Raw genomic sequence first — 72089 nt, 5'->3', positions numbered from 1 at the left:
ACCTTCATCACTCTGCAACAAGAGAGGGTATGGGAAGAGTGAACATGTAGAAGAGAACAAGCAAAGTTGTCCATTGGAGGTGAAGTTTTGAAGTCCAACAGCTGGGTAACTTTTTTCCCTAAATAAAAACCCCCAAAACCAAAAAAACAGACCTACTACTTCAGTCACTGAGCATGTGTGTGTACGTTGTTCTTAAATTAAACCTGGCTTAGCTTACTCCAGCCTATGTGCATCAGGCTGTCAAGATTGAGTCAGTATACAGTATGAGAGAAAATGAACTATATTTTTCAAAAGAAGTATTTGTGGACTTAAAAATGGAAATATCTGCACAGAACAGAAGGAGGCAAAAGGAGTAAAGGAATTTTTGGAAGATTTGAGGCTTATAAGGGATTTGTATCAGTTTTCCAAGTATATCTGTAGTACTGGAGCAGTGTTGTTTTCAGACCATGGTCTCATCAAAGGACTTGTGAATCCCAAGTAGACTGATGGGACTAATTGTGAACTACTGTTTAATAAAAGAAGCACTTTTCAATGGGTGTCACTGGCAAAACTTGGGGCACTTTACTTCATTCAATTTTTTGGCAAATTAACTTAAAATTTTAGTTGGTGATTTGGATATTGAGGAGAAGAAGACCATTAAATAGTTAGGAAAACACCTTTCCTTCCCATTCCCCAGACTCAACTTAAGTGAAACACCTCCCGAACCTCGGCTTTCCTTGTTTCCACCATCCTTCACACTCAGTCCCTCTCAGCTCCTCCAGTGAGACAATAGACAGTGCTGGATGGTGAGTCTCTTCATAGGGTTTCTTCCACCTGCTTCTCCCTTCTTACTTGTTTTCCTCTGTCAACCAGCCACAGGGTTGTCCTGCCCCAGCATGGGTCACATATGGCCATGGTCCCTCTGAAGTACCTCCTTTGGCACAAAGCAACTCCTCCCAACAATGTGTCTCCAGCCACGTTCCCAGCAATGGCCTCCAGTATGTGTTCTTTGCCTCCTCTCAGTTATCTCCCAGTCTGTGATTCCTCCTGTGTCTCCTCTCTCTTGTTTAACCATGCTGGATGAAGACACTGGGGATGCTTGGGTGGCTGGGGCTCAAGAAAATGAAAGAAATCATGAAACCTGTTAAGACGATGGTGAATAAGAACCAATTTTCCTGGAGAACAGGGTGTCCCAGGGTCCTAGTGGCAGTTAAGCTAGTATTAGGGGCACTGGCAGCTGGTGGGTGCTGTAAGGGAGAGAAGGACAAGGTACCAGATGCGTGCAGGAGGTGCAGAAGAAATGGAACTGAGTGCATGAGTTACTTGGCCATGCTTTGGAAAGAGGAGGTGTCATCCCTGATGCACAGCAAGTGGTATGTCTGAGACAGCGGTGAACACCCCTGCCCAGACAGCAACCCAGGGGGGTTTAGGCTGACAGTCCAGCTCTGGGAGCCTGCAGGAAGCTGTCCAAGTCTGGGAGGAGTAGGGCAGTGGGGAGGTAGGTTATATTACACCCTTCCTTTAAGCATTTCCTTTTGGCTAGCTCGGGTTTCTGTCTCTTACCCTTCAAGGTTGGAGTAGTCAGGGGCTGTAAATCCCTCTCTGGGAGGCAGCCAGAGGCAGTCACTGCCGCAGCAGTTCTTTGTGGCTTTAGGTCTGTCTGCCTGTTCAAAAGACGCTACTGGCAGCTCTGCTCCAAGCACAGCTACCCACATGTCCAGGTTTTTTTGAAAAAAGCTAAATTTCAGACAAAATTAGCTGACCTTCCTTATGCACACTATCACTGGGCAGAGACTAAAGAGCAATCAAAAAAGAAAAAGCTGGGACACTCCTGGGGATGTAAAGCAAAATTGCCTTAAATAAGTTTTTGTCTTATATCCTGAGGATTAAATGGATGGGTTCCTTTCCATTTTCCTTGGCCATTGTTGCCATGTAGCACCTGTGCTTCCTCTTCAACACAAGGTCTTCCAACAGGCTTGTACAACAATTTGTCTGCTGGCACCTGTGAGCTCAGTGGTAGCCCTTAGGCAGTGACATGAAACAGCCATAAATCATGGCTCAGGCAGAAACCCCAGAGCAGCTCTCGCTGCTCTCCTGCACGAGTTGTAGAGTCTTGACATCAAAATTTCCCTCTCCACTTGGAGAAGTCCTAAATTGAGGCCTGGTCTGACGCAGTCCCCAACCCTTACTACCCCTGCCTGACTGTGCTGGGGGTTACCGTTGTTTGATTGATCTTTCTCTTTGTTCTTGTCCTCTGAGGTAGACACCCCTCAGAAAGGTATCCTTGAACTTGAGATAACTTGGCTTGTTCTCACTGACGGTCTATAACCATCACTGTGACACATATTACATCTTGCTACAACATTTGCTTAACCTCAGGAAGGTTTTCTGTTGAGGTAAGCCCTGATCGCCTGATTAGCGTAGTTTTCTTGCCCTAGGAAGAAATGTTTCCTGCAACATAATGTGCAACAACTTATAACACTTTTCTTCCCTCTGGCACTTACAGAATATATCAGGACAAAGAATTGCAGCCAAACACAGAATTCAAGACACAACAAATTTTAATTAATTTTCTGGAAGAATTTATCGTGGAGGAATCAGTGGGAGGTGAGAAGCAGAGCTTTCCCCTGTATTTCATTTTCCTTAGCTGTATGTGACAGTAGCTGTCTCTCAGCATGACTCTTTCTCGTAAGCATGCTCAGATGCAGCTGGAAGCTGGCTAGACTGGGATGTATGGTGCCAAAACTCTATTGTTTGACTGAAGATCGGTACTTTAGAATGGTTTTGCTTTAAAAAAAACTATCCTCCAAACTTTCCATTCACTGTGAGGTCCAGGAAAAGTTCTTGGTCAGGCAGGAATCATGGGAAAGGCAGTGATGTAATGAGTGCAAACCTACCATTACTCTGAGATAATTTCTTTAGGCTGAAAGATGAAAAAACTCGGAAGCATTTCCATGCCTGGGTAAGTCTTTCCGATGAGCCATTGCTAGAACATCGTGCTCCAGGACAGACCTTTCACCAAAAAGCAGACAGACACTGCTGGTTGTGTACGATCACAGCTGGCTGAGAGATCCAGCTAGGCTTACATGAGAAATGTTGGCTGCAACAGGAATGTTGGCTGGGGCAGAGGCATGTGTTTTAATACAGAAGATCTGTGCCAGCAACAGTTGTAGTGTGGATGCAGTCATGCTAACAAAAAGTGCTCTTGCCAGCACAGCATACACAAAGTATAACAGCAACAGAGACTCCCTTTCCAGCTCTTGGCATCCACTTGGGGAATTGAACTAGAAGCATCTGCTCTTCCTGTGCAAGCTGAAGAGCTGAGGCCTTGGAGGACTGAGCATAACAGCCCTGCCAGGGGATGGTTACTACTGCCACTATCCTGATCAGCAGTTCCCACTGGTAGAGCAGGTTGCACCTTCAAACAGGGACAGACTTTGGGTGCAGAAGGAGCTGGTTCCTCCTGTGCCCTGGGGATTGCATTGATGTGCTTGTCCCAGTGTCTCAAATTCAGGCTAATCCCAATTATTGATAAGTCCTTATGAAAATCCTGCTAAGAACAGTAAATCTTGCTACACAAACACTTGGCAAAAATCACAACTGGCTGGCTCAAGTAGGCTAAGCTAACTGGTACTGACAATTTCTTCAAACTGAGCACTCTCAAGACCTTGTAAAATTCACCCACTTTGATATATTCCTGGGGGTAGCATAATGTGAAAGCCAAAGGGTTCTCAGGGAGATGAGATTTTGGCTTTTCTTGGGAAGGAGAAACCCCATAACAACAGCTTACCTTGTTAGATCCTAGCAAGTGCCAGTGGGAGGGAATTTACGTTCATTAGACAAATGCAAATTCCAGAGAGGAGATTAAACCCATAAGAGTCTTACAGAAAATAAACATCCTGGTTAGTGAGAGAGGCTGGAGAACCAGTGCTAAGTATAAACATTGGGTACTTTAACCTCAGACAGCAAAGAGTGTTAATGGATAACTTGATACACAAAGTAATGAAGAAAACCTCAAAAGTTCATTTGAAAGGGGTTACAGAAACTCTGTGTGTGTGTAAGATAAGGAAGGAGGCCAGCAAACACAGCTCTGTTGGAGGCACTGGGTGTGATTTTAAGAGGCAGGAGGAGGATCCGAAAAGCTGTTAGGGCTGAAGGAGACCAATCTTCTAAGGGTAATGGGATTGTGATTTTCCCAACCTGAGGTGCAAGATACAGACAGGACAAAAGGAGATTATTCAGACAGTGTCACAAGACAGAAGCAACCAGAAACAGAGCTGAATTAATTCTACCCATGGAGGTAGTGTGTTTGTTTAGATAACAAACAGTTTATGTGATTAGAAAATAGTATGTTTTAAAAGTGATTCTGTGTCTTAGCACCCAGGATGTAAATCGAGAAACCTTTCTAGTTCCTGAACTTTTGATGAACATCTAGGTGAGATCACAGAGGGGATTTCAGTGATCCATGTATCTGTCAAAAGGGCAACTTGGTATTGTGTAGGCAATTCAGGCAGATCCTAGACTGCTAGTGATATTCCTATAACGTAAAATTGTGAAACTATCCACCAGGACGACACTCTCTTGATGTGTCATTCTCAGAAAGGGAAGAACTGGGATCAAATGGGGCTGCAGTTTCAGTTGCAATGATCACAAGAGAGTTGAGTTCAGGATCCAGATGAGAGATGGGAATGTGAGTGGTAGTATTAGAACTGGAGTTTAGGAGGGTGCACTTCAGCTCAATGAGGAATTTGCTAGGTAGAATCCCATGGAAAGTGTCACAAATGGGAAGAAGCCTGATGTTCAAAGGAAAACTGGAGCTCAGGAAGCCCATGTTGTACAGGAAGTCTGAGCATTGCAGCAAAAGGCCAGCATGGTGAAGTGGGGAGTTTCCTGATGAACAAAAACATGAAAAAAGGAGCATACCAGCTGCTAACAGAAGGACAGGCAGCAAAGTAGTTGTATGAAACCATTGCTTGCGTATGTACATACAAAATCCATTAGGAAGAGCCTTGGGATGGCAACAGTCCTGATTTGAGTAGAAGATTGGAGTAGGTGCCTTCTCAAGGTATATTCCAGCCTACATTTTCATGATCCTATAGCTTCAATCTCAACAGCAGCTTAGTCTCTGAATAACTTAATGTTTCTTTTCCCAGAAAATATGTATGAAAGACTCCACTGACCTATGTATAAATCAGTGGGAACTTGCAACAGTACCTTAATTTTCCATACAGATTAAAAATCCTTGGCCCTCCCCAGGCAAGAACACTGACCTTGAAATTATAAGGTGGGCAGAAGGTTGTGAATGTGGTGTGTGAAAGTTGGGAGTATGGTCAGCTGCATGCCTACCCTGGATGTTTCTGGCTGGCTTAAAACTATTTGCTTCACAGCTTAGTTAAGTGATGCTGGTTGTTATGAATCTTGATAGCTGGGAGGGACTGGGTAATAGTCCTTTCTTGTTTTCATTGCTGGCCTGTATAATTGCAGTTAATAAAAGCAATGATTTATTAAAATGCACTTTATGCATTGCAACTGTCCTCAGGCCAAGGGGACAGCATGTACAGTTAAACATTCGGCCTTCAGAGCAATAGCAGAAAGTCTGATATTCTCCTCCAAATCATGTAGAAGAAGAATCACATCCCTTGCTGGGGACAGTGATTTGAAATTATATTCTCCATCTTGCACTGGTTTCCCCAAACCATTTTGGAACACTCATCTATACACCCACTCTCTTTCTAAATTGAAAGGGGAATGTTTTGTGCTTTTGGGGATTAGTGACTCGAGCAGAGCCACTAGGATGAGATCAAAGGCTCGTGGGAAAATGATGAGCTAGCTTTTCTGTAAGTGAAAACACAGCAGCAACCCTACCAGGGTTCTGTTGTTGCAGTGACATGAACACTTTCGCCCAAATTCATCCCATCGCATCATAGGCACTTAATGAGGCACTTAAATTAAGAGTTGCATTGTCTTAAGATCTCTTATTCCTGTAGACAAGGAACTGCAGAATGCAATTTAGTCCTCCTACGACCTGAATTCCTCTTTCAGGGTGCTTCTCTCTGTCTGGATGCTAAGGAAGCCTTGGGTGACTAACGTAGGCATTTCAAAACTTCCTTTTTGTTTATCAGCCTGAAAGTCAGGATCTAGATATTTTGTCTATGTAAAGCTTACAAGTTGTGGTTTATTCTGTTGGATGAATGATTTGATGTGATGAGTCAGCCCATTGCTGGTATACGCTACCCAGACAGTCTAGAGGATAATACAGAGGAAACAGGAGTCATTACCCTCAGTGTCTCTGCTGTGGACAGACGGACAAGAGATAAGCTAAGGGTAAGGTCTGAACTTAAAAACTAGTTCCACAAGTGAGCCAGGACAACAGCTAAATACAGTCAACATGCTGCAGCTGTCCTCCCTCCATTTTCTCCCTTCTCTTTCCTTCTTGGATGCATCAGACCTGCTATGAGAGCAGTATGGTTTGTTGCATTGGTCTGCACATATTGAGGGGATAAATTTCCAAGATTTCCATAAGCTTCTTTGTACAGCCATGTAAAGTAACTCTGACTCCATTGCTAGCTGTTTGAAACTCTGAAACATAAACTTAGACATAAACACTTACTCCTTCCTCCAGTGCCTCTGGGTGATCCAATCCCTTTGGAGAGGCAGGTGAGCATGAGCTGATGGACTCTTCCCTTAGTCTGTGCATCGTATCAACTGAGCTCTTCCAGAAAGGGTATGAGGTGATTAGGGTAATATCCTTCAGTGCATCATTTTCCATGTAGGTGCTGCTGCACGTTAACGGTGTTGAGGATAGAATTCAGCCTTTAGCCTTTTCTTAGCCCTGTTGGATTGCCTCCTGCTAAACGTTTCTTTACCAGGAGCTCATCTGGACTCATTTTGGACCTCAGCTGCAGTGTTTGAGAAGTTCTGATTCAATCATGTTATTTCTCAGCACCAGGTAAGACATCTCCAAACACTTCTTCTGAAAGATGGCACTGCGTTTTCTTCTGCCTTCTCCCATTCCAAGACATGCAGTGATGTCTCCCTTTCCATTTACCATGCCCACCAGGTTTATTTCTGGACAAGCTGGTTCTGCCATCCTTTAAAAAAGATATCTATTGCCAGTGCATGGATGGAAACAGAAAGGGAAACTGCAGAGACAAGATTTAGCTTTGACATCAGGAAAAGTTTTTTTTTGAACTGTGGCCTGGATTCCTACCTCTTGTCTTCAGGCACTTAAAAGAGGTGCCAAAGACCCTGGTCAACAGGACTGGTTGCAAGTGGCAGCTGTTGTGGTTTTTTGTCTGTTTGTTTGTTTGTTTTTTCTTTTCTTTTTTTTAGCTTGCCTCAGGTGCCATCAGAAAATACCCATCTTTCTCTCTTGTCCACCTACCTTAGGCCAGGCCTGAACCATGCTGTGACTTCTGAGGTGTTAAAGAAGGTTGTCTGCATCCCGGAAATCCTCTTTCCTGCTGTGAGCCTGGAAAACACATCTCGAACCTCAAGAGTTGTTCCTATGAAATAAAGATGTTGGTACCCACCAAAGATGCTGGCTTTCCTGTTCAGATGTCAAAATACACATTTAACTTTTGTTTCATGCAGCTACCCACTTGTTTGAAGTTATAAGCACATGCTGAGTGTTGGTTTCCTTCTTTCCTTGTTTCAAAGTGTGCACTGCATGTCTATATAAAATTATATTGAAGCGTAGGAAATCCTTCTTCCTTTCATTGTGCATCTACTGGACCTGACACCCATTTTTTCAAACAAAAGGAGAATTTTGAAAAAGTGGAAAATCCCAAGCACTTAATTGAATTAACTCATTTTTTGCCTTTCAGTAGATTACATTTACCTCATCTTGCGGAGTAAGACTCCTGAAACTTTCCACATGTTCCTGAGGGGCCCAAACTCCCTTGGGTTTCAAGGCATCCGATTAATCGGGCATGACTCACATGACTGCGTAAGCCTGGCCACAGATGGAGTGGGCTCCATCTCACTGGAAATGATCTGGACGATATGAATTTTATACAAAAATAGAGATTCTTAGTTAATCTAGACAGAAATAAGTTGTGCAGACATAGTTAACTGTTGCAGTACACAGAAGACCTGTTCTACACATGCTCTCCCAGCATATGGACAGCCAGCCAGGCTTTGCAGTGATGGGGAGGCTGTCACCACCCAGGTGGTGCTGCCCACTACACCATCCGACCTTTCAGCAACACAACACACCAAACCTGGAGCAGCTGTGCAGCCTCCAGCAGCCAGAGCGGGACTGCTCCAGCCTGGGCCAGCACATAGATCCTTGCTTGGTAGGATTACAGCAATGACAGCAACTACAGCCAAGTGTTTCCATATGACTTTGAAGTGCATTTTTCCTTTTTCATGAATAGATAACTATCTTGTTTCCCCAAAGAAGAACAGAGCATGATTTACTTCCCAAGGACAGCCGTGTGCCTGCCCACAGGACGGAAACATCTGTGGAGGTGAGCAGGGGTAGTGAGAACCTTTTCCTCTGTGCAGGTTTGTGGGAATTTATTGCAAGCCACTTAAAGGTTTTATATCAAGTGAGTAGAGTGTTGATGTCCTGGCACCCATGAATATTTCAGGGCTGGGGTTCTCTGTGCATTTTACCTTTTGCTTGCTGTGTGTGATATGCCAAAGACAATTAATTAGAGGGGCTGCAGCTGCACTGTCACTGAACCTGAGTGACGGCCAGCAGCCTGCCTGGAGATCGGGTCTGTGTCTGATCAGACTGGAAAGTGTGCCCAACCTGACCAGGTGCAGGCCACCTTTAGGGGACCTGGCAGCATCTGGAAGGCATCAGTGTTGCATCTACAGCCTGTGTGAAGCCCACTCATCATGCAGCACCACTGTGCCGTGTGGCAGGAGTGGTGGGATCCAGGAACTCTGTACATCCCCAGCCACTCTAATCCCAAAGGAGATGTTGACACAACCAGGGAATCTGTGGGACAGTGGGGAGCAAGTTCCTTGCAGCCCCTCTCCCTTATTGTTACCTACCAACAGTATTAGTGGCTTACGTTTTATGGGAGGAGGTACACAGGTAGTATATAGCTGTTGGAAGGATGGAACAGGTGAATAGCTCAGAGGCTATCAACTTCAAAAAGAGAAAGAAGCTGGAAAGATGTAACATGAAACTACCATTTGAATGCTGGATGCTCGTGCTGATTTTGGAAGGTGGTTTGGAAACTTAAGGGGCTTTTAGCCGCAGTAAACCAACATTAAAAAAAGAAACAGGTTCTCCCACCCTCCTTATCTGTTAGACTAAGATGTTGCTCCAAAATGTTTACTGTGCCAAAGGGCCTATTCATAGCTATTCATAGTGATAGGGGCTTTGACTCCTGCCTGTCAAGACAGAGTCTTAACAAATGATTCCTTGGAAATCAGTGCTACAGGCCCAATCTGGCAGTCACTGCTTTGGAAGAGCCCAGAAGATTTGTCTGAAAAAGGATGACAGGAGGCTCTTCTGTTGTGTTTCTAATCCTAATTGGTATAAACTGTAATAGGATCTGTAATGCTGTAATGCTTCAGTTGTTCAGATGGGTGATTTGGCAATTGTTTTCTTCTTCTTCTGGCATTTTCCTTTTTTTTTTTTTTTTTTTCTGATTAGAAATATATCTCTAGGAAAGAATATTCTATTTTATGGAACTTGTCAAAAACTGGACAACACCAGTATAATCAATTACACTGTGCAGCGACTGATCCTATTCTAAAGTAATTGTCAATTTCCAGTTGGTCCTCATCTCCCCATCACTCTGTCTTCTCCAATGTTGGCAGTTCTCTTCATTCCCAGGCATTCCCTTCATTCCCATCTTGCAATGTCTGAGGTGAATCATTATTAAATATAATTAAACATGTTTAGGAGGCACAATCCGCTGCTGTGCTGGTATCTTTAATAACTGAGACACAGAAAAAGAGAACTAATTTTTTTTCAAGTGTAGCACACCTATGGCTGTCAAACTGAATCTCTGTGCCTTACTGTTAAAAACTAGGCATCTGGTATAGTATTCATTTCCAGAAATCCTTTTTTCTAGTGTCTGAAAATGGCCTCTTGCTTTACTATGATGATTTTAAAATACACCAGAAATGTATTTTCCTGCATAACTATTCACTCTGCCTTAAGAATATGAAAAAACCCAGATGTGACTCATTTTCTCTTACATAGTCCAAACATTTCAACAGGTGGGTTATTTTCCTTACCAGCCTTTGGACTCCCCACTGTTCTTAATAGGATTATTTGGATAAATAAACTCATCCAACTTTGGCACTTTATTAATCATGCACCTGAGGCAGAACATGCAGAAGTTAATAGAAAGAAAGGATGTTTGCTCTGGTAAGAAATGAGCTAATGTTGCTTTGCTATGAAGAGGCATAAAATTCTTCTTGCCTGGAAAAAACACATTTTTTTGCTTAAATCTCCAGGCTTATTTCTGCCATAGTTCAATGAACACCAAAAAGTGATCAGGTTAGAATATAGTTTAGGAAGAGAAAAGAAGGAAAAATTATTATAACTATCTTATGGCTAACTGATGTTCCAGGTAGGCATACGGATGTCACTTTTGCTTCAGAGTTATCCCTGTACTATTTTGCCAATGTTCAAACCCATTTCTTGCTTTCAGGCCCTATCTGCTTTGACTACCGTTGGAGGAAGGCCTAGCATACAGCAAAAACAAGGTAAGTAAATCAAACAATGAAACAAAACCAGCTTCCACTATAGAGAGGAAAGACAAATTTTCAAAAAGTGAAATGATGAAATAAAATAGGATGGACATTCTACTTTTCCTTCAGGGGTGAATGAATTAGCAATGCAAGGATGCAATGAGATACATGTATCAGTGACATATTTCAAAGCCAATATTGAGATGGAGATCCTGAACAAGGGAAATTAAAAGATGAGCGCTGCTGTAAATATACAGATCACAGAAGAGGTGCAGATTAAACTCCTGTCTGTCATCCTAGATGGCCTTCATCTGCTTCCCAAATTCTGATCATCAAGGAGCAGAAGGTATAGTAAAATGTACCGATGGGATGTACCTACCTTTAAGACGAAATATTTTGATTCTGGGAGTGACTGCCATGACTCAGGTGCTCTGACACACCACCCTGTGTAATGTTGCTTGCTTTCCCCTCATCATCTGACCTTGTTGTAGAGGGATTACAGGATTACAGGTGCAGTGGAGCTGGTGCTGCAATGGAGTGGAAGCAGAAGTGGGACCGAAGCATCTCTTGTACCTGATGACCGAAAGTGTAAGTGATACTGATGTGTTGTCCCAGTGTGCAAGAAAACATGCATTGCAAACAGATGCAACAATGGAAGAGGGCATTATCTGCTCCTTTTTCTTCTGCTGGGCTTACAAAAGCTCCTATTTGCTCAGATCTGCTAGTAGAGCTACTCATGAAACACTCTGTCAGTTCAGTCCACATGAGCTGAGTTAACCAATACCTACAAATGGAGTTGTTTAGACTCACAGAAGTGATTAAGGAGATGGTTTCTGACATAGCAGGGGAGAGTGGTGATGAGCAAGCTAAGAGCACTCATCTCTTTGGGTGGTGCGGTTACGTATCTTCTTGGTGTCAGGGCCTCCTGTGAATTCAGCCCAGTGAATTTATCACCGTGCAAATGTGGATCTAGTTCCAACTGTGAATTTGAAGAGCGGGAATAGGATTTTAATGTTTTTACCAACTTCTTCAGCTAGAACTGAATTAGGATGTTTAGCTATGGCACCTCAGAAACTAGCCAAATCTGTGAAGGCAATTTTTGTCAAACCATCTTATTTTGTATATAAAGTACTCATGAAAAATAAGGAAAGTTGTGGGAGAGTGTATAGGTAATTTCACAGCAATGTAATTTCTCTTTATATTAGATACTATGGGAATAAACCAAGCATACAGAGTGGCATGTTTGACAAGAGGTAGAGGACATGGCCCTCCACAAGGTCATTTTGTTTCTGGACAGGACATTTGTCACAGCTGCAGTACTGTTCAGCTTTGGATGAGAAGGGCGTGCAACATATTTTTAAATTAAATATTTAAGACACTGTTCCCAATATGAATGTGATCTAATGAAGTGTGTACTGATCTCCGTTAATGATGACTGTGCTTGTGACCTTGGATAAATCATTGTATCTCTTTGTGTGTATTCTCATCTAACAAATGTCTCCCTCACAGATATGTAGTGAAGATTCATTAGTTAATGTTTACAAAGTGCTTTGAAGACATAAATACAGTTATTACTTTAAGAACTCTGAAGTTTATGAGGTTAAGAGGGCATCTTGCCCTTTGCATCCTACTCTCCAGTTGGAGGATGCAGTAACCATCCCATAAATAAATGCATCATTCACATCAGTCTTTACACATAGCTGTTATATATTACTAAAAGTCTTTATAATTCTACATGCTTACTGTCCACTTTCTGTGAGTGCCTTAATCATTAGCAATTAAGGAATAAATTATGTCCATTTTCACAAAAATGGTACACTAAAGATGAAAATTTTTTGCATGCAGCAGTGTGATTTGTCGCTACAAACAACCACAGGGTGATTTTTTTTCAATCATTCTTTTATTCATATAATCTAGAGCACCTAATTTTCCAGGAAAATAGCACAATCCTATCTGGACCTAAGGGTGCCATTAAAATGAAATAAGATTGAAATTCATAAATTTATTAAGTACCCAATCTCTGGAAGACATTGGCAGGTATTGTTAGAAGTGTCTTTTCTGAGCTTGCAGATTAATATACCCGACTGACGTACCTCTGTGCTTCTTAGGCTGTAGCTTAAGATGCTACAGGAGATCTCTCTAGCACAGTGAGGCCACAGAAGTCGTGATGAGACCTATTGAAAAAGTGTGACTGTTCATAAAAGCCTGATTAGAAATCATATATATTGCTGAACCTCAGATTTGCATCAATGAAAATGAAATCAGATTTTGTCACAGGTTGGTAAGTTAACATCTTTTCTTGGTCTTTGTGGCAAAAGTAACTGCAGTGTCATGGAAATAAGCAGCAGCAGTCAACTTTTAGAGCAGTTCAACGTTCCTCTGATTTATATAGAATCAGAATAATTTTGATTGGAAAAGACCTTTAAAATATCTAATCCAACCGTTAACCTGGCACTACCAAGTCCACCTCTAGCCCATGACCGTAAGAACCTCATCTACACGTCTTTTAAACACCTCCAAGGATGGTGACTCAACCACTTCCCTGGGCAGCCTGTTCCAATGCCTGTCAACCCTTGTCACTGTAAGGTCCCTGTCTTAATGATAAATTAGTGTACAGTTACTGTCCATTACTCCATTTTCCTATGTCCTTCTGTTCTTTTGTACTGGGGTTGCATGTGTTCATTTCCACGGTGAAGATATGAAGATATGAAGGATACATGGAGATATGAGGAACAACAGCTGTGTGTCTGGCATGTCACGAAATGGGCCCTGAAAAACTGGATGAGGCTACTTTCCTTTACCAGAAAGGATTATCAACAGCAAAACGACAGGTTTTATGGCTTTGCTGCCATCTAGCAAAAGAAAGACAGCTTGACACTCACCCACCTGCTGGGACAGAGAAGCAAATTAGATTCATGAGGTAAGTGGAGGACAATGTGCATTATTGCTGACGTCTGAGCTGGCCATTCTGGCCTAAGGCTTCTGCATGTTGCTTGTTGACTGTTAAAAGGTGTTTTTGGAAGAGCAGTTATGGGGCTGCTATTCCTTCCAGCTTGTCTTTACTTGCCTTTGTTGGAGAAGTCTCCCTGGCTGAGACTGACTCATGTCATGCAGGAGTGAACCAGCCTGCTGCTGCCCCACCGGTACTGTTACACTGAAGGAGATGTGTGGCAAAAATAAGGAGACTTAAAAGAATTCAGCGATGCCCTCTCAAGACAAACCTTCTCAGCGAGACAAGAGACTTCTTCCTTTCTGGGGAAAGCACAACACTCCTCATGTGGACAGAACACATTTGATAATAATCAGTGAATAATAACAGTCACCTTGATCTAGGTTTGATCAAGGCTCGTTCTAAAAAACAACCCTTTAGCTTGTAAAGCATTTCAAGCAAGTCATTAACTGATTCTGAGTTTATACTGCTTTATCATCTGAACGGTCTTGAACAAAGCTTAGTTACGTAATGATCATGTTAGGCTCCTAAATGAGTTTCCTTTCCTGTAATTATTAATTGTCCAGCTTCCCTCTTTCCTACAATCTCATTTTCTCCTGAAGTGTATGTTCCCTTCGCAGAGACAGATAACTAGATCTTGCAGACAGGCATTTATGATCTGTGTTCATTAGTTCACAGGCAAAGGAAGCTAAGCAGACTCTACTCTGATTTTCCTTTTGTTCAATGGAAACTGAACATTTATTATGGTTTTGTTGATGAGAAAAAGTTCAATTGCTAATGTAATACAGGCTAAAAATTCAGAGAAATAAATGTTTTTTGTTCTGAGTTCATGTGTGTTTTCCAGGGAAGGAAAAATCTTGCTAAACCTGAGTTGAGGTAATAGAAATGTGTCTGTGAGGCTAACAAACATTATAAGAATGGTGTGATTAGGCTCAAACTAAGCATCAAGCAGATCATTCAGTCTGAAGGTTAAGCTTTAAAAGAAACTGAGGCAAGTTAAGATATAGACAAATCAACTGGTTAAGTCTGCCCTGTAGCAATGTCCATTATTTCATTGAAAGCAAGTCATTTTTCGTGCCAGGTCGGATTAGACAGGTGGGGTTTTTTTGTTTGTTTGTTTGTTTTTAAGATAAAGTGAGAAGAAAGGTAATTTGTCTGTCAGGAGTGTGTCAGAAGCAATGAGACTCACACTCACCTGAGTTTCTGGGCTGCTGCTTTTTCCTAGGGCTTATGAATCCAGCATTAAATCATGTTCTAGGTCTCTAAGTTATATCTGATGTTACACGAATGCAAATATGTATTAGGTAGTTTAGGAAATGCTGTCTGGGGAAGGATTTTGACCAATCTTCCTTCCTGCTCAGGTGCAGGTGGCTGAGGAAGGGCATGGGGCACACCTTACCTTCCTTGCTGGAGCTGTTGGTTGGACAATCCCCTCCAGCAGAAGCTGGGAAAGCTCTCAAGGTGAGAGGGCTGGGTCACACATTCAGCACCTTCAGAGCCACAACTCTTCTCAGGGTGGTATGCATCAGGCTATAATTTCTCAGGGTGTGATAGACATCACCACATCCATGTCCACTTCAGACTCACAGGGTGACAGGCTGGAAGAAGGGAGCTGGGGACTGAGAGTGTCCAGGGAACCACCATGGCCCACGAGGATGCATGGGCTGCTGGGAGAAAAAGCTTGTGTGCCATGGGACCCTGCTCTGTACACTGGTTCCTGGGTTCTGCTCCTCTTAGTCTTCTTTTAATTTTGCGGTAGGGGTATTCTTAAAATATTGTATTGAACAAGACTTCTTCAACTATTTCTTTTCATCAAGTCCAGTAGATCAGAAAGGAATGGTGTCTCTGCTCAGATGTGCACCGGACACCAGCCCTGAAGAGCTCCCCCTTCTAGTGTGGTGTCTGCAGTGCGGTGACATGGGCTGCATATGCTCTTTGTGGGGCTCAGCCTCTGCACCTAAGAAGGGAAATATTCATGTATGCTAAGGCAAAATAAAGGGCATTAACCAAGCAAGAAAAAGAGAGAATAACTTAAGCTTTAAAACAAAATATCTGTCAAAGCATATTGTCAGTGTCACACAAATAATTGTTTTAAATCCAGTAAAGTTAAATAGAATATTCTGTAAAAATGAGAAGATCTCATGCTGCAGAAACATGCATTTAAGCCATCCAAACAACACTGTTGTGGAAGGACAATTATGATTTAAAACCAGAGTAAAATAAATAGATATTTCGGTCAGTCTACTGGTGCCTCTACTGTCACTTCAGTCTTTCTGAAGTCCACCTTGGTACATGTTTCCTTTATGGACTGGGAACTCCCAGGAACTCTAGGCAACATTCCTCTTTTATGTTCACCAAATCAAGACTGGTTGAATTAGGGTTGTTTTGAAGTGAGAGTCTCACCTGCGCTCCAAAACAGCTCTCTAAAAGCAAAGTGTCTGTAAGCCTACGTGTCAGTCAGATTCAAAGAAAGTAGAGTTATGTGTGTGCTCCTTATATTATTCTGTCTTGCTGTTTCTTCTTCTATTAAATCACTCAAGGGCCTGTAGGCGTTTTCTGTGATAATTTACTTGCAGTTGGCCTAGTGATTCGAACAGAACGTGTCTATGCCAGCGCAGTCTCCTTAACTGCAGGATGTTATTGGTGATCCCCTGAGTATACTTTAATTTGAATTAAATTTTCAGGGCAGGAATTGTGTTTTCAGGTGCGTGAATTGGGTAATGAGGCTCTCTTCCAGTACAGCGTCCCAGGATGCTTTTTACACAAGCAATAAACACAGGTAATTAGAGTAGGCAGAGAGTTGTGTCTTTCCTTTTATAGAGGGTATATGGTATTGCCCAGAAAAGGACAACTTGTCCAACCAACACAGAGTTAGCTAATACAGATTTACAAAAATCCAGTACTGGGTGGCAGATTTATGGGCTAATGGTAAATGAACAAAAGCAGGAAATAGCAAAGCTTTCTAAACCAGAACTATCTCTATTATAAATGTGATTTTATGTCTTTAAACAGACTTCATTAGTACTTATTAAATAATAATAATAATATATAATAATAATAATAATTATTATTATTATTATATAGTGAAGCTTTCTAAACCAGCAGTACCTCTATTATAAATCTGATTTTATGTCTTTAAACAGACTTCGTTAGCACTTATTCATTCTTCTGTGTGTTTTATTAATTCTTTTTAACATAATGTCTGGTTTCACAGGTAGATTTTTAAAGGTCCTTTCTATAAGATTTTCTCTTCCCCACACCAACAGTTCTTTGTGTGCAAATAACTGAACAGTGGCTTCCAGTGGTGGCTTCCAATAGTGGCTTCCGGGTTCAGCAGATGTCACTCAGACATAGTCGTGGAACTATGCTACAGGAGCTGTGGTTTTGAAGCATGATTAACCACACTGAGGATATTTATTCTGTCTTGTGAAGGCTGATAGCTTTGTGGAAAAAAATGTCAAGAGCTGTCAAGGAAAACTCTCTCTGAAAAGAAGCTGAAATTTGAGAGAATTTTAAATTTTGCAGAAAATCTGAGGAATGACATCTTTCTCTCCAAGATGGAAATCACAAGCAAAAATAGAAGTGATTGTCTGTGTCCCTCTGCCATTTCCACTCTCACAGAGTTTGTGGCTACTTGGAAAGGCTCCTATCTGAGTAGAACCACAATAAGCGTAAGGAAAACTGAAAGACATGCCATGACAGTGCCATCCATGCTATTTAAACTGTTTAGAAACTGGAATAAAACACTCTATGTTTTATCAGGCATAGATTCAGTTTCTTGCCCAACAAGGAAAGCCAGGATTACTCACTTCTGTTTGGAATACAAGTGCCATATGATCACTCTGTAATGCTGGGCAAAAGAGGGGGACAGAGACCATCTCTGGAGACAGCAGCATCATTTTGATCCTTGGCACAGTCAGTATATTTGACATCACCTAAGACCAAAAACTTTCAGGTGAGTAGCTATCATCTTTTCATCAAGAGGCAGCAGTTATGCACCTTAACAGTTGTTTGAAATGCTCATGCAACAGAATAAGTGTCCAGTGCACAGGCTATACGCTGTGCTATTGCACATAGCCTGAAGAAATACGTGTACCTGGCTACAAAGGGGGAAAATGAGGGCAGGGACTGGCAAGTTGTCTGGACCTAGATTTGTTTCTTTCTTGCAGCTGAGCTAATGTCAGCTGTGCTGTGTTTCTAGGAGCATTTGTTCCACTGTGGGACAGTGTTAGTGCTTGCCAGAACACTAGACCAATACATTGACTTGCTCAGGATCCTTTTACGCCTCTTCTACACGGGCCACACACACATGTAAAAAAAGCCAAACAAACCAACCCCAAAACTATTTTGGTTAATGTATATTTGAATCATGAGTATATTTGGGTCTGGAACACAGCATTACAGATCTGGTTATCTAAAGCCATCATCAATTTGAGGTCACCTGGTGAAACTTTTTGTGATGCAAGACGAAGTGGTTGTAGTTTTGCTGCTACTGAGGACTTGTTGATGATCAAAGTGGACCTAAGAAAGCTTCTTGGTCAGCCTCATGGTTGGTATTTACTTAGAAATCAGCAACCTATTCATGTGGACAAAGTTTGCAGAATTCAAGCATGTCAGTACTTCTGTAGGAAAGGATGTTCCCACTTGTATGCCCTCTGAGATCCGCATTATTGAGACAAACCTGTGCCTGAAACTGTAGATCTCTTAGGGCCAAAATAAACCTTTTTAATGTTTTGTTTGAAGAAGGTGGAATCAGCTGCAAGTGTACCAAGAGCTGTGACAGAATGATGTTGAATAGATGATGAGGAACACTGCTAGCTGTGCTGTTAAGAACTATCACGTCTACCTCCCCATGCTTCCCTTAAAAACAAAAACCAGTTGAGCCCTACACAGTCAATAGTAGTTTTATAGGGTAGTGAACTTTGTTTGTAGTGTTAGCTATAAAACCCATTTAACACTTTTCTCAGCCCCTCCAATACAACCTAGTTGATATAGATGTTAATGTGTTTTTCTTGCCCACAGTAGGTAAGGTTTTGGTCATGGCAGTGATGTACTCACAATAATTTATTGCAAAGTAGGAATGTTGCTTAGATTTGTATCAATTGAAATGTCTTCAGTGTGTATGGCTCTCATTCCAGCTCTGCATTTCTACAATTTAAATTCAGAAGTTATGAACATGTAGATACCCCTAGTTATACTTGGCTCCAGGGTCAAGCTGTTGATAGGACAGAATTTCGTTTAGATAAATGCAGTGAGAAGAAATACTACATGACAAGACCCTACTGCAGGCATTCAAAAATGTTTTGCAGTGAGAGACCTTAGCCTAACTAGCATGCTACCAGGATATTTTCCTTAGGCATTGATTTTCCTGGCATCACTAGATATATATGTTGTCTTGAATTTACTTAGAGAAGTCAGTCCTTTCCTCCTGTTCACTTCCTTAACTAAACTGTGCTGAATTAGCTTGTTATGCAACTTCAGTTGCTTCAGCACAGTCTCATCAAGGATTAGCTTGCTCTGCTCCCCAGTTCTTAAGAGAAAATCAGTTGATTTAATCAGATATAACTGACATAATCAGCAAACAGCCCAAGTAAGATTCTTCCTTACCTTGTGGTCCACTGTCTTCATACTCTAAAAATGGCATGAAGTGACTTAGGCAGTAACAGATGCTTAAATGCCCTTTAGAGTGGTGTAAGTGATAGTCTCACAAAATTGAAAGCCTTGGAAAGCAAAGATCAAAGCAAGTTCCTTTTACAGTCTTGCTCTCTGTGCAACAAGTTGTCTCCTTGTAGTATGTCGTAATGTGAATTCTGATGTCTTTCAAGTGATATTTAATCCAGGTCCCAAATGGGATTGTTTTTGTCTGCACTGTGGCATGATGGATGTCCCATACACACATCCCCAAAATCTTCTGGAACTGTGTGACTCTGCAAGAGTAATCATTGGGGAAAAAAAAAAATCTATCCCTGAACAACAAACCAAAATTGCACTGTTAAGTTACAGACTTATAAAAATAGCAGGTGATTGTGGTAAGGCTGAATGATGAATACATCAAATAGAGCATCTAAAAATGCCCTCCAGTGTTTTATGTATAAACATATATGGATATTTTACTCATGGTATAACTTTTACTGTACACAGAGAGAGGAAGCATAAAGAGAATTGACTGCTCAAACAGAAATCACAAATATGATTCAAACTGATCTATGATTTCTGCTGACAGAACTCATGACTTCATCTAAACTAAAAAAAGTTTTATTCTGCAATTCCAGTAGAATCAATGACTCAACAATATAGGAAAAAAAAAAAGAAAAGAAAATAAAAGAAAATGGATTATTACACTTTATTTATGTTATCTCAACCATACTGCAACAATGACTCTGTTAAAATGCAGCAGAAAAGCTCCTGAGGTCAGACTGACAAAGATTAATTTGATTATTTAAAAAATACCTACCTGGAATACAAATGTGCTTCTGGAGAAAGTACTGCATGGAACAGTCCCGTGTTACAAGAAGGACAGGACTGAAAGCTTCTCTCATTTTCAGATGAATTCTCTAGTGTTTTTTTTTCAGAAACGGCTGCAATGAGGGTATTTTCCTCTGCCCCCTTCTAGGAGCATCTCCATATTTCCTATTTATAAGTATTCCTGTTCTCTAAATGCCAACAGAGGATAAGAGGGCAGGCCCTGTCCCTATAGAAGCACTATTGTTATGTACCCCTTTCAGTCCAGTCTCAAAGAACGTGAACAGGTCATGGGAGACAAGATTCTCCACTCCCCAACAAACGAGTAAAGGGTGGGTAGTCCTAGAGGAAATTGCACCCTGAAACAAGGTGGATGGGTGAAGGTAGTCATGTCCTGGAGAGCCATGTCTGAACAGCTGCATCACCTTCCAGGCAGCACATTTATGGATTTGCCTCTGTCGTAACATCTCTCCCATTTTATGGAACTTGGGTGTGTTGCTCATCTGGTTTGCAGTGTGGAAAAGGATGGAACCCATCAGGATATGTCATAATGCAGTGATACAACAGGAAAACATGAGAGGAGACCAGATGTTCATACAAGCGGCTATCTTTTGGAGATGCGGGATGTTTGACGTGAAGGGTTTTGCTCTCAGTTAATATAAGCAGGCAGAGGCAGCACTGCTCCAGCTGTTGTACAGCTGTATGAATGACAGAGCTGTACCAGCTATTGCAATCCCATAGAAAAACAGGTGAACGGTTTCAGGAGACTGTCATGAAAAAGCACCACAGTGCAATACTCAGTAAGTGACTGCTTGGATTTGCTGACATTGTTCACTCTTTGCAGAATTTTTTCCAAAGCTATGGTCATTTTACAGTTGTTTCACATTTTTCTAGATTTACATGGAAATGACCTAGCTTCTGTTCTGGTTCAGCTGTAGTTGACTTGCTGTCTGGCTGTTGTTACTGCAAAGGTTTCTGAATTTCTTTTATTATTCTCCTCCTCTACAGCATTGATTTTAGTTTAGCATCTTGTCCTCTAAAGTGTTTTCACTGTCTTTATTCTTTCTTCTCTCACATACATTTTCAAGCTGCTATAAACACGTTGTATTGCTGCTGAACAGACAGGAAAAAGCTTGCAAGGGTAGGAAGGACGTCAAAAAATAAATTCCCGTCAGAAGAGAGCTTAAGTATCATCAGCTGTGGTTAGGCAGGTATTTGCAATTCTGGTGTGGCAACTAGACCCTTCGGTGTTGGGCTGTGGGAGGAGATATGCAAATTTCTTATAATGTAGCTTTCTGATAAGCTACTAAAACCAAAAATCCCATCAATTCTAGCAAATTCTACATATACACTTAATCTCTTTGCTAGAAGGGAGCTTTAGCCTGTTGTGACTGGGCAAGATTCCCCTTGCACCCCAGGGGTGGTTACTGTTCAATGAGCGCTGGTGGCTGCTGCCGGCACCCCGGGAATGGCTGTGTTAAATTGGTGCTGTATGGGTGTGATATAGAGTGACCACAGATCCTCTGTTTGGAAAGATGTTTAATCCACCTCATCACACTGCTAGTTGTTGATCCAAATGTTTTCTGTTTGAAATACTACTGAAGGGGAATTTTTTTTTTTTTCACTATCATCTGGTTATGACTAATCTTTTCAGCCAGGATCTCTTTGGCCAAGGAGGGGCCCAAGACAAGAATGGTCTTGCTCCCTCCTAATTACAGTCTTTACCCTTTGGTTTAACACAGAAAGACTAGCAATTAGAGTACGGAAATACCAGTAGGTATACGCGAACATGAAGTCAGTTTGCAAGGTGATATGTTAAAGCTGATTCAAGCTAGTACACAATCTCTTTCTCATTATGGAGGCATAATTAATCACTTTGTCTCATTATTACACTATTGGATTAAACAGAGTCATTTTAACCTTCTTCCCTATCTTGGAATCTACTCTGGCACAACATAAGCCAATTTGCTTTGGAAAGTGTGATTGAGCTTTCTGCAAAGATCTTCTAGTGTTTAGTTGATTTTGTCCTTTTCATCAATCACTTGAACTTGAATAGCATGTTAGCGTCACTGCCTTGGAAAGCATCCCCCTTCAGGGCATCTCATTAGCTAAGCCGAGGAGCTTGACTGGCTGAGTCCAAGGTCAGCTCCTTTACTGATAAGAGCTGCGGTGAAGACACCTAAAGGGCAGGGCCTGTCCCACCTTTCCCTTGGGAGATGCTTTCCAGCTGAGGCTTTACCGCTGGTCCCACCTGGGCTGTGTGGCAGCTGTTCCTGGGCTCATACCTCCATCCGTGATCTTGACCTGGACCCAGACCTACTGGCTCGGCTTCCTGGCTTGCCCTCAGACCAGCCTGGTTGCTGAGCTGGGTTATTACTGGGTTGCATCTGCCCCTGGTCACTGTCTACGGGCCTGATCCAGACCCTGTGTCCCACTCAGCACCTTGGCTCTTTGCTGCTGAGGCCACTGCCTCTGCCAGCCTTGCTACCATACTTGGCTCCCCGTTGCCCTTCTCTGGGGAGCACCTAGCCCTTGCTGCACCCTGACACAAGTTTTTAGGACTCACTTAACTTTGCTAAAATCGGATAATCTTCCTCATGTCTCAATGGTCAAGTTCTGAGACAGGTCTGAAAGGAGTTTCACCTGAGTGACAGGCAACCCTGAAAGCCATAATCTGACATAGCCCAAGACTCTGGGCTTTAGCCCTGTGTTTCATTGCAACAAATCAAGAGTTACTGAGTCACAGCACCTACCTGTGGCTTGTCAGTTGATCTTCCTGGGTGTTTGGCATCCATTACCCCATTCCTGCCAAACCTGCGGTGTGAGGTCAGTCGTGATGGGTATTAGGTTACTTTAAAGGAAGATGACCCTGGAATGAGCTGAGGTCAGCAAAATGACGGGAAGGACAGCCTAGGTTTAGTGCAGCGAGGCGGACCTAAAACATAACATTCCTGACAAGGGGTTTAGCGATAAGAGATGGAACAGATACAAGGTGAGGGTGCTGAGCATGGGCAGTCAGAGTTTGGAGAGCCAAAGACAGAGGACTGGCTGCAACATGCCAGTTGGGTGGCACATGAATTAGTCTGGTTTGTTCTTAGCTGCCCACAATTTCTAAAACAATAGCCTATTCCTAGAGTTATGGATCCAAGGACCTTTCCCTCCCAGGTGACGTTGGGAGCTGTGTGGGCCTGAAAGCTGTGCACGCATTACCAGCGCTGCCTCAAAACCTGGAAGAATCCAGGTCTGTGTCATGCATGAGACCTCACAGCCCTGCAGCAGTCAGCGTACCCATCTGGAGGCTGGCCTGGCCCCCAACTTTAATCCATTCAGGCATTTTTCACCTCTTGTTTGTTGTACTGAAAAGGCTAAAATGGCTTTTTTTTGTTTGTTTTGCCATAGGGTTTGGAGAGACTTCCCCTTGCTAATCAGCTGCCTGCTGCTGAGACACTCCATCACCTTGGAGCAGCCCCAGAGCTCCACACAAGGAGATATCACAGGGAGGGATTTCTGCTTCTTGTCATTGTTTCTCTGGTTTTCCTTTTAATTTTGGCTAGGCAGAATCCCTCCTTGAAAATGAAATGGAGGAAATAAATATGATCTTGTTTAGTATATAATTACAAAACCAGTATCTTTCTATACAAAAATCACATTCCAGACCAAAATTTCCTGGAATTCAGCAGTCTTAAAAGGTTTATGAACCTCTGGGATTCATTTTGTTTTCCTTAATTAAGCTCTCTTTGTCTAGAGAAAGCCACAGAGAGGCTACAGGCATGTTCACCTGGTGTGAAAAGTGGTGGGGACTTTGCTAGGAAAAAGATGGTAGGTGGGTACTTTCTTTCTGTACTCTTGTTTCTCCTAGAAATAACAACTCACTCAGACCGTGCAAGAGTTTGCAGCTTGTACTAACTTGAAGAAATATCCAGAGAGACTTCTTAACTGGGTGAGGAGGGGGGCTGGCGCCTGAGTGAATCCTTTTATCCTCTGCAGAGACTCCTGGAGCTCAGCCCTAGCTGTGCTGGCAGGGCATTGCGTAGTTATCTGATTATAGTAAAATATATTCCCTGACTGTATCTGAAATGTTCTTTCCTCTTTAATTGTATGTGCTAGAGAGGCTGAAAAAGCTTTTGCTTTCTCAGCCTCTTGAAATGATCTTTCCGCTAATGAATTCTGAAGTATATTTGTAAATGTCTTATAGACATAACAGTCTCCACTCTATGTGATTTCAGCCTCACGCTTACGAAGAAGAATCTTGCATTAAAAATCAATGGCACATAATGGCCAGACATCAAGAGAAGGTCACTCCAAGACCATCACACTTGTACTGCAGGAGTGCAAGAACAGGTTTTAATGCCATCCCAGGTTAGCAGGCTCTCACATGTCCTCAGCGGGAGCCTCAGGTAATGTGAAGTCCCAAGCAAGACTGAGCAGAAAAGCACTAAATGATTTTCAAATCAGTGAATGTACTTGTCCATCTGTTTCTTAACACCTGCTTTCTCCATCTCCACATTCCCCTGTGTGCCACCTCCACAAGCTCGATCCTCAGCTTTTGTGAGGCCAGGGAATATCTGTGGCTGACTGGCAGTGCTCTGGTTTCACAGAAATCAAAGACTGCTTTGCTCAGCGTCGTGTAATAGACAATGAGCAGAATTCAGCCCAGAACCAGAGGACAGATCCTCCTCCCCTTCAAGTCAACGTAAATCAAGAGTGAGTCCACTGGAGCTACTGGCATTGTGTTAACATAAAGGAAGACAGGAACATAAATGTTTGACACTTAGGCCTAAAGTGTCTGCAGAGATGTCTTTCACCGACATCTTCCGAACACCTTAACTTCACTACAGTAATGATGGAAACCTGAATGCAGGTGAGGTGCCAGTGGCTGGTTTTGTCATGACAGCTTAGAGCAGAATTGCAGCCACCTCCTCCTCTGACATCTTCTACCTTACATTTGTTAAATTCCCGGTGCATTTCAGGCACAGGACTAATTGTTACCAGTTAATCAAGATTTTAACAGGTGCAGGGTTATCATCATGTGTTGGTTGGCTACCAGTGAGATGCAGCGACTGTGAAGAGGCAAAGCGTTTTTCTTAGCATTGAACAATTGGCTAGCGAAGTAAGGTAGGTGCTTCCTTCTGGACAATTTATTGTTGTGGAGTGAAATCTTTATACCTACATCTTATTTTCTAGGCTTTGAATTGTTTCCCTCTTCTTCACAAGTATTAAACCTGTTCCAAACTGGTCTATTTCAGCTGTTGTTACAGGCACATACCGAGTTGCTGTATTTTACATGTATTGCAGATTTGTTTGATTTCCCTACAGCACCTTCACTACCACACCACACCTAGAGGAAAAGTCTGCAAACTGCTGGTTCAACAGCTGTCAGTTTCGAAACAAGAAAACAATTGTTGGAAAAAATCAAGTTTCATGCTCCCCTCCCACCTAAATTCGGTATGTCATCTATGAAATTAAACTGCTGTCACGTCCAGGGTGAGAAATACGCAGCCAGAGATGAGGGAAAGGCATGAAGTCTGGCGTCTCACGTTCAGGGTGAAAATGAGAACTTCATTTATTTGGAAAATGAAGTAAAATGGAGGGGCTCCAACTGAGGCAGACCTTTTTGTCCTCTGGGAGGTTCCGCGATCTCAGATTGGGAGGTCATGGCATTTTGCAAACAAGCAATGCAGCTTTTTGCCCACTCACCAGCAAAATCACCGTGGCCTCCAAAGGCAGTGTGGGAAGGCTCCGGACTCTCAGAACTTAAGCTGGTGCTGACTGACACCTTTAGGATTCATTTCATCACCCCAGGAAGCCTTGGAGAATGTACTTGAAAAAAAAACACCCTAAATTTTCATCGTACTTCTGGTGCAATAAATGAATCTGTAAAGAATCTGGATGTTAATGCTTACTGCCCATTTGTATCTTCTCAGAGGATTACAGTCAGCATGGCTTAAATTCACCTCATTTTTGTATGAAGCAATTCTTTTCACCCCTTTACATCCTGAGCTATTAAATTATAAATTACGATGCAGGCCATGGGGCCTTGCTCAAGACCTCTATGAGCTGGAAAGAGAAAGCATTGCCATGACCCAAGCACATCTCAGGAAACCCTCTTTGTTGACCAGGATGGCTGGTGAAGATCTGCTTCCCTGGACATGGCAGGAGCAGGCTCTGCTTTGCCACCCATTGGAGGCTTTTCTTTTGCTTCTCTCTCTGATGGGGTTTGCTAGCAGTGTTCAACACCCTCCAGCATCAGGGGCTTACTTTTGTGACTCTCAACCGGCTCTGGGATGCCCAGCCCAGGCTGCAGAGCATTAAGACGTCCAACCACAATGCCACTGCTTTTAATTTTCCTTTTCTATAGAGAGAACTAAATCAGAGGGAGTTGGATGTTCCCCTCTAATTATTTTTTACTTCAAAAGGAGGAGCTTTAAGTGCACGAGTGAGGATGAGAATTGCTGGAAGCTACAGCCCTGCTCTTCCATAAAGAAACAATGGCTATGGTCCTGCCAGAGGAGCTGGAATGCAGTTAAGGCTTGTTAGTGCTTCTCATACCATATTTAATCCTATTAAACTTATTATCCTTGCTTTGTCTGTTGAAAGGGAAAGTTATTATTGGTGGAGTCACAGGGAAAAAAAACCAAAAAACAAACCCAAAACAATGTTGAGTGAGTTGCTGTGTTTTCCTATCAGAAATGAGTTTTGAAGAACCTGGCCAGTCACACCTCAAAGGCATTTTGCAGTTGTTGCTGATAACATGGGACCTTAACTCACATCTCTTTAATTATGGTGGAGAAGGGGACAATACTGCGCTTGCTGAAACCAATAGCAAGCCTGCTGTTGATTTCAAAGGCAGTGAACTGGGGCTTGGGTCAGGCTGTGGCTTACGTCTGATTAGGGAAGGGGAAGAGAAAGGGAAACAGGGCTATAGCCATTGTCTCCATTTTTATTTTCCACAAGTGGCTGGTGGTTGATAAACACACGGCCTCCACCTGTGGGACACCAGCCCCTGTGTCAGGGCCTGGCCTGCTCTGGGGAGCTGGCGGCTGGGCAGGCATTGCTGCCACCCTGTGGAGAGCCAGGCCCAGGGATGGCTGCTGGGGACAGGCCCCGTGGTGGTGGTGGAACAGGCCTCTGTGGTGCTGGGGATCATCTCCTGTGCTCTTGGGCCAAGGCCATGGGGTGTTCCCATGCCAGCTCCAGGACTCTGAGAGCCAGTTTACATGGCACTGGTCCAAGTGGAGTGGGAATCGTGCCCATCATGTGTAAAACAGGAGGCAGGAGCCACTGGGGTGACTCATTCGGTGCTCACACCCAACATGGACTGCTCACCTGGAGGCATGGTGGGTGGATTCTGCTTTTCAAGGCCACTCTCCATACTGAAATCACAGCCTCAGTCTCTGTTTTAATTTCATTTTTATTCTGTAAAAGTTTAATATTTTGCTAAAAGATAGTATTAAAAAAAAAATAAACTCAACTCAACAATGTGATTGGAGTAAAGCTATATGCAGACAGCTAACAAGACGGCTAGAGAGCAGGAAAAGCAACATGTCTAATCACTGAAGAACAGTTATAAACAGCAATAAAATTAATATCTATATTAAACTAGCAGTGCAAAGGTACAAACTGGAAGCAGCTTTACATTAAAAATACAGCTTTTTAAATAGAGAAATAGCACCAATTTACAAAAGACAATCAGAAATGTAAACGTGGCAGGTAGATTCAAGTATAAGTTATACACTCACACTCCTCAGCAACTGTCTTGGGACAGAAAGGTTTCACAAACCCCGCAGAACATCCTGGGTACGCACTTTGCCTCAGTGCAAGTACAAATTCTGCTTTTCTGAAGCTACTTTGCTGATGAGTTGTTCCTAGTTTATTTTGCTTCTTAGCTTGCAGTGAAGGTAAAGATAGCAAAAACAAACTCATTGCATTTTGACAACCAACCCTTCCCCCTCATCTGACTAGCTCAGCAGCTCAGGTACTGCAAGAAGCATTGATTCCTTCACTGCCCGACCACTTCGGTAGTCCCGCTCCTATCTTAGTGAGAATTTTGCATTGTCAAAAAACAAGGTGGCATATCAAGCCCCTTCTCTCAGGCCCAAATCTGCTTTCACAACCATGACCCGTTAAACAGCTTTGATCACGAGGGAGTCAATCCTCATTTCCAGACCTGCTGTACTTATGGAAACTCAAAACTAGAAGCAGAAATTGGAAAACTGAAGATAGATTTTCGGTCCCTGCATTTTCAAGTATAGTTAGGTCAGTTATGGCACGTAATAACATTACTGACAAAGCAAGGCAATTTTTGCCATGATGCTTCAACTGGAGCGAAGAGCCAATATTAGATCTGATTCTCCTCTCTGCTCCTAGCTGCCATTTCACTAAAAGGCTGCACTGTACTACAGGGGAAAAGACAAGGTGGGGAGAATCGATATCCACCCTGTCATCCTGAACCCTTGCAGCCTGTTTCCAGCCCCAACACTGACAAATGCACACTAGCAGAAGTGCAGGGGCAGCACCATGCCAATTACACATTGCTTTTCAAAGTGAAATCAAAGTGGGCATATAAGAAGAAATAATTCAGAAGCAGAAACTGTAAACTTTCACAACTGTAGTGTAATTTAAAAAAAAAAGAAAAGAAAAAACCCTTAAAATTAGCTGTGTGAAGATTTCTCTTTACCACCCCTGAAATTTCCTATGATAATTCTACTATAATGATTTTCATTCAACAAGGGCTAACCAGCCCCCCTTATAAAGCTGTTATTGGTCTATTCTAACATAAGGCCACATTACTCAAATTCTCAGCTCCACTAAAACTCTTTCTTATATTCCATTTTCATAATACATTTCATTACAAAAATAAAACCCTCACCAAATCCCCAACCCCCAACCAAAGTCCTAGCCTGCCTTGACCAACAAAGTAGCACATCCAACAGTGTACCTATCCTTGGAAAACCAGTACTGGTATCAATAAGAAAAGAGCTGGTAATGCTGGCCTTATATTTGTTAAAAATCCAGAGTAACGTGATGTGAACAGCAACACTTTTTGTCTTTTATACAGGAAACTGCACAAATTTAATTGCAGATTCCTACACCAGTGAAAATACACCTAAGCATAAGAGCATTAACTCTTAAAATTATATCCTATATTACTAATAGCACCATCCATTATTTGATGACTCTGAATGTTAACTGTTAGACTTTTCTTCCATTTTATCTTCTCCTAAGGAATATAGATAATTTTTCCCACTTCCAAAGTTTATGGCTCCTGCTCTTTTCAGCTTCTTTTTTATGGTTTAGATAGATATGCACCAAAAGATAAGATCTCCCTTGTCTTCCAAGTGTGCTCAAATGCACTATTAACTAGTTATAAAATTCCTCTAAGTGAAGAGTTAGGCACTTAAGTACATACCCCTTAAGTAGTAAACAGCTAAGTAGGCACTTAAGTAGACTCAGGTTAGACTGAATCTAATAATGTGGTTAATGACTTACCAGTGTTCCTTGGTCATAAAGTCTAGACTATACATTTAAAGGTAGATGAAAACTTAGCATAGCCCTCTCAGTGGCTCGCCACTCTCAAATTACTTTGTCAGACTTATTTAAGAAATCAGGTTCTGTATTCTTTACATTTAACTTGTACATTTTGCTCAGATTAAAAAACAAAAAAAACCCAAGGACTAATACAGTTCATTAACACAATTATAAAAATGTTAACATTCACAGTTATTTTGGTCTTAATATTTTCACGTGTATACATTCAATCATATTGTGTTAAGCTATTATTAGGTTTTTCTAACCTCAAGTGCCGGGCAAATTGTACAACAACCAACTGACATTCAAGTAATCCTACCCTGAGAAAATCTGTTATTCTGAAGCTGCAAAAAACCCTTTTTTTGCACTAAATCCCACTCCAATGTACAAAATAAACAGCAAAAGGCCACACTGCAGAGGCAGGACTTGACAGATTGGTACCAAGGAAGCAGTTGTTCTCACAACTGCAAGAGATTATAATTTTCACCACAGATTTACTCAGGGTAAGTAGAATATATGCAAAAAGAATGCTTACCCCAGATAAGTGCTGGATACCTCACTAAAAAACAGGAAAAAAGAACCCCTGGGGATTGCAAAGAAATCTGTTTGCATCTCCTCAGAGCAATAAGGAGAGTTGTCCCAACTAAAACCACAAATACAATTTGATGCCCACAAGGCCATGTGAAGCAAAGCATCTGAATTCAAATCATTACTGAAGGAACAAATCAGTAACAGGTTTTCAGTACCCGTGATGATTTGTGAAGGTGGTTAACAGAACTGGCAGGTGAATAGATAGCGGGGAAGCATGACAGATGGGATGACATTTCAACGCACTCCTCTTGCCAGGTAAGTGTTTGCTTGTAGTCGATAGAGGGTCCTAGGAAAATCTGCCCACCTTTTGCAACAAGTGGAGCTAGTCAGCGCTGGTACTAGAGATTTCCAGTCTCCTCTGCACAGAGCTGGCATTTCTGGTCTGGTTGCCTTCATTTTTCTTCCAAGCAACAGGGTCTCCAAGACTTCCGGGAGTTTTGAAAAATGCCTCGTGACATGCAGGACGGATGCTTTTGGGAGTTAGGGGAGCTGACGAAGGCTATTTGTGAAACAAAACCAGAGTGATTCAGTAGGGTTCTCTCAAAGCCTACAGGCAAGCATGCAAACAGAAGGCAGCTTGTAGGCTTTAAGGCCTGTAACCTGCTACTGTGGGGAACCACGTCACACATCCTTTCAGAAGCTCCACGTGAAAAGTTACAGGCTTTGTCCCTGCTTTTTGTTTTGGAGCTGGCTGCCAGTACATCATTGCTGGAAGCTGAAAGCCTATATCTCATTTCCAGCTTAAATGTATTAATGACTAGTTCATACTCATGCCAATCTTGTCTTTAGCTTAAATGGCTCTTTCCCTTCCTTGATGTTTTATTCACTTTCATTATTTCTTAGCATCAAAACAGATCTAAAATTAGCCTCCTAAACCCTGGCCACTCCTATTTTAAGTGCCACCCACCATAACCTCTAATGTTAGTATCTGTCATCAGATTGGCTGTCAATCAGTCCCTATTACAGCCTTTATCTAAAGCTTGAACAAGCTAAACATAAAATAACACTCAAAAAGCTTCCAAAAGTTCAATCTGTTTGTCACTGCATTGGACAAAAAGAAAACAAATCACGGATTTAATAATGTAAGCTAAAGCAGTGCCAAAATATCACTGCTAATAGTTGTGAAGACCCAGGTAACACAGTGTAACGTGACTGTTTAAGGTCACTCATTGTACTTGGGATAAATGAGCCCTCCTTCACTTTTGAATTTCTCATTTTTTTACTTGAAAAGTCTGTTTCTGTGGTAGATTTTTTAAAACATCTTCATAAGTTTCCATTATTTGCTGGAGAGAGATGAGAACAGGGGCAAGGAGGTAACCCAGGACACTACTAGCTGAAAAGTGTTGCAGCCAGCTGACTCCTAAATTATGAAAAACAAGCCTCTTTTTTGTAGCCAGTGTGTAAGATGCTTATAATTACAGTGTCAAATGGGTAAAAAAAATATTGACTCAGAAAAAAAACAACCTGTGACTAATTTTTTTTCTCTATTCCTAAAAGATCTTAAAAGATTAAGATTTTTATTATTTTAAAACTGCTGTAAGATTCTTAAAGCCCATCCTTTTAACATTCAGGGTGAGACATGCTATGCTGGGCTATGTGTTTAACACTGCCCCAAGCCCTGCCACCACTACAGCTGGACATGCAAACTAAAGAGTCTACAACTTCCTCACAAGGGGAGGAGGAGCAGCAGATGCTGATCTCTATGGTGACCAATGACAGACCCCGAGGGAATGGAAGAAGATATGCCAGGGAAGGTTTAGGTTAGACATTAAGAAAAGGTTCTTCACCCAAAGGGTAGTGGAGCACTAAACAGGCTCCCCAGGGAGGTGTCACAGCCCCAAGCCTGACAGTGTTCAAGAAGAGACTGGATAATGGCCTCAGACACATGGTGTGAACTGTGGGGGTGTCATATGCAGGGACAGGAGTTGGACTCGATGATCCTTGTGAGTCCCTTCCAATTCAGGACATTCTATGATTCTGTGATGCTAAGTGGAAGACACAAGCTCCAATGTCCCAGCTCACCACTGGGACACACTGGCACCAGCACAAGCTGCTTTCCCTCCCTGTGACTTGGCACAGCTGTTTCACGGTCACTCAACTACCTTTTGCTCTTACCTGTTGCAGCTTCAGAAGGGTCACCGGGTGCCCCACACACACAGGGGAGTCCAGTTTAACGGCGCCACAAGACCTCGCGAGCACAGGACTCAGGTGCAGAGAGGGGTGAGCTGGTTGCTGGGGATCCATCGAAGGAGTGGGTGAGACTTTTGGGGTGACCAGTGCTGTAGTGCCTATGAAAACGGGTGTTGTTGATGCCAGGCTGGACATACTGAAATTCACAGAGGTGGGAGCTGAGAAAGAGCCATCGGGAACTGGAGAAAGAGGACTGTTGATGGTGGGAGAACAGACGAGAGGGAAGGAAGCCAAAGCTGCTGATGGCACCACGACACAGGGGACACTCAGAGAAGGTACCTGGCTCGCAGCCAGGCTGATAGCTCCAGGGGCTTGGTTTGCAGAGAACAGGAAATTAAAACTGCTCACTCCTAAACCAAAGAGAGAAAAAGCAATGCATTAACACAGTTGACAAAATGGAATTAAGCTATTATAACTTCATCTAGAACAGAAAAGAGGGAAGATGACAAAGAAGGAGACAGGCTGCCCAGGAAGAATACTGACAAAAAGAGAAAAAAGAAGGAAGAAAACTGTCACAAACTTGTGACTGCTGTCAAGCTCCTTTTCCTTACCTTTCTCCATCTCCCCCCCTACTGCCTGTTCACTATATCTGCATCCAGTTACATTGTTCATATTTAAGTATCAACCACACGCTTTGCTGTTTTCTGCTTCTAACTTCAGTCACAAGCAACATCTTGGCTAAACAAACTCATTTTTTACTAACAGTAATCATATCCTCTGTGATATGAAAACATATGCATTGTTTTTAATAATAATAATAAAAAAAAAGGACAGCACCCAGAAACATATACCCCAAAGGCACTAGTTTTCTGAGAATGGCTGAAATGCTGTCTTGAAACAGAAGCTGCTCTGGTTCCCAATTTTTTTGACCTTCCAAACCACCAGGATCAACATTTTCAAACTGAGTGTCTCCATCCTATAAGTGAAATCCCATGGATACCACTCTGAGCCACAAGTAAATCAAATACTAAAGCAGTATTCAGGGAAATCTGCCACACGTAGACTGTTCCCACAAAACGGTCACCACTCCACACAACCACAGGCACAAAAAACAGTGGACATGAAATCTCCTTGTAATATTTTCAGCTGTTTCCTCTCCATCCCTACTGCATCCTACAAGCAGGCCTGGCTACACTCTCCGTGCCTCAGTGTTTGTGGGGTTATCCTGATGATGCACACGACAAGACAGTACAAAGTTAATAGATCACTAAATTCACTGAGGGGGATGCTGTTGCACTACTCAAGCTGCCTTTCTGCCAAACCTAGACTTCCAGCTCCTTTGAGCTTTGGATGCCAAATAGGTTTCTTTTTTGCTGCACATAATTCAAGCATGCAAAACCCATATTACTCATCTCTATTAATGTTTGGGTACTTCAGAAAAATGCCTGAATTTTCATAAAAGCAACAGTTCGTCTGGAGTCAAGAGAATTCAGAGCTATTAAACTACAACAGAACTGCTGACAGTTTTTTGTGCCCAATATAGGCTTATTCACAGATCTGTAGGTCTCCATGTTTGCTCAGTGAACAGATGCAGAAGCTTGGGTGCCTCTAGAACTCATGGCTGTCCTTACCAGCAGTAGGCTGAACATAAAGATACTGTGGTAGGAAAGGTTGACTGGCATTTTCTTTAGAGATGTGCTCTTTTCCTGGAGAGTGTTCATCAAGGTCTTTATTCTGAGACTGTTTTTCTTGCTCCTGAGAATCTAAAAGTTTAGTAGACTCCTTGTCCACAGCCTCTGGAGCAGCAGGACTTGCGAGGTCAAGAGGAAAATCTTCTAGATGTACAGCAGACATACAGCCACTTCTTGGGGTAGATTCTGCCTTGGGAGACTCAAAAGGCTTCTAAGCAAAAACAAAAAGGGAAATGAAGAGTTCAAATGGAAATAACACAGTATGATGTCCCTTCTGCACCTCCCTCAGCTACAGAGTGAAACGTTCATCTGTGCAAAGGGGCACCACAACACTGATTAGCAGGTTAACAAGTTAAAAATGTTGTTTGAGGGTTTGAAGAGCTACATTAGTGATACCTGAGCCCTGTGCTCTCTGCTGTAGTTCACTTTCAGCACTTGGAGACACTGGATAATAATACCTGAGCTTGGAGATTCTATTTTTTTGATACGGAAAAACATCTGTTTCAAGTAGCTTATATTCAAACACTGGTATGACCTTGAGCCTGACCCTTATTTTCAGTAGTTAAGAGAACCGTAAGATAGCTGCACTTCACCTTCACCATCATCCTTCTCTCACCAGCCTGCTGTGGGCAACACTAGGCTTGAGAGAGAGGGACTCAGGTTGGAGAGTAGGGAAAAAGTACAAATCACATTTGCTGTAGCTCAGTGGAGCAAGCAATGCTGCTGCTGTCTGGGAAAGACCAAGCTATCAGGGGAAGATGAGGAGTAATTGTTAATTGATTTCATAGACTCATAGAATAGTTTGGGTTGGAAGGGACTTTCAAAGGTCATCTGGTACAAACCCCCTGCAATGAGCAGGGACATCTTCAACTAGATCAGGTTGCTCAGAACCCCATCCAGCCTGGACTTGAAAGTTTCCAAGGATGGCGCATCTACTACCTCTCTGGGCAACCTGTGCCAGTGTTTCACCATCCTCATTGTAAAACATTTCTTCCTCATGTCTGGACTGAACCTCCTCTCTTCTAGTTTAAAACCGTTACCACTTGTCCTGTCATAACAAGCCCTTCTAAACAGTGTTTCCTCATCCTTCTCATAGGCTCCTTTTAAGTTCTGAAAGGCTGCAATATAACATCTCCCTGGAGCCTTCTCTTCTCCAGGCTGAGCAACCCCAACTCTCCCAGCCTGTCCTCACAGCAGAGCTGTTCCAGCCCTCTGATCATTTCTGTGGCTCCCCAGGCCCCTCTCCAACAGGTCCATGTATTTCCTGTGCTGAGGGCTCCAGAGCTGGACACAGGACTCCTGGTGGAGTTTCTTCCCCTCAGGTGGGCTGTTTTGTTAAAGACAATGATCATGACGCCGACTCCAAAGAACAACTGAGCATCACTTCGCTATGCAAAGAAATCACAACCCTTTTTCCCCTGATAGTGTGAAAATATCTCCCAGTTAATTCCTATACTTCCTGGCACAGCACCCTTACAATTTTATTAACATGTGCTAGGCAGCATTTGTATCTTTAACAAGAGCAGCGTAGTGAATTTTCACTTCTGAAAATATTGTCTTGGGAAAAAGTCTTTCCTCACTTACAGGAAACCTAAGTGATAACAAAATTCACTCCATTACCTTGGGTACTACAAGTGAGAGGGGCACATCACTCTGTTCCATACTCAGCTGTTCCATACTCTGCTTTTTAGCAGCTGGCTCTTCATTGTCTGCAATTGCAGAGGGTGATGCGCACTTGTGGGAGCCACGTTTCTGGCAGGCAGCTGGAGGTACGGGAGCCTTAGTTTCTGCTCTCCTGTTTCCCACCTCTCCTGTGATGGGCAGAGTCTCCCTTAAGTTATTTTCCTGAAGACCACTGCACAGCATAAAAAGAGATGAAGAGGGGAAGCACAAGAAGGGTTGGTTGGGGAGCAGGGTAGGTTTTCCATTTTCTGTTTTGGAGGTTGCTGGTGTAGAAGGGTGTAGAGGTTGGCTGCTGATGCCATTCGTTAGCGAGAGGCTTGGCACATCTGCCTGAACCACAGGGAAGATTGCCTGAGGCAAAGGGTTAACACAGAAATCAGAGTCCCCAAGAACTGGAAGAGGAGAGAGAGGTGAGCTTATGCTTGAGTTCCTTGCTGAATTTAGTATCGTCTCTGCGGCACAAACTTTATTCCTAAAAAAAAAAAAAAAGGAAAAGTAGTAATGAAAAGAGGAAAATTATTTAGTCCAAAATTAAACCCTCATTTTATCCTTAAAAGCAAACAGGTACATTTTTGGACATAAACGTGGAAAAAATCCTGCACCCAAACCACTACTTTTACACAGCTTACAAGGTGGGTCACTTTCTGTTATTAATAATCACACAGAAGCGAACTTATCAGGTTTTTGGCAGAAAAATAATACTTTCGGTTGCACTTGACTGGAGTCAATCATTCACAAATGAATTCAAATTTGTATAGGTACAGAGAAGACCCACTGATATGACAGAGAGGCTTTTCCATGGATTTGTGATTTGCTCATCCTACATAGACAACAGGTAAAAGGAAGCAGGGATAACCTACACAAACACATATGAGAGGAAGAACTCCTGAAGCTAAAGGACAACAGTAGTACAAGTGGGTGTAAACTGGACAGAAGAAAAAACAATTAAGAAAAAGCTATGCTGAGACCTATCAGAATTAAAATAGTAATAATGAGACTGATGATTTTCTGCTTCAGTCCCATCAATAGAACCTACCCTTGAACTAAACATGACAAGCATGAAGCTGAAACTGAACAGGAGTGAAGACAAACCTACCCAGAATCTTCCTCTATTTTCTGCCTGCAGACAGCTGCTAGATTTATCATTTTGGAGCAATATTCATCTGAATTCACAATACAGGCTGAAAGAACAAAGGAGCATCCAATTAATAACAGGAAGGTTTACCAAGCATATTTTGATACTGCCCATATTAAATAATAGATATAATTTTTCTATCCTGGCACATTTTTATAACATCCACTAATCACCTAGAGGCAGAACCTGCAAGACAATCAGAACTCTCAGTCCCACTGGAGGGGTCCTCGACGTCATCATTTCCTATAACAGGGAGCTGTGAAAAGCCCTGTAATTCTTGCATCTTTTTTTTTTAACAGCTATCCATTAGATTGTTACAGTAAATTCCACTATATTAGGAACCATAAAATAAAGCAAGCTTTTGTGGCTAAAGAATCCTTCTTTATCTATACCAAATTTTAACAGAATAAACTATATTATAGTTGCATTTAGTGGAGAACAGAAACATTTACCAGAAAACAAACTGCAGATTCCAGGCAATATGGCCCAGATTAATTTTATCTAACTTCAGGTATTTCTCTGGAGCACCCAAATTAGAAGTCTCATCACCTGGGCAGTAAAAATACAGGCACCTCCCAAGGGTAATTCATAAATTTAATATGGCAGATCCACTCAGCCAAGTGCCTTGAATTAGTGGGCTCACATTTAGGCAGATCCAGTGGGATTCAAAGGAACATGCTTCCTTAGTAGTTACCTTGCCTCTCTTGATGCGGGCTGTTGGGCTCTGAACTGACCTTCCTTTTGGTCCCTTCACAAGGCTGAGCACCATTAAATGAAGCATGACGTGTAAACCTTTGCTTTCCAGTAGCACAGATCTGATATGGGGCACAGGCTCCTCTCTGCATCCTTGGAAGAGGATTAGATGTTGGGCTATGTCCTGTTGGCTCATCTGTAGGAACATAATTTTGTATGACATTCCTTCAGAGAAAACAGCTCATCGTTTAGGCTTCTGTCGTGTTACCAAATTCGTACATTAGAGGTAACCTCTATACCACCCCAAAAAACTAGGGTACGTTGTTCAGCTCTGGTGCCCCCGGCATAAGACATAGACCTGCTTGAATAGGTCCAGAGGAGGCCATGAAGATGACCAGGGGGCTTGAGCATCTCACCTATGAGGACAGGCTGAGAGAGTTCGGGTTGTTTAGTGTGGAGAAGAGAAGGCTCTAGGGAGACTTTATAGCAGCCTTCCAACACTTATAGGGGGCCTATAGGAAAGAAGGGGAGGGACTCTTCATCAGGGAGTATAGCAATAGGATGAGGGACAATGGTTGTAAACTGAGAGTAGGTTTAGATTAGATATTAGGAAGAAATTCTTTGTTCTGAGGGTGGTAAGACACTGGAACAGGCTTTCCAGTGTAAAAATACCAGCAAGACACTGTATCCTTTGATATCCATCCTTGAGTGTAGTCTAACAAGGGCAAATGTTGAGCTGGCCAGCAATTATAATCAGAGGACAGACGGTGAGTGCCCAGCCATTCTTTACACATGCAAAACCACCTTTTACCACTTGGGAAGGGACTGTCAAAACAAAAAGAACAGAGATGCAAGCTGCACAAGTTACCGGTCTTTCCAGGGAATTCCACAGGCCCAATCCACTTGAATGCTGGTTTGCGTCCTCGTTCCTCTGTGACATGAACTTTCTTGATCAAGCCTAGGCTGGTGAGAACATTGGCAATATCATACAGTCTTCGTACCTTTGCTAACAAGAAAGGGCAGAAATAGTCAAGACAGTAACATTTACAATGTGTAGAGTACATATTTCTTGACAATTTCATTACAGAATATCACCCCAGATTTCATAAGCGAGGTGGGTAAATTGGAACATACTTAAGCCACCTTCTATGAAGCCTGCCATGCCAGCTCCCACCTGCTTGTCACTGCTTCTTCATATCTTAGCTGCTCACCCATCTTAGTTGCTCAGGTTTAAGCTCACCTGCCTCATTTAAATGGAAATGGGTTAGGAAGTGATTACACTATCAGCTTGCCCAGAGCAGGCAGCTACCTTCACCCGGGGTAAAGACAAGCACTTGGGAGCAAGAGGCACCTAAGTGCACAGCTGATCACAAGAGGACACATATTTATCAACTTAAAAATATAACACTCAGAAAAATCTCTGTCACTCTAATAAATAACGTTTCAGCTGAATATGATAATCAGAGATTGTCCAGATAAACTCCTCACATCCCTCCCAGTATTTGGGGTAGAATTTTAAGACCAAACTGCAAGTACTTTTCTTTAAAAGCACTTTGACGACTTAAAAGAAAAGTCTTTATTTTAAAAGAATTATTTACTACTGGTGAGTTTTTCCATATTGTTCAAGGGATCTAAGTACTAAACCCCACTAACTGAAAAGCAACCAGTTGTGCCATCCAGTTGTGAAAGCATTCTCGAGGGAAAAGGAGAAGTAGCACGTTTCTGCAGAGAATAAAAGGAATTCCTTTATATTAAACAATTTTTCATTTCAGTAAGTTCTGAAAAGTCATTCAGAACGGTACAGGAAACAGGGCTAAAGTACTAAAAAAAAAATTCAAACAAAAAAATTTCTTCATTCAGAAGCTAAAACTTGGAGACAATTGTCAAATTGACTCTTCACCACCTCAAACGCTGTTTTCACAAACTGGCATTTGCAATTAAAAAAACCACAAACCATATTTCAGCAAGATTCCTGACCTGTTCTTGCCATTACCTAATGGTGTCATTCCAAACATGCCCCCATTTTCTTTACTCAATGACTGATGGATTTGTTTCTCAACAGCAAGCTTACTCTTAAATTTGCTGTGGTCCACTGTGTCCTGGGTTTCTTCTATCAGTATCTTTGCTGCAATGTCCAGAGTGACTATCTTGGTCTTGGAGACAAGGAACAGCATGACAAACTTTTGGCTCATAATCCGCAACGACTTGTCCTTTCTGCTGTTTGCAGATGCTGTGTTACAAATAACACCCAAGCCTCTTAGCACATGTCATCCATCACAGCCAGAAAACTAGCAAGTAGGTTTCTCACACACAAAAGAAGTAAAGTATTTCCTTGTGGGCAAGCAGAAATCTTTTGAAAGGCAGCAAATAGCTGAGTAATGCAGACAGAAGTCTCTCTTCAAAAGGCAATAAAAATTAAAGCTTGGAGAAATAGCTTTTAGAAAGTCATATTTCAAAGCAGATTCTATGTTATGTTACACAGTTTTGCACCACTGTAATTTTGCGACTCGAATGGACTTTTTAACTTGAACAGTATGTATTATATGGGCAGCATGCAAGCAGTGGGCAAATGGAAACTGGAACCTTCTGTCAGGATAAAGCATTTACTGGTAGGTACAAGTGGGAAAAGAACCAGAGTGTTTGGCAGAAGTTCCTGCCAGTCTGGAGGACAGAGGGAAAATCTGTCCTGAGACCTCTGCTAGGGACAGGACAGAAGGAAGAATTCTGTCACCTCTGCACCTTTTTGCAAAGGGGATTTTTAAATTACTTAATTTAAAAGCAAAGGAAGGGAAAAAGCCATGTAATAAACTGGAGAAAGAGTCCTGTGTCTGTGTATCACATCACACACATTAGTTATCTTACCAGAGGTGCAATCTGGTTCTGAAAAGTCCAATAATGATCTGTCTTGAGAATCTGGAATAGTTTCCTTTTTCCGTTCTCCAAATTTGTACTCCAAGTCCTGCTCCTTGTGATGGAAAAAGGTCATTAGCTCTCCATACTGCAGCTCTCCTTCTTCCTGAAGCGTTTTCAGAGTTTGACGTAGGTTGTGCCGGCCATGCCAACAGTACTGGTTCTTGGCCACACGGCTAACCAAGTGCAGTGACTCCAGGACGTTCACTATATCGTAAATTCGTCTCCGCTCAACTCCTGTTTTAAGTGGGGAGGAAATAAAAGACATAGATGCTCATCTAGCTTTAATGTGCTCTTCAGCAGAAGCAGAATAGGGAGCAGGCTGTTCTCTAATACTGTGTTCACCACACATTTTTCACTGCTCACCTGGACACATGGCATTAGATCCATCCAAATCTGCACAAGAAAGAATTGACTTATGTATGGCCAGCCCCATGGTATGTTGTTCTTCGTCTATTTTGTTAACTGCCGACTCAGCCACAGCTTCTGCTTAGAGCATTTACACTGTTTAGAAGAACTGATTGCAGTCTGCCCAGCCCCACTCACTCAGACCTGTCTAGGCTGCCCTGAGGTTTTCAAAGCACTCAGTCCCTTCTTCTCAGAGAGCTTAAGGGCTTGGACACATACCTGTATACAAGCCTGTGTGTAACAGAGGGCAGGAAAGAGTCTGAGCCTGACACTGACATGGGGTGGATATAAAAGCCCCCTCCTACAAGAGCCGGTGGGATTGTGGTGCTCCACTTGCATTTCCAATGGCACAAGTACTTGCTAAGCATGTACCAAGCAAAGAAAAGTCAAAGGCTTTGCAAGGGGCGAAGCAGAGGAAAATGACACCCACTGTTCCCAAATGCAGCCGAAATGAGTCCGCAGTGCTGGCTGGCTGTGCACCAATGGGAAATCTATGAAATTTGTCCAACTTGGGTTCAGCCTGACAGATATGAGTGAGGCTGGAGACTGAATATGAACAGGCTGGTGGCTCTGCTCACTGTCTCAAGTACCTGTGTCCAGTGCTGTCTGAAGCATGGCTGTTATATCTATTAATATCACAGTGCACTATATGCCAGTGGCAGCATCTGCACCAGAAATCCCATAACAGTTAACATCAGCTGAACAGAACAAGTGCTAGCCAAGGAGAAAGGTTTTGAAAGACCTTCCTGCGGAAGGCAAGGCCTTGATGCATCTGTTTACCCATCTGGACAATATGGATAATACCAGCCTCAAACAGATATCTGTTTACCCATCTGGACAATATGGATAATACCAGCCTCAAACAGATATTATGATAAACAATTCATGAGTATCTCCAAGTGTGTGGAGATCCTGGAGCGAAACATACTCCGGAAAAACAACAGTGCTATACACATCCTGGTGCCTGTCAGGTACTAGCAGCATAGCCCTCATTGTGGTCTTTCCACAGGTCTTCAGTCAACAAAGAAATATACATTTGTAGCAAAAGCTGTATTAGAACCATAATTTGTTACACAGAGAGTAGTAACATGAGCAGTGAATAATTTAGTGGTCCCTGAAACATGTGGATACGGGCAAGCAAGGAAGTGAAACCCAAAGGGAGAAGAACAAATGCCCTTCTGGGAGGTAAAATCTGCAACAGTAGGTTTTAAAACAAAGTTTCTAGTATATAGGAAAAGAAGGTAACACCACTCCCAACACAGAATAAAGGTCAGCTGTACAAGGCTGGAGCACAAGCATCTCATGCAAACACAGAAAGGAGTAGCTGCAAAATCTAAAAGAACAATTGAAAAAAGAATAGTTTATTTAACTATTTACTTCGTCTGGATTCTCTCCCATTTCCACGTGGAAGATATAATGTCAGGCATGTTACTGAAGTCAGGCAGTCATCCCACCTGATTTCCTACATCTACTAGTTTGCAATTGTTTCCCCAAACAATCCATTTTGACAAAATTTGTTGTTTGTAAGTCTTCCTTCAGAGGGTTTGTCACTAATAACTCTTTCAGTGTTTGGCAAATTGAAAATTTAAGAAAGCAATAAAGTTGGTAAACAGCTGGAGGATAGATAGATAGATAGATAGATAGATAGATAGATAGATCTATCTAGTAAAAAGTACTGTCAGAAAGCAGACTTCAAAATGCACTATCAAGTAGTAAAGTCACTTAGGAATATTAGGCATTTCCAACTCTTGACTAGTATGATTAGAAGAGCATTCAAACCCAGGAAAAGGCAGACCTTGAAGGTACTCTGTATGGAAGATCTTTTGGAGGCCCTCCTGTGGGCTTACTCCAGGTGATGAGTTATCCCATTTTTGCAGGTATACGTACCAAGAATTGAAGCCACTTCATCCAAAGAAATAGTAGTTTTTTCTGTCGACAATGGATAACTTGGATAGCGAGCTAGAAACTTTTGGCACAAGAGTCCTAAGCTTTTCTGTTTTCTGCTGGGCCTCTGCTTTTCAAATTCATCAATCGTGCAGTCATCTACCATATCATACTGTTAAAAAAATAAATGTTAACATTTTAGTGCAGAGCTTTAGAAGAAAGGCATAGCCAAGCAAGGCGCATTTCATATGTTCGCAATATTTAAGCTCAGACTTTCTAATAAGGAAAAAAACATAGACTGCTTGCAAGCACAGAGCACTTGGGTGACACACTTTTGCTTGCAAGCTCTTTTTAATTCATCACACAAGATATCTACAGATAGACTCTTATCTGCAAGATCATAAAATAATGATTATGCATCAAAAAACGAAACAGTAAGACCAAACACCCAAGACTAGCAGATGGCAAGATCCTACTTGGAAGGAATATTTATTTTTGAGAGCAAGAGGAATATTCCCTTCTGGATCTAATAAACCAGAAGATGTACAAGTCATCAGAGAGTTCCTACAAAACCTCTTCCAAGATCTTTTACTGCCCTTTACGGTGCCTCTAGAACTTTAAGAAACTCAGGGTTGGGGAGGGGGCATGGTGCTAAGAGACCATAAAAGGCACCACCCAGTCTCTGAAACTTAAACTCAGTGAGGCTATTAACTTAAGTGAAATACCTAGGATGGCCTGAATGTGGTCTTTCTGTACCTGCAGGGCAAAAAAAAAAGAAAAAGACAAAACTGTGATGGAAAGAACGTATGAAGAAGTGTGTTTATTAATTACATGAGCTGCAGAAAATGAGAATGATGGAGGATTTTTCTGCACCGGTAACTTTGAGGTTTTGCTTTTGTGTCAAAAAAGGGGGAAAAGAAAAAATATATTCCCCTCTAGCAAAGAAAAGCTAAGAGTGGTGGCAGCTGTTGAAACCTGAATTTCCTTGCTTGGCAATTTGCTTTTGAAAACACTGCCTGTCTGTTTAAAATTATCTGGAAATTTTCTTTCTAATGTGGGCCAGAAAATAGTGTCAGAAGTACTTAAGTTGGGGAAAATAACACATTTAAGCTCTATTTCCTTCACTGTCTTTTTAAGTAATGTTCAGGCTCTTGAAGGGTCTCAGGTCATTTACTATTAGGACATTTAATCTTAGTCTTTGAAAGTCCTTCTGCTCAGCCAGTGCCGTGTGGGCAACTGTCCTTTGGAATGTTTTGCAATTTGGTAGTTTTCCATAGGGAGCGAAGTACCAGCTGGAAGAAAACTGAGGCACAGCTTAAGGAAGGTCTAACTAAAGATGAGGTTCTGAGTCTTACCTGCAATGAATCGTGTGTGTCACACTGCTCACTGTTTTCTATGGGTCTGAAGAGCTCTTTCTTCTTTTCCCTGTCCCTCATGTCAGGGCTAGCAGCACTAACAAGCATCTTCAGGTTAGCAGTGGGGGTCCAGGGATCAGGCTGAGGTCTGTCAGTGAGCTTAACAGGTGTGATTGGATTTCGTTCTGGGGTGCAGCCTTTTTGCTTTGATAAATCAACCGGTTCATTCTTAATGGGAGTCTTTGGGGCCATCCTGGATTGATCAAATATGTTTTCCTATTAAAAACAAGAAACTCTTCAGATGTAACAGGAAAGAAAACAGTCTGACAATCAATTTCACTGTTCTTACAAAGGTTAATTGTAGTGACTCATGCTGTGGCACTCATCAGTATATTTAGCACAGTTCTTCTGCCTTTGTTGGAAGTGGTAAAATCCTCTATATGCTAGTGTACTGGAGCCAGTGTATATGAGACAGTGCCCTGAATTACAGAACCTGAGGTCAAGCAGTCAAACTTGTGGCCTAACAGGCTTTTACACTCTGGCTGTTATTACAAGACAGCATTGCCCACAAACATAAATCACCAAATTGGATCAAAACTGAAATTATGCTTTGGTTACATTCCACTTAACAAGAAAACAGTGTGTTCGGTTTGAAAGATCTTCAATGAAATGACATGCTGGGAATGCAGCTCAGGCTGTCACAGATCGTCAAACTAAAGTGAATGTAACTTCATGTTCAAGTGAAGCAAGCTCTGCATCTGCACTATCTGCTGCTCAAAACAACAAAGAAAATCTCCATAACCATATTCCTTGAGCTAAGAGCTACTAGAAGGAAAAGTCTAATTAATCAGCTGATTTTTATCATTCTTTGGATAAAACTCAACTCCCTCCAGTCCTTAGCTGCAATCAAATTTTTTTCGTATTTCACCTTTGGGTCCAACTCTAGCCCTTCCTCTTACAGCAAGAATTATCACTACAGATCAACTAATTTAAAGGGACTGACTGAAAAAAAGCATCGTTGGTATCCTTGACCTGAGAGATGTGTGTTTGAGCAGCTGGAGACACTATTTCACTGTAGCTTGTTATTGCAAAAAAAAAAAAAAACAACAACAACAAAGAAATGAAACGAAGAGCAGATCATACTGGCTTTCTTTGCAGTATATCTAAAGTTGAGGTCTAAGTATCTTACACCTGGCACAGAACAGGACTCCCAGAAATGCCCATGCAGAAAGTTGTACTGTCACTTTTTGCTCAGGGAGACCAATATTCTGTTCTTAGATAGTCCAGCTATCGCTTAATTCTCCTTAATACCCTACAAACAGGACATCATTTCTCAGAACTCTAGCTAATATTGCTCAGTGGTTTCCAGATTCCCTTGAAATGATTGCATGCGCTTTGAGTGAAGGAAGAGAAAGTGAAGCAGACAGATTATCAGCAGAAAGCTAGCGAAGCTTATAACTTGCTGGAATTGGGAATGAAGCCTTTGGAACCATAGCAAATTGCTTTTAAATTATAAATCAGGCTTGAATTTGTTTGCTCTTCAGTCTAGCTGTGTTTTTTTTGGTGCTGGTCTCAAACTGAGCAAGTTTCCTTGCTCAGATTAAGAATATGACTTAATTTTTTTTTTTCCAAAATGAGTTCCAAAAACCGTGATAACTTTGAAGCCAGATATTGTTATTATGTATTTTATTTTGTGCTGCAAGAAGTCTAATTCTGAAATGGAATATAGCCTGAAAGAAAACGTTAAGCTACTATTGGTTTGCTGTAAGGACTTTCCTAAGCTAAATTCTGCTGTTTATTTGGAGCAGTTCCACTATCACAAGCTGATATGGATATTTAAATAGGTGATTCCAAACGTCGTCTTATCAGGTACAGTGTAGCTAGAAAGCAGAAAGAAGTTCTAGTAACAACTGAAGCTGGCTTTTACTAGGAGCAGTTCCGTTAGCATTCAAACTAGAAACAAATTGGGCACACTGATACTATTATGGTCTGAGCACTGGTGAAGAACACTTCTGCACACATTCACCTATGAATTATCCAAAAGGATGTAATAAATGTATCTTCTTTTACAATTAACATTCAGCCAGTTTAACTTACTACATTGTGATAAATGGGAGTCGCTTTAGAGGCCACGGTCTTTCTTGGAATATATGTTCACATAGTGTTGGCACTCAATATATTCTTGTAATTTCACATTTGGCAGTGAATCAACACTTAATCCGTGATGGAGGAAATCTACCTTCCCCTCAAGGTCCTCTTCACTATGACTGGTGCTAATGGAACTGCAGTGAGGGCAGCTGAAGCAACTTGCTCTTCCACAACCTCAAATTTTCATGTTGGTGCTAATATCGCAATGAAAAAAGTAGTGGCACTATATGAGAACCACACGTCTGCTACCAAACTTTCAGATTTTTATTTCCTGAATGTCATAATTGCCTACTAAGGTAAAAAATGCTTTTAACCCTTCTCCTTTTATTTTTTTTTCAGTCACTGCAATGCTCTATGAACTCCTAGCTGTACTTCACAAAAGTGAAAGGGCAGTTGGTAGAAGTATGAGATGCATCTTGATCCAAGCAGAGATGGTTTAAAAATACAAGAGGACAAGGCTGGCTTAATAAACTCAGCATGTAAGCAGGAACTGAAACAAATATCTGGGATAACAGGAGCTGAGTCTGACAAGATCTGTGAGATCTTTGGAGGACTTGGATTGAGCATGGACAGTAGCTCATGAATCAGGTCTAGTTCGGGAAACATTACTGAGCAAGGCATGTCCAAGGCCAGATATCCTGTCTCCTGGCTGGTGAGGCAGGAGAGAAGCGATGAGCTTGCTCCTTGCTGAACAGCACTGCTTAGCCTCTTGATCTGGGAACACCGTTGTATGGATACACGCACACTTTCCCAGGCCAGAAGGCATGCATAGCTGACATGCATCAGCATGATCAAACTGCTGCTAAATAACAGGACTATACTATTCTCATGTCACATCAGGCCTGGTGTCGGTTGGCTTTTGAATGCTGAGTCTCTACAAAAGCCTTCTCCACTTCACGCAACAGTAGACACTGGGATGCTTGAGATTGCGTAGTGGGTTTTACTTTTTAAGTGACAGCTAAAAACTCTTTCCCTGGGAATAATGCCAGAGCGTAATCACTCCACTTACTGACAACGGTGGCATGACTCACGGTTGTTCTGCTGGATTGTCTTTTTAGCTTAGCGGTAGCATCGGACACCCCTAAGCTCCAAGTGCCGACAGGTTCCATACTGCTGTTCAGACCAGGTGCAGTGGTCCCACGGGCAGCACCCCAAATGCAGCCCCTGGGAGCGAGAGGGACACGACCCAGGCCCACACACCTGGCCAGACCCACCTCCATGCCCTCCCGGGTCGTGGCCCTGCACCCCTTGTGCGCATTGAGGCCGGGGCACCGCAGTCCCCAGCGCTCCAGCCAGTGGGGTGGACAAACCCTCCTCTGCAGCTCCGGCCGCCCCCGCGGAGCTTCGCGCTGCGCCCGGGCCGGCGCGATGCTCCGCACCGGGGGAGGCGGAGTAACGCGTGAGAGGACCCCGCGGCGCCGGGGACAGACGGCACCCCGCTCCCGCCGCCCCCCTCACGCCCGCTCACCTTTTGGGCCGCCTCGGCGCGGCCCCACCGCCCCGGCCGGCCGCCGGCCAGGTCCCGCAGCGCCAGGACGCTCACCTCCATCTGCAAAGCGAGAAAGCGCTTTTAACCCAACCCTTAAGAGGAGCCGCTCCCGCCCCGGGGCAGCGCTCCCGTCACCGGCGGGACGCGAGGGGAGCGCGGCAGCTCGGGGCTTCCCTCCCGGGGAGCGGGGAGGGAGCGGCGGGCGGTTCCGCGCCCTTACCCCGGCGGCGGGCGGGCGGGGGGCGCGCAGGGCTCTGCCGCTCCCGCCAGGCGCCCTCAAGACATCCCTTTACAATCCGGCCAATCAGGGGCAGCCCGCCGGGGAGCCCCGGCCGTGCGGCCGGCCAATCAGCGCGCGGGCAGGCCAGCGCGCGGCAGCGGGGCGCGGGACGGCAGCTCCCGCCCGCGCGGGGCCGCTTCGCTCCTTTTCTTGGCGCGGTCGCTCGGCGGCCCTGCCCCTTACCCCTATCCTTCCCCTCCCCCCCCGGCTCCCGCCGCTGGGCCGCCAGCGCGAGGCGAGCCGTTGGCCGGCGGGAAAGGGCCGCCCGAGCAGGTGGGGCGGGAGGGGTTGGGGTTCTCCGTCGGGGGTGCCTCTCCCGGGCCGCTGTGGGGGCGCGTCTGTCGCTGAGGGGTAAATTCCTGACGGGAAAGCGGCGGCGGGGCTGGGGGGGACATGGGGACCCTCTCGTCCGGCGCCTTAAATCTCCGCGGGGGGAGGAAGGGAGCGGCGGGGGTGAGCGGGCAGGCGGCGGGCCGGGCGCTGGGTGCTGCCGCTGCCCCCCGCCCCGGGCTGCTCGGTGTGGGGAGTCCGTGCGGGCCTGGGCGTCCTGGACCGGCTGCGATTCGTCCCGGCCATCCCCTGGAACGGGCCTGCTGCCGGGAAGATAAGGCGAGCAGGCGCTTTGGGGAACTGTCTGGACACAAGAAACTTCTCAGGCTGCTCCGTGGCTTTCCCTCCCTTGGTACCTCACAGCATACCAAGATAAGGCAAGAACCGAGAGAGCCTTGACCAAAGTTAACACATCGAATCCACGCAGCCCACAGTGACGAGTTTTTAATTTGTCCTGTTTTGACTATGGAGACAGAATGTTATGAAAAAATTACAGAAAAATTGTCAAAATAATAGCTTTCTGCTATGCAGAACTACTTCACACTTGAAAGTGCCCTAATCTTGAGACCCGTTCTGGAGACATTTCCTCCGTGCAGTATAATTAATTTTGCTTTTTAAAGTGAATTTGTACTTAAGATAATTTTTTCTTTTGTTATGCTAATGACAGACATGCTGCTGCATTATTCCTGTCTTGTTTTGTTGTAGGAGAACTTCCTCCTCAAGTTGCTCATGAGTTAGCAGTCAGTTGTCAGAGAAGAAAAACTCCAATACACAATTCTGATAATTTATAAAAAATATTCATTTGTTAGTTTTTGAGGAACAGAAAAAGGTTTTTCATCCCCTGAAATAGGGATGTAGATATGGGATAGATATTAAGTCTCTTGCATTAACTTTTGTTTACTCACTCAACTTCTATTTTTTTTTTTTCAACAAATTCCGGTACACTGCAGTTTGTTGATGAGAATGAAATACAAACACCTAAATAACCTATTTTTAATTTAAAAAAGCCCTATATATTTTAACCTTGATTTTTCTATTGTCTAAAGGAAAATTAATTCCATAATTACAAGGTATGTGACTCAGTATGTAGTTGCATCCATAGTGGTTGTAGGTGGAAGGAGACATTTCTGATGAGTAAACTATTACTACTGCTCTCACTCACAGGAACTCTGAAAACAGACACATGAGAATCATAAGAAATGCAGAGTCATGGAAAATCTAAACAAGAATCTCGCGTCGTGGTCCAACATGTTCAGACATGAGCTCTAGGCCAACGTAAAGAAGTTGAGGAGAGAGTTTAGCAGCTGAGAACCTGCTTGTGTGCCGCACCTCCAGTGATAGGAAATTACCATCCGGCCCCTTTAGTCGTCTACTTAAACTAAAGTGACCTAGAAAAATACATTCTCAGACCTTTGTCTTAGACCTGTCACAGGCAATTGTGTATCCGTTGCCAATTAATAACATCCATGATAAGGTATTACATGCTGAGAAAGTTTAATAGGTCTAACTCCATTAGCAACTCTAATACAGAGACTTTCTGGCTAAGATCTTAATGGTGGTCAGGACCTTAATATCTGAGTCACTTGCTGAATTACTATGGCACGTGCATATAGAAGGTCATTTGATCATTGCAATGATTGCTTCTGGCCTTAGAAATATGGTCATTTATAAGCGATTAAACAGAATGTCTGTAGGCTGGCGTGGGACCCAAGAGGCTTAAATCCAGATACTTGTCAACATCAACTATAGGCTATGTAGACAATACAGCACATCTAGTTGGGATGTTGCTGACTCATAATACCACCGTTTTGCTGCTGGCATGGACCTGGGACCTTTAATAGATGCTCAGGGCTTGTGGCTTTTCTTACTGTAGGTTAAGAATGCCTCTGAATATAAATTGTGTTACTACTAAAGCTCTCTCCAGGTCGTCAAGGGAGAACTACTTTGAATCAAGTTTTATACCTTCATTTAATTTTGCTGACCTTGTACATGCACAGTATTCTTGGCAGCTGAACTGCTGACTACTTCAAGGAAGGTGGCTGAAATTATGTGCTAGCTCTGTTCTGGAAAAGCCATGGTCTGTTGAAGATGAGACAAGTGAGACAAATCTTTGTTAGACTGGAAGCCCAGCCTGTGTGCTGGGTGAATTCAGCCCTATAAGAGGTTGTTGAGCCCAGCACATAGAAAAGCAGCAGAAAAAAAAAAAAAAAAGAGGGAGAGATGGGACATTCCTGTGCTTTGGCACTTGGTACCATAAGGGGTGAGATGCAGCACTGGATGGGCAGCTGTGGGAGCAACAGCAGGTGTGAAGGTACACTGGGTACTGTTTTGGCCTGAGGAAATGATGTATACTTAGACCGGAGAAGCCCCTTTGGTGGTAGGTATTGGCAGTGATTTGGATGTGGTAATTGCTCTTCTTTAATATGGAAACGAGAATGTTCAGAGTCAACATGTTAAGCTGTCACACAATGTGAGGAACATATATAACATAAAATGCACTATATTTGTTAATCAATACTGCTCTTTTCCTTAAGATCAATACACAGTTTTGTAATGCATTTACTAAGCTAATTCTTTGTTTAGTGAAATAAACACCCGAGTCTTCTCTGACACTGAAATGCAAACCTTAACTGGTAAATATGTTGTGACTTAATCAGAACAAAACTATGACACTACATTTCCTTTCCTGGCTGTAGCAGCTGAAATAAATTTGCTGATTATCAGATAAGATTAATTATTGCAGCCATATACATCTCATCATGTGGTCCAAAATGATTTTGTATCTATCTCATCTATATGCACAGGTGATCTGCTACAACTGTCAGGAAAGAGTTGACAAATAGACTACTGAATTTGAGTACAAGTGTCTGTTATTAAATATTTTTGTTATATAACTTTGTTGCAGGACAAAAAAAACCCTGTCTGACTATTTATGATTTTGTATGGATGATACCTGGACTAATGTGTATATATATATATTTCTATTTAACATGAATATTATTAAGAATTAAACATTCCCACTAATTTCCTTCTATTTGTTTCCAGACTTGAAAATAAAGTATTTCACGCAAAGTAGAGGTGTAGGTGCCAATTCTTTGTGATAGAAAGCCAATACCTTTGGCAGAGGAGATAGATACGAACAAATCATATCAATGTACCCAACAGTACTTTCCATCACAGAATAGGAAATAGTTTGGAAGACATGAGTATCTTTAAACTTGTATGACTTCTTCTAATGCATAAAACATGATGTGTCAAAGACCCAGTAGTTTATCTCCTCACCTGACTTTTACTATGAGCTCAGTTATGCCACAAAATTATATTTGTCTCTTTGTTTTGACTGATATCTGAAAGTTCAATTCCAAAGCTATGAGTCCCCACACAGATCAGATTGTGAGGTTTTATTTCCATTGAAAGCCAGACTGTGTCACCCAATTGCTGAGCCACCAGGGAATCTCTGAACACCAGTGCTCACCAGTGGAGATAGTGGCATGCCTGGTACACTGATCATTTCCCAAACTGTGTCTGGCTGGGGTGTCATCTCATCCCTGGGGCAGCTTGGAAGTTCCTACCCTTCAGTTACCTTGGGCTGCCTTGGGCTAAGCATGTTCTACACCAGCATGAGCAGTAGCCATGACCGTTTGGCATTCAAGAACAGCCAGAAGAAGGTGCATTTGAAGTGATCGTGTGGACATTTGACACTAGTAGCCATGGCTAAAACAGAGAAAGAGTGCTGGGAGTGGGACCTGGACCCAGCAAGGCCTTTTTCTCACCATGCTGTGGGGTCAAGTGCTTTGGAGGTTTGCATTCACTGTGATGCAGAGCTCCAGCTCTGCCAGGGGTGACAGAGAGGGGCCACAAGTAGACCAGAGCTGGGTGGCTCAGGTAAATGACAGCTAAGATACGCATGTTTGAAATCATTCCAGTAGAGCAAGGCATTGAATGGGTCTCTTATTTTCTGAGTCCTCTGCTTAACTGCTCTATCAGTACTGTTGCTTTGTCCATTGGCTCTGCCTTATCTATAAAAAGAGTAGGTGATTTCCCTGGATCCAGACCAGGAAAGGCGCTGATGGTGCTTAACCTCAGGCTACAAGTTGGTGGAAGAGCTTCAGATCTTTGGTATTTCCCATTGCCTAATTAATCCGGGTGCAGCCCTGCTCGGGGTTGGAGATTCGCAGGAGGCAGCCAGCTGTTTGCCCAGTGGATAGTGCAGGTAGGTGCTCCAGCTGGTTTGAGAAATCCCTTCTGGCATCTGAGCAACTGCCATGGCCATGCCTCAGTCCTTTCATGGGCCTGATCTGAAGAAACATGCCAAAGGTCACGTAGGGAAGAAGGTAGCTCACTAAATCATGTCCCTTTAATGAGGCTTGCACCTGAAAATAATTTCCAGCTGCTGCTTTTGTGAAAAGCTGAATCCTTCATGAAGGCAGCATTGCACCCCCAGTGATTCTCATATAAAGAAATTAAATTGCTATTAATGGTCAACTCTGTGTAAGGTTATCATTTCATTACTCTTCTCTTAGTGGGATATAGTTTGTTTAATGTCCCATATCATAAGCTTTCTCTACTAGGCCTTCAGTTTTAAAATGATTAAAATAATTAGTAAAATATTACAATGTGACACTAGAAGTCCACCATGGTAGTTGTTTGAAGCCCTGTCTTCCTGCACACCACATAGCATCTTTACCCTGGACAGCCCTCGATCTAAAAGATAAGCGGTTATGGATATTTTTCATCTGGTTTTTATATAATAGAAAACCAGTATACAAACACTCTCTCTATCTTGTCAGGTTACCTTTAGTGAAAAGTACTCAAGTACCTCTGCTTAGCTTTTTTAGACTCATCCTGAGATGAATCAGGACGTTGCAGCATAGAATGCTTTTCAGATGTGAGACCAAACATCCCCCACACAGCTGCAGTCTCCATTGATTCAAATTAAATTCTATAGTTCTTTGTTTCTTCTGCGGAATATCAAAACAATACTGACACATAACCTTTTCTGCCTAATATTCACAGGAAAAGATTTGTTGTTTCATGAAACTATCAGTAGTTTAACTCAAAGTACTGCTCTCTAGTGATCATTTGCTTCTATTTCATTGTGCAGAATGGTTCAGCAGTGCTAGTTTCCTCCATGGACCTGCTATGTGTAAGTTTGGCTTTTTGACTTGGCAGTGAAATAGAATGCCAAGTGTCTTCTTACAGATGAATGGTTTTCCTGCTGATTTCAGTCCAAAACCAGGACAACTGACCTTGCTCAATCATATAAAAATTTCTCTTGAGACCAAACATGGAAAACACAAATTTGGAAAGCAGGCTCTTACCTGGAGAAGTTATGATCACAAATGATATAACAAGTCCCATTATGATGCTAATGATGTGCTACCCAGAGAATTCTGTAAGAACATTTACAATCAGTGATCTATCCACAAAACATCCTCTGATGCAGGAACAAAATCAAGAGAGGGACAGGCACGAAAGAAAAAAGGATGTCCCATACTTCTTAATTTTGTAGTGCGGTAGTCCTGGCAATGACTGTCATGCACACTCCTGACTCGTTTAATTGCTCTGCCCTGTATACTTTGATCTTATATGATTGTCCCTAGATTATAAAGCCAGAGGGACCATTAGATCATCTGGTCTGACCTCCCACGTGTTGCAGGCCATTAAATTGCATTCATTACCCTTGTATTGATCCTAAGGACTTTTGCTTGGCTAAAGCCTGTATTTGAGAGAAGCTGTGGTATTGATCTGAAGACAACAAAAGACTGTGAATCCATCATTTCCACTACTGTTTGTTTAAATATTATCACATTGTCCCTATTATTTTTTTTCCTTATTTCTAATTGGATTTTGTCTGGCTTCATTTTCAAGCCCTTGGTTCCTGTTATACTTTTCCACCCTAAACTGCAGGGCTTTTCAAGCACTGTTTTTCTCATGGTAGTATTGGAACCATATGCAAGACAACTCTTGCTCATTTTAACAGATTCAGAATAAGAGCCCTTGTTTCTCACTAAAAACCTTTTCTGATGCTCTCAAATGCCTTGGTTTTTTTTAGGAGCTTCTCCAATTTTCTTGCATGTGTTTTTAAAATGCAGATACGCAGGCTTCATGTTTTGTTACTGTACCAGTCTCACTAATGCTATATGCAGATGTAAAATAATTGCCCACTGCATCTGCACTCCCTTAGAAAACTGCATGCAGAAAGATACTCCTTCAGCAGAAGTCAGTTTGAAGCTTCCTATGGAGATCTATAATTGTATTCTATTTGGGAGTTCTTAATTTTTCACAGAGCAAATTATCAGACAAAGCGTATGTATCAATCAAAGTACATATTTTGATTTCTTCAATTGGCCATCCCTCTGTGAAGCTCCTGCTTTTGATAAATTCAGCATTTCAATCAGGATGGAAAAATGTCTTGCAGGAGTTTCCAGACTGCTCTGCTTCTTGCTTCTGATACAGAGATTGCACCAGTCTTCCTTACACCAGAATGGCAATGACAGTTCAGCAGTACATGGTTGTCTGCTATGGTCTGTCGATCTTTTGAAGTCACTGCTATGTAGCCCCATAGCTATTCAAAGGGACCTGCATTCCCTCTCCCTAAGTGAATAACTAGAGTGTGTACAGACATTTGCATTTGCAAAGGGCTCTTCTCAACAAGCAGTTCATGTCTCCTATATGACAACCCTTCCCATCGGCATATTTTATCAGTTTTTAATTTTTGTCTTTGTTGAAAGTTTGCACCCGCTGAGAAGACAGCAGGCGCAGCTGTCCATGTACAGTGTGTCTTCAAAGCTTGCTGGTTTGGCAAGTTACCACCTATCAGCGAAACTGTCACTGGACTGCCTGCCCATCAGCCTGGTATAGAAAGGAGAGCAGTTCTCACTGGTCTCTTCTATTCTATATGCGCTGTGCTTAAATGAAACGGGCTTTTCTTGTCCCAGGTCCTAAAAGCAGGGCTACAAAAACAGATAAAAAAATAACTTCTTAATAAGCAAAAATGGGGAAAAGTTCTACTGCCAGCAAGACTGAAGAAGCCCCTTGTTATTCACAAACCATTGATCAGATCCAAACTTGAAGTTAAAGAGCACCTAAGGCAGAATTCAGGCTCTAAGAGTAGAGAGTTGTTGACAAAACAAGCCACGACATAGTGACCACCAAACCCCAGAAGTCAGCTTTTCTGGGGAGGAAGGAGATCTGGGTTTTTCACCTGAGGAGTTCCTGCCATCTGGAAAGATACCAGGCTAGAGCCAGGGCTACCTACCCCATCACCATCAGTGGCAGCTACTGTCAATAGCTAGCTCTAAACTGATACAAACATCTGCATGATTTAGGCATGTAGGGATTGTCAATGCCAAATTTTAGGTCCTTGGCTCTCGGAGTGTAATCTAAAGCCCCATGCTAGTCAGATTCAGCATTTGCAGAGGTAGGTGCCACACGAAAACCCAAAGCCCATGTGCTCAGTGGGAAACCCTTTTCACCCAGACAACAGGACATAATAAGAACAAGGCTGAGCTCCTACACCGAGGTTTCTGAAAGTGTCTATCCTATGTGATACAGCCTGGTGCAGCAGTCTTCAGAGCAACTGAACTTTGGGATGAAGCCTTGAACTCAAAAGTGTACATTGTGCAGATACTCTGGTAACTATGTGTCATGTTATCTGGAATCTTTTGTTTCAGAAGCCTGTTGCTTAGGTGTTGAACCCAAGCTGGTGCCATCTGACCCTTTACCCAGGCTAATAAGCCCTTTTGGAGAGCAGGGGAGCTTGTCACTATTGTCATGTCTTCAGTCTCCTTCCCTCCATCATGGGTAGAGTAGTAGTCAGAGCTACTGTTGCTCATGTGGCTTTTCCATCTTCCTTGCCCCAACTCTTCCTTTTTACCCCAAGGCCACAAGCTAGTTTGCTTGGAGCTGCCCTAGATCTGTCATCTGATATGCAATGATATCTCTACTGCTTTTCAATATTTTATTTCTTGGAGTTCTGAGCAAAAACAGCTCCATGGTTCTTCAGGGGACTAATTACAATCTGGCAGAGCAGTAGTGTTTACTAGCTGGACGGCTTCCAGCCAAAAGCATTGCTGCCAGGCTGTAGCAAGGAGCAATACAGGTGCGCTCATGCAGTGCTGTCCCTGGGGTAATAAACTAGCACACAGCTGGTTCTGCACAGAGCCATATGATGTGTCTCCACCTGTGGCGAGTTTAGTCTGTAATCCAGATAAATTTCCAATAAGTAACAGGGCAGAGCTGACTATATATCTGAACTCCCGTACAACTGCATTTTTAAAAATAATGACAGTAAAATAAAGCTGTGTGTTTGATAGATGGTAGGGGCTTACTGGACCTGCCAAGAATGAAGACTTTTAGCACCTTCCAGGAGCAGACCCTGAATCTCTTGATGTTTGTAAGGCTTTAGTATTATACTTACAATGCACTTCAAGGAAAATAGAAGCCAGCTGGTACTTATGGTTGGCACATGAAGGCTGTGATTTAATGAAATTTCTTCCCTGATATGAAGGAGGCTCTTGGAAGAGGAATAAACTGAAATACCTGTGTGTAATGATCCTGTCAGGGCTAGAGAACAGGCTGACATTGTTATCCTATAAGTTTTGCGGGATATAGTATATTACAAAATGTGTCTTAAAGATCTCTCTAAATACATTTCCATTTCTCTGATGTTTGTAAGCCAAGAGTAATATTTTTCTCTTTCTCTGATGTATGAATGTGGATGATGTGTCAGGAGTCAACCAGTGCCATAAAAATAACACTAGAACCCTAGCCTAACGGGGTTTAAAATGCCGATACAGAATAGCACTGTGAGTCTCTCTCTTAAATAAAAAGGGAGTACCATTTGTCTGATGCTTAAGACATGCACTATGAGCCTCGCATATCAACTGGGGAACATATAGGAATTTGTTGCATTTTAAGACCTGACTCACTACAACAGCTTGTCAGTCGCAGTGCAAGTGATTGGATATGAATCTAGTTTACAAGCCCGGAAAGGCTGCCTACCTTTTAGACAGCTGCTCTTTGTGTTTCTCTTTTTGCATTTCTTGCTTCAGTACAGGAAAAGTCAGGGGGAAATATCCTTTCTTATGAACCAGTCAAATTTCCAAGTGAATTCTCTTTTAAAGTTTTTTAACTTAATAACCAGGTACTTAAGCCTGGTATAGTTCATACGAAACAAATGGGGAATAAGACTTTCTGCTAGAGCCTTTGGGGTGTATTTTGAGCAGTGCTTTACTAGCAGGAGTCTCAAACTCACTTATTTGATATCATTTCAGAAAAATACAAACAGTACATCTCTTGGAAGTGGAGACAACATTACCTTGTCCAAAATATAACTCTGGCATATGCTTTGTGGGGAAGATGATAGCAAGAAGTCAGAGGAAGGACAGAGAAGAAAGACATTTACATTTGGTCTAGTCAGGCCTATTTGCTGCAATTAACATGTGTAAACACACTCGTTATCCCTTTTATTAAGGACTCCCATGTCCAGACATTCTTTTGGTTACAGGAAGGATACCAGATGCAGAGAGTTTACCTTCAGCAAAAGTGTACAACATCAATGTTGCCAGCTAATTATAGTTAGTGCTGGTGAGGAGAGTGGAACATAACATTGCCCATGTTAGATTAAGTCAGAAATCTGCCCTGAGTAGCCCCGTGTCCCACAACAAGCAGTAGCAAACACTTAAGAAAAGTGCATAAGATCAGAACATACTGAAAATGACCCTTTCGCTGATCATTCTTCCCAGGTCCAGCACTTTAGGGAACTTCCTGAGAAAGCAATTGCATCCAGACTCTCATGTTGAGCAGCCGCCTCTGAACTTAGCCTGCACAAAGTGCCTTTTGAACTCACCTGCACTTTTGGCCACCTCAGTGCTCTGGAGAGACAAGTTCCACAATGTAATTACACAGCGTGGAAAGTACTTTGCTTTGAAATACGCTGCCTGACTGAGTACAAAGGTCTTCCTTACATTAAGCTGTCTGTTAAAACAGTAAAAATGAACAAATGAAAGGTCTGCTGTGGTATCCTACTACAGGATTTATCTCCAAGTGTGTTAATGCTTCCAGTTGATTTGCAGGTGTAAATTGCATATTTATGTGGCAGTGCTGTTCTCGTTCCCCAAAGGCCTCTAGAGTATATGAATGAGCTGCCGTGTTTGAGCTGCAGTGTGTGCAATCAGAGGCTTCTGGTTCCTTTGGGAATTCACTTAGAGCATGAAATTAATCTCTTTCAGCTACTCTGGTTGAGCAGGTGAAAAGTGAAAATAACTATGAAAACGCTGTGGCCTCTAGTAATTGTGTGAAACCTCGGAATATGCCTGCGCTGCAGCTTGCTAACATAGTTTGCAATTGTCTGAAATGACACAGTGCTTAAAATAGATAACAGCACTGTTTTCCTCTTGAATGGCTGGAAAACTGCAAAAACCAGGTAGTCAATCACGCACCTTTAAAATGCCACTCATTTCCAGTGCGAACATTGACTGAATTGCTTATTCAACGTATCTGGTGTCCTCCTGACATGTCTTGGGCAGCTGGGAATGCAAGTAATTAGGTTCAGTGCAGTGACTGTCTTTTTACCTGGAATGACAAGAACTGATTTTACTGGTACTGCCAACACCATCAAAAGAAAGCAGTATCTAACCTAGAGAATTGGCACCAAACCTTAAATGAAAGCTACTGCTGCTTTTTTTTGGCTGAATACCATGGAAGGCTAAATATAAACTCAGGGCTTACTTTCATTGCTTGGTGAAAATTTTCAATAATCTGGCAGCTTTACTTAACCCTTCTTACTCACTAAGGAATCCAAATAATTCACAGAAAAGTTAATGGCTGCTTTTCCTCTTTTCTCAGTTAGTTCTTTTTCTTTTTTTCCCCCTTTTTAAAATCTTCAGTACAATCGAGAAACTTAAAGATGCTCAGGAGGGTTGTTAAGGAACCACCTGTTCTCCCTCAACAAATATGTAAGAAAGTCACAAGGTAAAAATGTTAGCAGGTATATTCTGGCCTTGCTTACAATGGGCTATGTTCCAGATTAGGCTTGATGGTCCTTTCATTGCTGCATCAACAACAACAAAAAAAATGCATTACTAGAGCCAGTAAAGGACCTGGATGTCTAAAGTTTGGGAAACTCACCTGAGTGGACTCTGGTGATCACAGTTAGAGGCTCACCCTCCTGCCTGGCAAGTTGGGTTACATTGGGATAACGATTGGACAAACTTGCCCCTGAGACCTGACCTCCTCAGCTTTCAGGAAAATAAGATTAATAGTCACTAGGACAGCTCCAAAATCCAGGAGGTGTTTTCAGCCTTACATTTCTAACCAGGTTAGTGCCATGGCAGGATGCTTGAAGCACTGGTTGCAGGCCCAGAGGAATGGCAGGATTTCAGGTCATCCTGCAGCCAGCCTGGTGAGGCTTGTCCCAGGCTCAGCACATTGTATGCTGAATACCTATTTCTGCCATTTCTTTAGCAGGACCTTGTCTTTAGGAATTCCACACACAGGCTGGCAATGCCCAAATTCAAGCTGAGACTGAGATCCAGCTGGGGTTCATGCATAGGTTCCGAGTGTTCCCAATTTTGTTGCATCTGCTCCTGTGTGCTTTGGAGGAGTTCCACAGAAAGGTACCTGGCAAACTCAGGTTCCTAGGGCTGGAGGGGAAATGCTGAGTGATTTGGAAGAGGAAGTTGCATCCCAGTGCCACCCCCAGAGGGGAATCCTGGTTGCACTTAGTCCAAGAACAGCAGATATTCCCACACATTCAACTCATGCAAAAACACAGCTTTTTGTGCAAATTACCGAACAAATGGGCCTGTTGCTGCTGATTGGTGACTGGTGACACTGATTCAAAGTCAGAATCTTGTTATCGTTGCTAGAGATTAGCACAAAGTATATACAGGCATGAACTGTCTTCGCTTTGCTCAAAACTTGATAACTCATGTGGCTGAGGATGGGGAAACACTTATTTTCTTGTAAAGAGGCTTGTATTATCAGTCTCGCAAACAAGTAGATGGATTGGTTAAAGCTTCTGCATTCCCCTGGAAATTGGAAAGCAAGCTACGGACAAATTATTCAGCAAGTACATGTGTGCATACAGTGGATTTAACCACATAAATCATAGATATGCCTAATTGAAGCTCTCAGGGTTTTGCTTTTTCTATGCTGTCTGTGTAGATGTAGCGTGATATGGAGTAAGATTTGATTCATGAGGATGCTGATATTTAGAATGACTGGCTGTCAGTCAGTATTGATTATGGAAATCAACTGTTGTTGAATGAATTTGACAGAATAAAAAGGTCTAAGTGTATACCTGTCACTACTCATCTGTCCTTCCTGGGCATTTTTATAGGTGGGACACTGGCATCTGAAATGAAAATGCATGTTAATAGTTCAGAGGTGAAAACAAGAGTTGATGTGTAGGATGTAGTAAAAAAAAAGGTGCAATGGGCAGCCTTCTGTTTGCCAAATAATTTCAATGAAAGTATATTGATATTCCATCTTTTTACTGAACAAGGTAACTCAAACTGAAGTGTGAAAGACCCTATTAAATCAAAAGGAAAAACAGGATGACATGCTTCAGATACTGTATGTAAGTCCTTTTAAGACTTCTGAAACAGTTTACAACTATTCTGTTCCTACAGAAAGATCCGTGACTTATACTTTGAATGTCACATAGACAAAGGATAAATTCAGCATGCCATGGACAAGAGCTGTGAAGACTTAAGTGTGCACCTATATCTGGCTAGCATATCTCGCTCATGCACTCTATTTTATACTGTCAACAGATTGAAGTTAGAGATTATGTTGGGGCTTTTGTCCGTTACTGCAGCATGGGGTCTTGTTTTCCTGGTGAATTTTCCAGACACTTCCCACTTCAAGATTCCTTGCCCTCTTGAGGCTTTCAACGTGCTGTACTCATAGCATGCCCACAAAATGCCCACATTTTCAGGTTTTTAATAATGGGAATCTTTACCTTTTGGTAAGTGGGTGAGGTACTCTGTCATTTCCAAGTAGACACTCTTGGCTTTTGTTCTGTGAGAATCTGAAAGACACAAGGGATTTGATGCATTGTACAATACAAGTGTTTGAGAACTTTTCCTGTCATTCTTGTCTATTCACCCTGTATGTTATTATTGGGATTGAAAATTTTGACACACCTCTTTTAAATAGCAACATTCACTTTTTTATGGAAGTGAAATGTGTGTTTTTGCAGAGTATTTAAAGATAACTTGTCAGAAACGAGTGTTGCTTTATTGCATTTTGCAGGGAACTGCCTTTTATGAGCAACTGGACTTCTCTGTTTAATATGTTGTTCCATATAACTAGTCTTGGGCCCAGGTTCAGACATCTGATTTTGATCAACTGGATGTCAGTAGCATAATTAAGTAAAAGGATATGATTAACTTGATTCTGCCCGGACTTCAGTCCTTAATATACTTGGTATTTCTTGTCAGCTTGACAAGAAAAGAAAAGGGAGGTGGAAAAGAATTTAGATTATTTATTAAATGTTTGGTGTGACTGTGCCCAAGATATAATAATTGTCCTCACTGTTCATTCCAGTCTCTCTGCCTGTTGCCTCTCTGGAGGTCATTGCCAGCTGAGACGCTGCTTTAACTCTCTGGAATGATTTGGCTTAACAAAACACAAACACTCTTAAATCCAGGTTGTAGTCATTTCATACTTTCTTTAGCAGGCATGCTGGCTTAGAAGATCCTGCTCTGGGTACAAAAGGATTACTTCTGACCTGGAGGAGTTGCCTGGCCAAGCTCCCAGTGCAGCTTTGTGAGTGCTTGGCACTGTGGAGAGAGACCAAATATCTGCAAGTAGGAAGAAAAGAGAAGCAGGAGCTTCTTGTGACAGGATTGCCTCTTTCGGAAGACTACGTGGAGCCCAAGGATAGGGCCGGTATCCTATGGGTGTTATTTTTGCCAGCCAAGGGGCTGCTGATCTTTCCATAGCCCTCCCTCTTCTTCCCATCTCTGTTCTGCAGTTCACCAGCACCCTTTAAATGTGTGCTGATACAACTTTTCTGTGGGTGCAATATATTCCAGACCATAAGATATACCAGGCTTTAAAAAATGTCTATTTCTGGTATGTTTTTAATTTGAATCCATTTTTTAATCTGGATAATTTTACTGATGTGATTTAGAGCATGACATGCTAAACAGCTACCTCAGCGTAACATCGGAGGAGGATGAAGGAAATAATTTCTGGAGTTAAGAAAGGAGGAACAAGGAGAGAAAAAGTCTTCTAAATTTGCTTTGCAGAAATATTAAAAAATGATAGTGCTCAAACTCAAAAGTTGGTGCAAAAGTAATTGTGGTTTTGGACTGTGAATTCTAAAACATTATTACTAGGCTCAAACACACCCTTATTAATCAAAATAGGAACCAGTACAATCAAGACACTTTTGCCAAAGAGAAATAAGTTTGTTTATTTATGTAGGTTAAAAGTCCCTGCTTCGGGATTTGACAAACTCTTGGGAAGCGTTTTCCGCATCCTGCTGGTTCTGGAAGTGTTTTCCCTGCAAAAAGTTGTCAAAATGCTTGAAGAAGTGGCAGTCGGTTGTCAAGAGGCCAGGATAAGGCAAAACTTTGTAAATGTGTTGAGCTTTTGAAGCACTAGTTGTGCCATGTGCAATCACACATTGTCATGGAGAAGAACGGGGCCCTTTCTGTTGAATGATGCCAGATGCAGGTGTTGCAGTTTTCAGTGCATCTTATCCATTTGCTGAGCAGACTTCTCAGATGTCATGGTTTCACTGGGATTCAGAAAGCTGTATTGGATCAGACCATCAGCAGACCACTGAACAGTGATTGTGACCTTTTTTTGGTTCAAGTTTGGCTTCGGGAAGTGCTTTGGAGGTTCTTCTTGGTCTAACCATTGAGTTGGTTGTTGATGGTTGCCATATAAAATCCACTTTTCGTCACATGTCATAATCGGATTGTGAAATAGTTACTTGTTGTTGTGCAGAATAAGAGAAGATGACACTTCAAAACGACGATACTTTTGATTTTCGGTCAGCTCATGAGGCACCAATTATCAAGCTTTTTCACCTTTCTGATTTGCTTCAAGTGAGGATCAGCTTCAATGATTGCTCTCAATTGGTCATTCTCAACTTCCCAAGGCTGGCTGCTATGCTCCTCATCTTCAAGGCTCACATCTCCTTTGTGAAACTCCTTCAACCACCACTACACTGTCTGTTCATTAGCAGGTCCTGGGCCAAATGTGTTGTTGATGTTGTGAGTTGTCTCCACTGCTTTACAACCTATTTTGAACTTGAATAAGAAAATCACCTGAATTTGCTTTTTGTCTAACACCATTTCTGTAGTGTAAAATAAATATAAAATAAGCAGTAAGTAATAAGTCAGTAGCAAAAAACCTCATAAAATTAGAAAAGCACATTCAAATGATGTGTAACATAACCACATTTATTTAAGAATGTATTCCAGTATCAAACACAAATTTCAACAATGCAAAAATCGCAATTCCTTTTGCACCAACCTAGTATCTCCTAGGGAAAAAGTCCTAGGGTTTTGCTTTGGCAAGACCTGGCTAAGAGAGCCTTCTTCCTTTGATGGGCAAACCAAGTGAGCTGCAGACTCCTGTGGGGCATGAGCCTGAGGGACCAGTTGGATCTGGAAGATGTAGCTTGCCTGAAAACTTCAGAGACACAGTCACTGTATACAAGCCCAGCTTTTCACCATAGCAGACTGTATCTATAATGTGTCTTCACTAGTCTGATGTAGCTGATACTGGTATATGCAAAGCTTTTATAAACATGAAGATTTGACCTTTTCAGGCAGCTCGTTGTACTGCTCAGACAAGCACTGAGCTTCCTGAAAGGACCTTCAGATATTGCTGTGTTAGAGAGGAGTCCTGAGGCAGTAAAATATGGTAATACAGCACCCTTTTCTGCAGGAAGGGCCAAAGACAAGGCTGAATGTGTAGGAAGAAACAGCAAAGCATTGGTATTAAAAACCTTTTAAAGACAATTTCTACCAAGAAAAGAAAAAAAAATGTTTCCCCACATCTTAGCTATTGTAAACTGCAGACTTGGCAGAATTTATTTTTTATCTTGGGTCTAGTATGTCAAAGTTATGGGTTTGATTCAGCAACATCTTGATGAAATTTTATGGCCTGAGGTTTTTCTTGCTATTTTTGGTTTGTTTTCAAACAAGAGAGGTCAAACAAGAGGAGGAGAATCGTGCTTTCTGGGGTTGGAATATATGAAAAATTTATTCACTCTTATTCATATCCTTCCTTATCGTTATGAGGCAGAAAATAGCTACCATAGCAAACTTCATTAAAAGGAGAAGGGCTCTCAGAACTGGTCTTGCTTTCCTGTTAACTGTTTGTTGTTCCACAACTTTCAGTAGTAAATTAAATGCAGCGTTAAAACTATCCAATATTAATATAGAAACCTAGACAAAATATATAATGTTATACCACTTACTGGACCAAAAATACCTGTAAGTTTTGAAACTGAAAGCATCTCTAAGGTATTGGCAGTTTTAGTGGCTTTAAAAATTTCTGCTGAAATTCTATCAGTCTGAAGCTCTTCAGACTCCCAAGGCAGCCATTTGAAACCAAACCAATCCAGTTACCATTGTAGTCAAGTGTGTCAAAACAGCCCTTACTGATGGAGGTGCACGGAAATTCATATCCAGCAAATGGATTTCAGGTCTTGACTTTGACCCTTCGTGTTTCTAAAGTGCTGATGTTATTAAAATAAGGAAAGAATAACAGTTGGAAACAAAATTATTTGTTTTGGCCCTTTCAGAAAGAGAGCACCATGTAGTTGCCACATGTCTCTGTGCAAGGGTGACCATTCAGGCTATTAGTTGATGTCTAGTTAGATCACACAGTATTTGAAAGATGCCCCTGTAGAAGATAATTTTAAAAAAACAAATATCCTAATCATAATTGTGGGGGAGCCCGGGCTAAGGACACATGAGGTGTGGGCTCTGTCATTGCTTCATTGTGTGACACAGAACTGGTCACTGCGCTGTGCTGCATGTCCATCTTTCTCTCTGCAGAGCAGGGAAGATAATACTGATCTTGGTAAAGCTTTTCAGCAAAGTATTTATGAAATTATCAAGATATTAGTCCTTATTTATGCAATGCCCTATTTGTGCAACCTGGTGCAGGTCAAATGTGGATATGTTGACACAAAATCTTCAGTCTGTCAAGGGCAAATATACCTGGGAATGTTGCTGCAGAAGAGCTACCAGACCAGAGGAACAGCCTGAGCAGAAAGCCTCATACTTTTATTGTACATAGGCTCCTGTTAGCTGTTCACGTCCTGGGAAGATGACACCTTTCTGCCTGAAAATGGCTTGATTTTCATCTCTCTATTTTTTGGCACTTGTGTGGCCATCACTTGGGAAGGGGCATCTGTCATTTCCTCCAGCAGTCTACAAGCCAGAGCTTGTTTTCACAGTCATCTGGTAGATGCTCCCAGCATGAGAGGCATGTCACCTTCTGTCAAAAAGGATGCAAAGAGGGGAGGAAAGACAAAGAAGACATAATCAATTAACAAGGCAAAAGGTTAAGGGCAGAGAAAAATAAAACAGGAAAGGAGAAGTCAACAAAGGGTTCCCTAAAAAAGAAGTGAGTGAAGAAAAGATTAATGGAGGGAGGACATTGAGTCCTGTTATGCACTTAAAAGGCAAAGCATGCCTTTTCACAAGGCCTTGTGCCTTTTTGTTGATATGGAAGACTGGCAGTTGGAGGTGGGCAATGAGGTCCATCCCCAGGGAAGTGTTGACCTGCTGCTATCTTAATCACTGCAAACCTTACACAGCTGATGAAACAGCAGTGCCCTTGCAGTTGCCAGGGCAGCCTGCAGCTCACTTTGCCCAGGAAGTCCCACCATCAGCATCACCTGCTCTGGTGCACAGTGGTGTAAACAGGGAGAAACAGACTTGATTCAAAGTATTCAGCCTAGTCTAGAGCAGGGGTAGGGATCAGTCTGCCAGGGCAGTTGAGAACCCTTCAAGGAGAGAGAAGAGCAGGTTTCTCGGAACAAGTACAGGCCATTCTTCAAGCTCATTAAATAGATTTGTTTTAGCTCAGCTCACAACAACATAATTCAGCTGGTTTCTGATCTTTGCCATGTGTAAACCTTTTATGAGTTGCTAGTAATCTAAATTCTGCCTACAAGTAGAGGTAAAGTCTATAAGATTACTGCTTTAGGAAAACACAGGGAGCTAAATTTAATTTCTCTACTGAGCTTTCTAAAAGCCTCTCATCTATATTTAGTTACAGCCATTCCAAGAAATATAATGCACTGTCCTGAAAGTGCCTTCATCTTTGTAAACTGAATATTCACATTTTTGTTCCAGTGGACCATTTAAAGGCATGTTGCAAAAGGTGCCCTAAACCAAATAGATTTGCACTTAGTTGTCGTTCCTAAATACCACAGAAAATTGTGTTACAACAAAAAGTAGAGGGTCTTGCACATACAAACTTTTGCAATATTATAACATTATAAAAGCTACTAATTGCCTACGAGGTGTTATAGTAGAAGAAGGTATATGTCTGGGAGTGGGTGAGGATCCTGATTGTCCAAGCAGGAAACAAATGTATTAATGTATATTTGGTTTTGTTTGCCTGGAGTTGTGGTCTCTCTAAGCCCTTGGATGTGCCTATAAGCACACACTGCCCATCACCCACCCATGGGACATACAAGGGGAAGTAATGAATGTGAGGCTAAGGCAGCATATTGGAGAGGGACAGTAAAACAGGGAAGGTTAAATTAGTCATTTAACTGTACAAATTCTAAAGCCTGGGAAAAAAAAAAAATTGCTTGTGTATGGGTCTCGTCTTCTGGAGAGACAGTGCTAGGATATGTATCCACCGGGACACCTTTTTTCTCTTCTTCACAACAAGTCATATGACTGTATTCCCCTTTCTAGATACCAGGTCTTGTTTCACCATGAGGAAATGGATGCTGTGTAGCAGGAACCATTTAATCTGAAGAGAGCTGGGCCCAGAGCCACAGGCAGCATGGGGAGTGCATCATCTAATGCTTGTGGGAAAAGGACAGTCATTGCCTGTGAGTTCCTGGCTGTTGCTGCTGTTGTTCTGAGGAGCAGAGAAACTACAGCAGTAGCTGAAAACAGCCTGAGGAGGGTGTGCGTGAGCTCAAATGCCAAAATATCTTGGTGCAGCTCTGGCTGGGCTGATTAGTTAATGTCTGGCAAAAGAGATTATGCTGAGATATTTGACTCGCATGGATAGGAAGCCTTTCTCCAGGAGGATCTTGAATAAATGCATAGCTAGCAGCCAGCTAGTCCTGGTAGCCTGCTACCTCTGCCTTCTCCCAGCAGGGTCCTTGCTGCCACTAAGAGGAAATTTCAAGGGTACTGTGAAGCCTCCTGATATTTCATGCTGAAAATCAGTCTCTGCAGGCACCATGCTAGAAGTGACAGCTCTGAAAAATAAAGGACAGAATACCAATGTCTCCTTCCTAACATTAAGCAGGGACTCTTTATCAGGAAACCGCAACATGGACAAGGATTCCCAAGGACTGTTCCAGCTGGGTGCCCCAAACTGTCTGCAGAGGCAAGGCCACTGAGGAGGAGCTGTGGCTGGTTCAAAGTCCTGCTTGACACACTGGAGCAGTCATCTGTGGCTCAGGATAGACTGTACACATCTGAAGCCATTCAAGAGTGCATTAAGTCAAGTAAGACACTGTCTTCCTTGAAGATGTTGGCAAAAGATAAGGCAGGGAGCAAAAGCACAATTAACTGGTCTGTTGTGCTCCCTCAGGGAAGAGGTTCCATCCAGAAAGTGATGTAATTTTGAGATTTCCTTCAGATTTTATATTAAGTCCCATAATATTTGGTCTTGATTCTGAGTAACTTTTTGTTACAGTCTGTGTTCAAGGAAACCTTTTATCATCATCATCTCTGAAGACAGCTTCCATCTTTCAGAAGAAAGCACGAACCCCATAAATCTGAAAACTGCCGATGCAAAAACGCAAAGAAAAAAACAGGCCTTTTGATAACCTGGTGACCATTTTTGATGTCAGCATTGTGGCTCTCAACCTATTCCTCATCCCGAGCTTTGCCTTCAGCACGGAAGTTTCAAGGTTGCTTTCTCCCCTGTTGCCACTGAGCAAAAGAGGACCTTTGCAAATCCTGCCTGTGGTTGTGATCTGCAAGCTGAGCATGTTCGAACTAGGGCAAGTATTGCTCAGAATCAATCACCATGAAACATTTGTGCTCGTTCATCATGTCACTTGAGGAATGTATTTTACATAGTTTTTGCATAGTGTGAGACATAAGAGGGTCTCGGGCCGCAGCTAAGACAAGGGCCTTCTTTCCATCTACCCACAGATGAGATGGGCTGCTTCTTCTCTTAAGCTCCATCACAGTGGGCTCCCACATGCTTAGATGCTCCCATTTAGCTCTTTTCTGGTAAACCCCTGAAAGAAGGCAGTGGTTCAAGTACACACTGAATTGTAGCCTCCTAGCTAAATGCCCTGCTTTTTCAGGGTAGGCAATAATTTCAAACTGTTCAGCAGATCCCTTGCAGAATGGGGCCAACAGGGCTGTGACTGTCCTCTGCTGTCTTGTAGGTAGTGGTGATCTTATGTTCATGCTCTCCTCTGCCTGTGAGCCCCTTCTGCCCACAAAACATACATTTCTTGTACTCAATATCTTTGTTTTTCCTGCGTACCTCCAAAATGTATTATTTTCCTTGATACAAGGGAAAAAATCCCCAACCAACAGCTGTACATTAAAAAAAAAATCCAGAAGATAGTTCATTTTATGATCTATCATTTTATTATTTGTTACTTAGGTGCTTCTTGATCTGATTTTCCCATTTCATATTTTTCCTGCACCATAAAGTTTGGGGATCATTCTTTGCTTTTGGTCTCTGTAATAGAATTAGACACCTGCCAAAGTGACACAAGTCTATCAAATAGGTGCTAGCATCAAGGGATTTGCTGGGCAAAGGAATGCTTAAGCTTTACATAAAAACATCAAACAGCCTATCTGGTAAAGCATACACTGACTTCAGGGGAAACATTATAGAACTCTTTAGAGCCCTGAGAATGGCCAGACATGAATTATGCTGATATATGTCCTTATTACTATTTTATTGAGGAAGATAAGGATAAAACAGGAAAATCAATCATATTCAAGGAATCCAGAACTACCAAATACATCTTCAGCTGCATTAGGTAAGTATTTTTTATCCATTTATGTAGACAAATACTTTGGCTTGATCATAAACAAAATAAAAAGCGTGTTTTTGTCACTGGTCAATTTAAGCTTTGCTGCAGACATAATGGAACAAAAGGGCACAATAGCCTGAGGCTGCACATTTTGTCTGAGGAGCCAATCACTTCTTTGTGTCTGAGTGAATGTTTGTTTTGGGAGGAAAATGTTCTTTTACCTGGCAACAAAGTATTTCTCAGTGTCTTGGCTTTGATTTTAATGCTGAACATATTTTTTGGAAGAATGCAGTTAAAATAACTCTTCTGGAAACAAAAATAGAGTCTAACCTTTGAATGTTTAGTATTGTGAAATGTGAAAATCTAAATTTGTTGTAAGCTTCTATGTATCTGAGGTGTTTTCTATTATTCTTTAATGAAAAACGTGTTTCTGGCCATTTGATAAACACATAATATAACCCTAGTCGAGTAATGGAATTTTAATCTATTTCTAGAGGGAACTGTGCTATATAATTCCACAATTCACTAGGATTCTGCTTCTTATTCAACAACACTCTCAGAAACAGTATAATATATATTGGCCATTCCCCAACTTATACTGGAGATACTGTGATAATTCTAGGCTTGACTCAAACTAACCAAGCTTGTGAGGATTTATAAACAACAGTCAAAATCTTGCCAGCAAAATATTCAACGGGAAAGAGTGTAGATGCTGAAACCCCTCTCTGCAAATTGAACAGCTTTCCTTGTGTATTGGTTTGTCTGGGATAGAATTTTCTTCATAGTAGCTGGCATGGGGCTGAGTTTTGGATTTGTGACCAAAACAGTGTTGATAATACAAAGATGCTTTTGTTACTGCTGAGCAGTGCTTACATAGAGTCAAGGCCTTTTCTGCTTCTCACACCACCCCACCAGTGACCAGGCTGGGGGTGCACAAGAAGTTAGAAGGGGACACAGCTGGGACAGGTGAGCCCAACTGACCAAAGGGATATTCCATAGTGTAGCACTTAGTGCTCAGCATATAAAGCTGGGGGAAGAAGAAGGAAGTGGGAATGTTTGGAGTGATGGTGTTTGTCTTTCCAAGTAACTGTTAAGATGGAGCCTGGGTTTCCTGGAGGTGGCTGAACACCTGACAGCCAATGGGAAGTGGTCAATGATTTTCTTGTTCTGCTTTGCTTGTGTGCATGGCTTTTGCTTTACCTATTAAAATGTCTTTATCTCAACCCACGAGTTTTCCAATTTTTACCTTTCTGAGTCTCTCCTCCATCCCACCAGGATGGGGGGAGGTGGTGAGCAAGCAGCTGCATAGTACTTAGTTGCTGGCTGTGGTTAAACTATGACACTGTGGAGCTCCAGCTAGGAGTCTGAGGGATATCTCTGATTTAAAGAGTGATTTTCAGAGCACAAAATGAAAACAAAATGCTTACAGAATCACAGAATGTTAGGGATTGAAAGGGACCTCAAAAGATCATCTAGTCCAATCCCCCCGCCAGAGCAGGAACACCTAGATGAGGTTACACAGGAATGTGTCCAGGCGGGTTTTGAATGCCTCCAGAGAAGGAGACTCCACAACCTCCCTGGGCAGCCTGTTCCAGTGCTCTGATACCCTCACTGAGAAGAAGTTTCTTCTCAAATTTAAGTGGAACCTCTTGTGTCCCAGATTGAACCATTACCCCTTGTCCTATCATTGGTTGTCACCAAGAAGAGCCTGGCTCCATCCTCCTGACACTCACCTTTTATATATTTATAAGCATTAATGAGGTCACCCCTCAGTCTCCTCCAAGCTAAAGAGCCCCATCTTTGTTGCCCTGCCCTGGACTCTCTCCAGAAGTTCCCTGTCCTTCTTGAACTGAGGGGCCCAGAACTGCACACAATATTCCAGATGTGATCTCACCAGGGCAGAGTAGAGGGGAAGGAGAACCTCTCTGGACCTACTAACCACCCCCCTTCTAATACACCCAGGATGCCATTGGCCTTCCTGGCCACAAGGGCACAGTGTTGGCTCATGGTCATCCTGCTGCCCACCAGGACCCCCAGGTCCCTTTCCCCTACACTGCTCTCTAATAGGTCATTCCCCTACTTATACTGGAACGTTAGGCAGCAAAATATTTTATAAGCCTTTCCTGGTAGGCTGTGCTGAATGTTTCAAAGTATTAACGGCTGACCATACGGTCAGTTTCTGGATGGAAAGCTGAACTGCCCTAATCTGGTCTGTGCATATACTCCTAACTTGGTTCCACTATAAAGCAGTTAAGTTAAGCTAAATATATACAGGTTTTATTCCTCAGTTGCAATGAGTCAGAAGCATGCAGATGATTCATTAAAATCTTTTGGATAATGAGTCAGCTTCTCAGACCACAGTAACTCAGTCACTTGCAGTTGACTTGAATGCCTGTGACAGCCTGACTGTACCCTTGTTAAACAATGAAAATCCCAACGGTCTTAATTTTTCATTCTCTGAGCGATAATATTGCACCTGGCATCACATGAACACCACCTGGGTGTGACACAGCCCAGTAATGCCCTCTGGAGCCTTCATGTTGTTCCATCCTTTCCATTCCTGTCTTCTTCCAGGAAGGCTAAATCTTGAG

The 72089-nt window shown here is 42.4% G+C and overlaps 1 protein-coding gene across 2 annotated transcripts; it reads right to left on the bottom strand.

The window, feature by feature from the left end:
- Positions 1-27449: 27449 nt before the first annotated feature.
- E2F7 (E2F transcription factor 7) lies at positions 27450-47877 on the bottom strand. Of its 2 annotated transcripts, XR_014184790.1 has the most exons (13): positions 47681-47877; positions 44065-44340; positions 42713-42881; positions 40370-40654; positions 39579-39737; positions 38376-38513; positions 37509-37703; positions 36776-36860; positions 35617-36151; positions 33937-34207; positions 32645-32715; positions 32291-32463; positions 30545-30674 (listed from the first exon to the last, which is right to left on the bottom strand). XR_014184790.1 is itself a non-coding variant. In XM_082060258.1 (12 exons), exons 1-12 carry the CDS (start codon positions 47759-47761, stop codon positions 30498-30500), a joined length of 2796 nt encoding a protein of 931 aa, XP_081916384.1. In that variant the 5' UTR covers positions 47762-47877; the 3' UTR covers positions 27450-30497. The 2 variants fall into 2 exon arrangements, 1 of the variants encoding a protein (XP_081916384.1); XM_082060258.1 differs by having other exon boundaries at positions 27450-30674; positions 32291-32715.
- Between the last annotated feature and the right edge of the window lie 24212 nt (positions 47878-72089).

Source organism: Streptopelia decaocto, assembly GCF_964273445.1.
Source record: "Streptopelia decaocto genome assembly, chromosome: 1".
NCBI classification, from domain to species: domain Eukaryota; kingdom Metazoa; phylum Chordata; class Aves; order Columbiformes; family Columbidae; genus Streptopelia; species Streptopelia decaocto.
Note: the sequence above shows the minus strand (reverse complement) of the source record. Positions and strands in the feature narration are given on the sequence as shown.

Coding starts and splice junctions, on each gene's coding strand:
- E2F7 (XM_082060258.1), bottom strand. CDS start 47,761: ATGGAGGTGAGCGTCCTGGCGCTGCGGGACCTGGCCGGCGGCCGGCCG. Junction 44,341..47,680: donor GCGCCGAGGCGGCCCAAAAG/GTGAGCGGGCGT, acceptor TGTTTTTAATAG/GAAAACATATTTGATCAATC. Junction 36,152..36,775: donor AAAATAGAGGAAGATTCTGG/GTAGGTTTGTCT, acceptor TTTTTTTTTTAG/GAATAAAGTTTGTGCCGCAG.